The sequence below is a fragment of the Salvelinus namaycush genome, chromosome 2 (genome assembly GCF_016432855.1).
Source record: "Salvelinus namaycush isolate Seneca chromosome 2, SaNama_1.0, whole genome shotgun sequence".
Taxonomy (NCBI): Eukaryota; Metazoa; Chordata; class Actinopteri; order Salmoniformes; family Salmonidae; genus Salvelinus; species Salvelinus namaycush.
Genome location: NC_052308.1, coordinates 31,003,529 through 31,075,617, shown reverse-complemented (window position 1 = coordinate 31,075,617; position 72,089 = coordinate 31,003,529). Strand labels below are relative to the sequence as shown.

The 72,089-nt window shown below is 43.8% G+C and overlaps 2 protein-coding genes and 1 non-coding gene across 3 annotated transcripts; 2 read left to right on the top strand and 1 right to left on the bottom strand.

Annotated features, from left to right (window-relative positions):
• Window positions 1-2,007: 2,007 nt before the first annotated feature.
• On the top strand, window positions 2,008-3,714 carry LOC120021207 (G-protein coupled receptor 22-like). Its single transcript, XM_038964867.1, has 3 exons — window positions 2,008-2,620; window positions 2,768-3,013; window positions 3,191-3,714. Exons 1-3 carry the CDS (start codon window positions 2,008-2,010, stop codon window positions 3,712-3,714), a joined length of 1,383 nt encoding a protein of 460 aa, XP_038820795.1.
• A 30,406-nt stretch (window positions 3,715-34,120) lies between these two features.
• On the bottom strand, window positions 34,121-49,183 carry LOC120021200 (transmembrane and coiled-coil domains protein 2-like). The gene is made up of 4 exons (XM_038964856.1): window positions 49,139-49,183; window positions 35,507-35,917; window positions 34,576-35,256; window positions 34,121-34,420 (listed from the first exon to the last, which is right to left on the bottom strand). The coding sequence occupies exons 1-4, from the start codon at window positions 49,181-49,183 to the stop codon at window positions 34,121-34,123; spliced, it is 1,437 nt and encodes a 478-aa protein (XP_038820784.1).
• Window positions 44,891-44,963, top strand: trnaf-gaa. The gene has a single exon. It is a non-coding gene; the product is annotated as a tRNA-Phe (tRNA).
• Window positions 49,184-72,089: the final 22,906 nt, after the last annotated feature.

The window sequence follows — 72,089 nt, the reverse complement described above, 5'->3', positions numbered from 1 at the left end:
CACACACACACACACACACACACACACACACACACACACACACACACACACACACACACACACACACACACACACACACACACACACACACACACACACACACACTCCGTGCCATCCTCAGAGAAGGAAAAGTATTCTCACCACCCTCCACCCCCTAGAACTATTTCCAGTGCCTCCATGACACATGTTGTTGTCTCAGCTCTGATCATACATCATACCTCTAGTCCAGTGGTTCCCAAACTTTTTATAGTCCCGTACCACTTAAAACATTCAACCTCCAACTGCGTACCCCCTCTAGCACCAGGGTCAGCACACTCTCAAATATTGTTTTTTTGCCATCATTGTAAGCCTGCCACACACACAATATACAATACATTTATTAAACATAAGAATGAGTTTTTGTCACAACTCGGCTCAGCAGGGCATGAAGTGACAAAGAGCTCTTATAGGACCAGGGCACAAATAATAATATAATAATAATCAATCATTTTGCTCATTATTTAGCCATCTTACATATAAAACCTTATTTGTTCATGAAAAATTGTGAATAACTCACCACAGGTTAATGAGAAGGATGTGCTTGAAAGGATGCACATAACTCAATGTTGGGTTGTATTGGAGAGAGTCTGTCTTAAATAATTTTTCACACAGTCTGTGCCTGTATTTAGTTTTCATGCTAGTGAGGGCTGAGAACCCACTCTCACATAGGTACGTGGTTGCAAAGGGCATCAGTGTCTTAACAGCGCGATTTCCAAGGCAAGAAACTCTGAGCACAGCCCTGCCAGAAATCTGGCAGTGGCTTCTGATTAAATTCAATTTTCACAGAAACGCTTGTTGCAATTTCGATGAGGCTCTCTTGTTCAGATATCAGTAAGTGGACTGGAGGCAGGGCATGAAAGGGATAACGAATCCAGTTGTTTGTGTCGTCCGTTTCGGGAAAGTACAGTACCTACGTAATTGCACACCCAGATCACTCAGGTGCTTTGCTTTAACAAAGTTAACCATTTTCACTGTAGTGTCGAAAACGTCTTTCAAGCCTCATGGTGGATGCTGCAGTGTACCCAAGTGGCGTCGGGAGCAACTGCTTGCACGTGTGTTACCACTCCACTATGTCTCCCTGTTATTGCTTTTGCGCCATCAGTACAGATACCGACATATCTTGACCACCAAAGTGCATTTGATGTCACAAAGCTGTCCAGTACTTTAAAAATACCCTCTCATGTTGTCCAGGTTTCCAGTGGTTTGCAGATGAGGATGTCTTCCTTAATTGACCCCCCCTAAACGTAACGGACATATACCAGGAGCTGTGCCAGGCCTGCCACATCTGTTGACTCATCCAGCTGCATCGCATATAATTCACTGGCTTGTATGCGAAGCAGTAATTGTTTCAAAACATCTCCTGCCATGTCACTGATGCGTCATGAAACAGTGTTGTTTGATGAAGGCATTGTCTGTATAGTTTTTTTGGCCTTTTCCCCCAGCATTGTCCCAGTCATATCCGCGGCAGCAGGAAGAATTAAGTCCTCCACAATAGTGTGGGGCTTGCCTGTCCTAGCCACTAGGTAGCTCACCATATAAGACGCTTCTAGCCCCTTCTTATTAATGGTATCTGTTGTTTTTATACATGTCTTACTACTCGAAAGTCGTCTTTATTCTCGCTCAAAACACTCCCGTGGCTTATTTTTCAAATTGTCATGTTTCATTTCTAAATGTCTGCACAAGAGTGAAGGTTTCCCGCGAGAGAGTAACGGTTAATGTGATTGGATGTTAATTAATCATGGTTGCTGCATATTTGTTGTTGGAGGCTTAAGAGGAGCTCTAGGTCCTATAGCTAAAATGTGATAGATACTAGCTGAGCTATTCACCCTCCTTCTCTCCTTCTCTCCACAGAACTTCAGAGAGGTGCAGACCTGTCAATCACCCTCATCAGCGTCCAGTCAAAGCCAGGAGAAAAGGAGAGGGCAGGGCATGGACTGGCTTGGCCGTTGCTATGAATGAGCGAGTGCCATGGTGTCCATGGAGACCAAGGGCTATACTGACCTCCTGGAGACCAGCGATGGGCAGGGGTCGGGACTTTTGGAGAGAGGGGACGTGTCGGGGACTGAGGAGGGCTGGAGCGTCCCCTTACCCCTGGGCTTCCAGGTGTCCCTCACCACCGTGCTGATGCTGGAGCTGGTGCTCGGCTTCAGCAGCAACCTGACCGTGCTGGTGCTCTACTGCGCCCAGTCCAACCTGGTTGACTCAGTCAGCAACATGGTTACAGTCAGCTTGCACGTGCTGGACATCCTGGTGTGTGTGCTGTGTCTGCCGCTGACCGTGGCGATCATCCTGCTCCCAGTGGACGGTAGTGGCGGGGGCAGCCTGGCTACGCTGTGCTGCTTCCATGAGGCCTGCGTAACCTTCACCAGTGTGGCCACGGCCATCAATGTGCTGGTCATCAGCCTGGACCGCTACGACATCACCGTCCGTCCAGCCACGCGGCTGCTGACTCCGCGACGTGCTGCACTCCTCCTGGCTGCCGTTTGGGCCATATCACTGGCCGTCTTCTTCCTGCCCTTCCTGGAGGGGGACTTCTTCTCAATAGGGTCTGACGCAGAGGACAGCGAGATTGGAGGAGGGTTGGAGATGGACATGGGGGATCTGATACCTGAGTCTGATTCTGAAGCCCCTACTGGACTGACCCCCACTGGGCAAAACCACACTGGGCTAACCGTCACTCCCTCCACCCCCTCTACTCCATACTACTCCCACCCCCTGCCGCCATTGAGGCAGAACCGGACACTGCTATGTGTGGGTGGGCAGGGCTACCACACGGGCCTGGCCATGTACTACCACCTCCTCCTGCAGGTGCCCTGCTTCTTCATCGCCGTGGTCGTCATGTTGTTCACATACTCCCGCATCCTGCAGGCCCTCAACATCCGCATCGGCACCCACATCAAGAGGGGCCCACGGGCCTCCAATAAGGACTCAGGCTGCAGGATCCGCAGGCGGAGACAAAGGAGGAAGGAGCTGAGTCTGGCCACAGAGGGGAGAGGTTCCTCCAGCCAGAACCAACGCCTCACCCACCCGCCCCTCATCCCATCCCCCAGCTCCCTCCCGCCCCTCTCCTCCATGCCCCTGGTTACCTCTGACAGTGGGGCCACGGGGGTCACCAACACCGCCGCCACCACCCCCAGCGCCACCACCCCAGCGACTCCTAACCCCACTGACGGCATCTCCCCCCCACCGGCGGCGGCGGCAGACCGCCCAGGCGTCCAGGCTTCTGTGTCAGCCATCATCGCCCTGAGGAGGGCCGTGAGGCGCCACCGGGACCGGCGGGAGCGCCAGCGGAGAGTCTTCAAGATGTCCCTGATCATCATCTCTTCTTTCCTGGGCTGCTGGGCTCCTCTGTCCATGGTGAACGTGTTGATACTGTGTCTGGGCCCCAGCGATGGCCTGGTACGTGTGAGGCTCTGCTTCCTGGCCATGGCATACGGCACCACCATCTTCCACCCGCTACTCTATGCCTTCACCAGGCAGAAGCTGCGTAAAGCGCTGAAGACCCATGTCAAGAAGAGGGTGGTGTCCCTGCTGCAGGTGGACCCGGCGCCCAACGGGGGAACTGTTATTCACAACTCCTGGGTGCAGGGGGGTGGACAGAGGAAGGGACGCAAGCCCCGACTGGAGGGCAGTGACGCCACCAGTAACTGCCTAACAGTGGCTGTGAGAGAATGAGGGGCCGTGCAGCTGTGTGTGTGCGTGCGTGTGCAAGCGAGCGTGCGTGTGCAAGCGAGCGTGCATGTGTATATGGGTGTACAGTATGTGATAGTTGACAAAGGTCACACGACATCATCAGCACCTCCCTCCATCCAGATGTGTGATGATGGCAGGTGGACCCAGAGCTCTAATTAACATCAGACCTGCTCTGTGATCTATGTACACAGCTCATCATTAGTCCCCCAGTTAACGACAAGATGGCCACTCCTTCTCCATGGCAATGCCAAGCTACAAAGCAATATGTGACATCACCTGCGTTGCCGCAACCTTAGTTACTGTAGATATACATCCCAGTATAGGTACAGAGCAAAAATATCCACACACATTGATCAACCTGTTGTCATTCACGGAACAAGTCAACACAATATCTACCTGCACACAGATCTCAATGAGAGTCAATATCCAGTAACAGTTTATCATTTGATTAGTCATGCATTAAAGGAGAAGTTTTCTTTTTTACAACCTTTTTTTACAACCTATTTTTATTTTAAATTTTTTTTAAATTTTATCCCCTTTTCTCCCCAATTTTCGTGGTATCCAATCGCTAGTAATTACTATCTTGTCTCATCGCTACAACTCCCGTACGGGCTCGGGAGAGACGAAGGTCGAAAGCCATGCGTCCTCCGAAGCACAACCCAACCAAGCCGCACTGCTTCTTAACACAGCGCGCCTCCAACCCAGAAGCCAGCCGCACCAATGTGTCGGAGGAAACACCGTGCACCCGCCTCCCTCGGCTAGCGCGCACTGCGCCTGGCCCGCCACAGGAGTCGCTGGAGCGCGATGAGACAAGGATATCCCTACCGGCCAAACCCTCCCTAACCCGGACGACGCTAAGCCAATTGTGCGTCGCCCCACGGACCTCCCGGTCGCGGCCGGCTGCGACAGAGCCTGGGCGCGAACCCAGAGACTCTGGTGGCGCAGCTAGCACTGCTCTAGACCACTGTGCCATCCGGGAGGCCCAACAACCTATTTTTTATGTACTGTAAATGGCATGTTATACAAGGGTCCTGACACCTTTTTTGTGATTTCATGTTTAAAAAAAAAAAATTACTTACCCCAAACAGCAAATTGCTTCCTCATCCTCATTGTGTAGTATGAGGGCCCTGAAAAAATATGAACAAAGGCTCCAAAAACACCCAAATAAAATAAAACGTTATTTGTTGCATGCACATATTTAGCAGATGTTATTGCGGTTGTAGCAAAATGCTTTTGTTCCTAGCTCCAACAGTGCAATAATATATAACAATACACAAAAACGCTAATGAATCTAAAAAGTAAAAGAATGAAATTAAGAAATATAGAAATATTAGGACGAGCAATGTCGGAGTCCAGAGTGTGTGTGTGTGTTTATATATATATATATAAAGTCGGAAGTTTACATACACCTTAGCCAAATACATTTAAACTCAGTTTTTCACAATTCCTGACAGTTAATCCTAGTAACAATTCCCTGTCTTAGGTCAGTTAGGATCACCACTTTATTTTAAGAATGTGAAATGTCAGAATAATAGTAGAGAGAATGATTTATTTCAGCTTTTATTTCTTTCATCACATTCCCAGTGGGTCAGAAGTTTACATACACTCAATTAGTATTTGGTAGCATTGCCTTTAAATTGTTTAACTTGGGTCAAACGTTTCGGGTAGCCTTCCATAAGCTTCCCACAATAAGTTGGGTGAATTTTGGCCCATTCCTCCTGACAGAGCTGGTGTAACTGAATCAGGTTTGTAGGCCTCCTTGCTCGCACATGCTTTTCAGTTCTGGCCACAAATTTTATATAGAACAAACCACCAGGGCTTTGTGATGGCCACTCCAATACCTTGACTTTGTTGTCCTTAAGCCATTTTGCCACAACTTTGGAAGTATGCTTGGGGTCATTGTCCATTTTGAAGACCCATTTGTGACCAAGCTTTAACTTCCTGACTGATGTCTTGAGATGTTGCTTCAATATATCCACATACTTTTCCTACCTCGTGATGCCATCTATTTTGTGAAGTGCACCAGTCCCTCCTGCAGCAAAGCACCCCCACAACATGATACTGCCACCTCCGTGCTTCGTGGTTGGGATGGTTTTCTTCGGCTTGCAAGCCTCCCCTTTTTCCTCCAAACATAACGATGGTCATTATGGCCAAACAGTTCTATTTTGTTTCATCAGACCAGAGGACATTTCTCCAAAAAGTACGATCTTTGTCCCCATGTACAGTTGCAAACCATATTCTGGCTTTTTTATGGCGGTTTTGGAGCAGCGGCCTTTCAGGTTATGTCGATATAAGACTCGTTTTACTGTGGATATAGATCGTTTTGTACCCGTTTCCTCCAGCATCTTCACAGGGTCCTTTGCTGTTGTCCTGGGATTGATTTGCACTTTTCGCACCAAAGTACGTTCATCTCCAGGAGACAGAACGCGTTTCCTTCCTGAGCGGTATGATGGCTGCGTGGTCCCATGGTGTTTATACTTGCGTACTATTGTTTGTACAGATGAACATCGTACCTTCAGGCGTTTGAAAATTGCTCCCAAGAATGATCCTTGGCTGATTTATTTGTATTTTCCATTGATGAGTCACTGAGTTTGAAGGTAGGCCTTGAAATACATCCACAGGTACACCTCCAATTAACTCAAATGATGTCAATTAGCCTATCAGAAGCTTCTAAAGCCATGACATCATTTCTGGGAATTTTCCAAGCTGTTTAAAGGCACAGTCAACTTAGTGTATGTAAACTTCTGACCCACTGGAATTGTGATACAGTGAATTATAAGTGAAATAATCTGTCTGCAAACAATTGTTGGAAAAATTACTTGTGTCGTGCACACAGTAGATGTCCTAACCGACTTGCCAAAACTATAGTTTGTTAACAAGAAATTTGTGGAGTGGTTGAAAAACGAGTTTTAATGACCCCAACGTAAGTTTATGTAAACTTCCGACTTCAACTTCGTGTATATATATGATATATATAGGTAAAGATATAGATAGATCTTTTTTTATATTGATTCATTATTTACATAATTATTCAGACCCTTCGCTTTGAGACTGGAAACTGAGCTCCAGTGCATCCTGTTTCCATTGATCATCCTTGAGATGTTTCTACAAATTGATTGGAATCCACCTGTGGTAAATTCTATTGATTGGACATGATTTTGAAAGACACACACGTGGCCAAAAGTTTTGAGAATGACACAAATATTAATTTTCACAAAGTCTGCTGCCTCAGTTTGTATGATGGCAATTTGCATATACTCCAGAATGTTATGAAGAGTGATCAGATGAATTGCAATTAATTGCAAAGTCCCCAAAAAACATTTCCACTGCATTTCAGCCCTGCCACAAAAGGACCAGCTGACATCATGTCAGTGATTCTCTCATTAACACAGGTGTGAGTTGACGAGGACAAGGCTGAAGATCACTCTGTCATGCTGATTGAGTTCAAATAACAGACTGGAAGCTTCAAAAGGAGGGTGGGGCTTGGAATCATTGTTCTTCCTCTGTCAACCATGGTTATCTGCAAGGAAACACGTGCCGTCATCATTGCTTGCACAAAAAGGGCTTCACAGGCAAGGATATTGCTGCCAGTAAGATTGCACCTAAATCAACCATTTATCAGATCATCAAGAACTTCAAGGAGAGCAGTTCAATTGTTGTGAAGAAGGCTTCAGGGCGCCCAAGAAAGTCCAGCAAGCACCAGGGCCATCTCCTAAAGTTGATTCAGCTGTGAGATTGGGGCACCACCAGTACAGAGCTGGCTCAGGAATGGCAGCAGGCAGGTGTGAGTGCATCTGCACGCACAGTGAGGCGAAGACTTTTGGAGGATGGCATGGTGTCAAGAAGGGCAGCAAAGAAGCCACTTCTCTCCAGGAAAAACATCAGGGATAGACTGATATTCTGCAAAAGGTACAGGGATTGGACTGCTGAGGACTGGGGTAAAGTTGTTTTCTCTGATGAATCCCCTTTCTGAATGTTTGGGGCATCTGGAAAAAAGCTTGTCCAGAGAAGACAAGGTGAGCGCTACCATCAGTCCTGTGTCATGCCAACAGTAAAGCATCCTGAGACCATTCATGTGTGGGGTTGCTTCTCAGCCAAGGGAGTAGGCTCACTCACAATTTTGCCTAAGAACACAGCCAGGAATAAAGAATGGTACCAACACATCCTCCAAGAGCAACTTCTCCCAACCATCCAGGAACAGTTTGGTGATGAATAATGCCTTTTCCAGCATGATGGAGCACCTTGCCATAAGGCAAAAGTGATAACTAAGTGGCTCGGGGAACAAAACATCGATATTTTGGGTCCATGGCCAGGAAACTCCCCAGACCTTAATCCCAATGAGAACTTGTGGTCAATCCTCAAGAGGCGGGTGGACAAACAAAAACCCACAAATTCTGACAAACTCCAAGCATTGATTTTGCAAGAATGGGCTTCCATCAGTCAGGATGTGGCCCAGAAGTTAATTGACAGCATGCCAGGGCGGATTGCGGAGGTCTTGAAAAAGAAGGGTCAACACTGCAAATATTGACTCTTTGCATCAACTTCATGTACTTGTCAATAAAAGCCTTTGACACTTATGAAATGCTTGTAATTATACTTCAGTATTCCATAGTAACATCTGACAAATATCTAAAGACACTGAGGCAGCAAACTTTGTGAAAATTAATATTTGTGTAATTCTCAAAACTTTTGGCCACGACTGTATCTAAGGTCCTACAGTTGACAGTGCATGTTAGAGCAAAAAACAAGCCATGAGGTCGAAGGAAGTGTCCGTAGAGCTCCGAGACAGAATTGTGTAAAGGCACAGACCTGGGGAAAGGTACCAAACAAATTCTGCAGCATTGAATGTCTCCAAGAACTCAGTGGCCTCCATCATTCCTGAATGGATGTAGATTGGAACCACCAAGACTCTTCCAGAATTGGCCGCCCGGCCAAACTGAGCAATCTGGGGGAAAAGGCCTTGGTCAGGGAGGTGACAAAGAACCCAATGGTCACTCTGACAGAGCTCTAGAATTCCTCTGTGGAGATGGGAGAACCTTCCAGAAGGACAACCATTTCTGCTGCACTCCACCGATCAGGCCTTTAAGCCACTCCTCAGTAAAAGGCACATGACAGCCCGCTTGGAGTTAAAGACTCTCAGACCGTGAGAACAAGATTCTCTGGTCTGATGAAACGTCTGGAGGAAACCTGGCACCATCCCTACGGTGAAGCTTGGTGGTGGCAGCATCATGCTATGGGGATGTTTTTCATTTGCAGGGACTGAGAGACTAGTCAGGATCAAGGGAAAGATGAACATAGCAAAGTATAGTGAGATCCTTGATGAATACATACTCCAGAGCGCTCAGGATCTCAGAATGGGGCGAAGGTTCACCTTCCAACAGGACATGACCCTAAGCACACAGCCAAGACAACACAGGAGTGGCTTCAGGACAATACTTTAAATGTCATTAAGTGGCCCAGCCAGAGCCTGGACTTGAACCCAATCGAACATCTCTGGAGAGGTTTGAAAATAGCTGTGCAGCAATACTCCCCATCCAACCTGACAGAGCTTGAGAGGATCTGCAGAGAATAAATGGGAGAAACTCCCCAAATACAGGTGTGCCAAGCTTGTAGCATCATACCCAAGAAGACTCAATGTTGTAATCGCTGCCAAAGGTGCTTCAACAAAGTACTGAGTAAAGAGTCTGAATACTTATGTAAGTGTAATATGTCAGTTTTTTAATTTGAAATAAATTAGCAAAGATTACAAAAAAATAGTTTTTGCTTTGTCATTATGGGGTATTGTGTGTAAGTTGAGGGGTAAAACCAATTTAATCAATTTTAGAATAAAGCTTTCACGTAACAAAATGTGAAAAAGGTCAAGGGGTCTGAATATTTTCCGAAGGCACTTTATATAGATAGAATATGTAGTATATATGAAGAATAGTATATGTACAGCAATAGTTAAATAGGATAGGCCTTGACCAGAATACAGCATATACATATGAAGTGGGTAAACAGTATGTAAACATTATTAAAGTGACCAGTGTTATGTACATAGGGCAGCAGCCTCTAAGGTGCATGGTAGAGTAACCGGGTTGTAGCCGGCTAGTGACAGTGACTAAAGTTCAGCAAGCCAAATTTCTTCAGCTTCCTGAGGTTGAAGAGTTGCTGCTGCTTCTTCTTCACCACACTGTCTGTTTGGGTGGACCATTTCAGATTGTCAGTGATGTGTACATCCTTTAGAAACTGCAAAGCTCTAAGGATAGTAATGCAGGTCTTTAGATGTTGTACACATGAAATTGTGCCATTCTGAACTTTATCCGCAATGTTATATTCCCTTTTGCGCGGCAGGATCTGTTTCCCCTATCCAGCTGTTTCATTCTCCTTGTAGCCTGCTGCTACAGGTAACTACCAAAATAGAGGAAGCACCAACATAAAGTGTCTTAATAGGGCGTTGGGCCACCACACCGGCCAGAAAAGCTTCAATGCGCCTTAGCATAGATTCTACAAGTGTCTGGAACTTCCTGTGTGAAAGCACCCCAGCTTTCAATATGCTTTGTATCCCTCATTTACTCAAGTGTTTCCTTTATTTTGGCAGTTACCTGTAGAATAGACCGAGAGGTATCGCTAGAGTTACAACAACATTGAGTATAACATTACATGTAAAGTTCAGAATGACACAATTTCATGTTTACAACATCTAAAGACCTGCATCACTATACTGAGAGCTTTGCAGTTTCTAAAAGGATGTATTTGGGTGTTTTTGGAGCCTTTGTTCATGTTTTGGGGGGGCCCCCATACTACACAAAGAAGATGAGGAAGTAATTTGTTGTTTGGGGTAAGTTTCTCAAAAACATGTGAAATCATGCCTGGACCCTTCTATAACATGCTATTTATATTTAAAAAAATAGAGATTTGGTTGTAACAAAAAAAAACTCCTTAATTTCCTTTCTGAAATGATTCTGAATGTTTTACTGTATGTCTTGTGTTTACAAGAGTGTAGTGTGCGTGTGTGTGGTTCTATATAGTTCCAAATAAGGGTTCTTGGGGTTGTAAACATAGCAGATCCTTTTTGGTGCTATCTAGAATCCTTTTTTGAAGGTTCTGTAAAGAACCATGCTTACAGGGTTCTAAATAGAACCTTTATGGTGCTATAAAGAACCATTTCATAAGGTTCTACAGTATATAGCACCACAAAGAGTTCCGCTATGGTAACAACCTTTTTGGGGGCTAATTAGAACCTGTTTTAAATAACCTTTGTCAAAGGTTCTACAAAGAACCTTTTGAAGAACCATACAGGGTTTTATATTGTGGTTAGTAGCCATATGATATTGTTACATTTCCATAAGTGTTAATCCACAAACTGAATCAGGTGTGCTAGCTCCGGAGCAGCTCAGGGTCCTTGAGGAGAAAAATGAAAACCACTGATATAGTCAACAGCTCATAGTTGACACAAAACCTTATGTGGGTCTTTCATAAGACATCATTATTGACCAGTCTTTCTTTCATATGCAATGACATAATACAACAGATTAGATCAACTGGGATAGCACTCTCAATCATGGTTGCACAAAAAGAGCTGTGCGCAAACCACACCCTAAATATATTCCAATGAGCCGCTGCCCCTACATTTGAATGATCACTAAAAGATGAAAGAACGATTTTCTTAACTGCAAAAAACCATTGAAGGGCTCAAAGGGTTCATTGAGTCATTATGGTTCCACATAGAACCATAACCCTTACCAAAGAACCCTTGAGGAACCCTCTTTTTCTTAGAGGGCAGATGGTTGCACCACTGTGAACCATCCCAGGCTTCAGAGTTAAACAGGTCCTGGAGCAGCATTTGGAGGTTGTTTTCGATCTGTGTCTACCTCCTCCTCAGGGCTTTATATCTAAAATAGACAGCATTATATTGTTATCATTTGTTAATGTTTCATGTGTTAGAATTTGATTTTGTTTATGTATTTTTTACTTTTCTAAACTTAATATTTGAACTTGATTATTGAATGATTTAATTGAAGAAGAAAAAATAGAATTAAAAAACTGGTAATGACTTTTGGATAAAGAACAAGTAGAATGACCTTTATATATACAGTACTTTTGTCATGTTTTCAGACCCCTTGACTTTTTCCACATTTTGTTACATTCAATCGTCAATCTACACACACTACCCCATAATGACAAAGCAAAAACATTTTGAGTCTCATTACAAAGGGTCTGATTACTTATGTAAATAAGGTATTTGTGTTTTTTTTATGTTTAATGCATTTGCAAACATTTCTAAAAACCTGTTTTCACTTTGTCATTATGGGGTATTGTGTGTAGATTAATAAAGATGTTTTATTTATTTAATCAATTTTAGAATAAGGCTGTAACATAAGAAAATGTGAAAAAAGTCAAGGGGTCTGAATACTTTCCAAATGCACTGTATCTCCCTCTGAAGCATGTTGAACATATACAGTTACATCATTGCACCAGCCCTCAGTTATTGTGATAGGTATTAGCCTAGTTATAGCCATGAAGTAGGTAGGCTACATACATTACCAGTCAAAAGTTTGGACACACTTACTCATTCAAAGGTTTTTCTTTATTTGTACTATTTTCTACATCATAGAATAATAGTGAAGACATCAACACTATGATTGTCCTGTTTTTCAACAGGACAATGACCCAACACACCTCCAGGCTGTGTAAGGGCTATTTGACCATGAAGGAAACCTGGCCTCCACAATCACCTGACCTCAACCCAATTGAGATGGTTTGGGATGAGTTGGACCACAGAGTGAAGGAAAAGCAGCCAACAAGTGTGTGCAAAGCTGTCATCAATGCAAAGGGTAGCTACTTTGAAGAATCTCAAATATAAAATATATTTCGATTTTTTTTAACACTTTCTTGGTTACTACATGATTCCATATGTTATTTCATCATTTTGATGTTTTTCCTATTATTCTACAATAATAGTGAAGATGAATGAATAGGTGTGTGCAAACTTTTGACTGGTACTGTATGATCAAAAGTTGGGTAGACTATGTATGTGTGAAGTGTGAAGGAACTTTTTCAGTCTCTTTTGTGGGTTACTATAATATAGGTCCTCCTTTTCCCTCCTACTTCACTTTGGAGCCAGACGGAAGGAATTAATTCCTGTGTATTTATATATGTACATGTTCAGGGATGTAAATATTCTAATATCTAGCTCTTAGGGGTTTGAGTGGAAGGATTATTTTGTGTTGCAGCAGTCATCTGCTGACCAGAATATCAGCCGTGCTGAGTGAGAGGGTAAGAAAACACCCATGGAAGAGATCAAACATCTAAATGTATTTTGTTTCTGTATGTGCGTACCGTACTGTACATTTATTGCCATGTATATAGAGATAGTATTGTACATGATTTCTATTGTGTTGTTATATTGTATTTCTTATTAGAACATGACAAAATCTGGAATAATAATTAAAAAAAGACTGTGCACATGCCTACGTGGACACATGCCTTTTCATTTACATAGTGAGTATCTTACACAGAGAGAGGAGCTTGAGTGTGTGTGTGGGAGAGAGAGAGCACTCCCAGTCCCATCGTGAACCTGCTCTACTCTCAATCAACTCTGCACAGCACACATTCCATTCCATTGGGATTTTGGTGTGACCTGATTCATTGTATTGTAGGCTACATGGTTTGCCATTTTCGATTAATGTTAGCTGCTCAGTTAGCCTTGACTGTGGCTCTGAGCATTCAGGAATTGGTGCTGTTCGATGTTTAGTGTGAATAGCTCTTATCGGACCTAAAGGCAGTCAGTATGATGCATGTGATGATTGTTAAAGTTTATCACATATCCTTTATGACCAATCTCAGTTACAATTTGCATGTAGTTGAATACAATCTATGACAGGACTCTGTGAAAGTGGTTCCTCCAATTAGTCACGTATTTAACCTTTTGACGGCATGGGGCCAACAATATTAATCATTAACAACTATTGACTTGCAATTTCTATGAATATTGCAATGAGATCGACACAAAAAAACCTGTCATAGACAATCGATGTAACACCACTCTTTACATGCGGTAAAATAATACATTTACCATTTGCTGGCTATCGAGTCAAGTTTTTCTAGGATTGTCACTGATTATGTTTTGGGCAGGCTAATGTAGCGGATGTTGGTTTCTCCCATTGGAGACCTGGGTTCAGATCCCACCAATGACACTAACACTTGTGGAAAGATTGACCTACCTTGCAGAGATAATATGCACAGCTTGTGTCTCAGCAGTCCAATCTAGCTCAGTCAATAGGAGGACCTGCCAGGTCTGCTTAGCCCTGGACTGACTGTATAATCATCCATTCCAACTGTCCAAATCTGTCACTCTGTCTTTCTACCCCTGACCGTCCTTCCCCTTCTGCTACCACGCTCCCTCCTCTCTCTCTTTCTCTGATCCCTAATTTAGAAACTCTGTCCCAGATTCTTACAGTATTTACTGCTGACTGCAGCCACTCCGCTTTTCTTGAATAATAATATATATGCGCCATCCCTCATTCCCTCTCTCCAGTGCTGTGACAATAGGAAGCTAATGAAGATTACTGCTGGTGTTCAGGTAAACTTGTCCTCTACCAACACCTTACATCACTTTACCCTGCAGCTCACTTATCCTCTTAAAATAAAATTCCACCCAAAAACCCTCTTTTGGTATTTGTTTCATTAATCCATTGTTGACATAGTCCCAAAATGTTTTGCTTGTAAGCAATCAAGTTTTCAAGATATGTAACTGAAATCATCCCTGTATGATGCATTTTGCATTATATGATGCAAAACAATTATAATATTTGGACTGTCAACATAGAACTGATGAAACAAATACCAAAATATTGTTTTTGGTTAGAGTTTTCCTTTAACACCCTCCTTACCTTATTAAAACAGATTGTTAACGTCCAGTATGTTTTGTGTGTGTTTGTGTGTGTGTGAGTGTGTGTGTGTGTGTGTGTGTGCGTGCGTGCATGCATTTGTGTGTGATGTCCAGCATGTTTTTGTTTTGTGCGATAAATAAGCAATATAGATTATTACACCCTATGTTAATCATATTAGTTCCCTTCTCTAAACCTAACTCTATACTGCCTCTCCTCCCTCCCCTTCTCTAAACCTCACTCTATGCTGCCTCTCCTCCCTCCCCTTCTCTACACCTCACTCTATACTGCCTCTCCTCCCTCCCCTTCTCTACGCCTCACTCTATACTACCTCTCCTCCCTCCCCGTCTCTAAACCTCACTCTATGCTGCCTCTCTTCCCTCCCCTTCTCTACACCTCACTCTATACTGCCTCTCCTCCCCCCCTTCTCTACTCCTCACTCTATACTGCCTCTCCTCCCCCCCTTCTCTACTCCTCACTCTATACTGCCTCTCCTCACCCCCTTCTCTACACCTCACTCTATACTGCCTCTCCTCCCTCCCCTTCTCTACTCCTCACTCTATACTGCCTCTCCTCCCTCCCCTTCTATACACCTCACTCTATGCTGCCTCTCCTCCCCCCCTTCTCTACACCTCACTCTATACTGCCTCTCCTACCTCCCCTTCTCTACACCTCACTCTATACTGCCTCTCCTCCCCCCCTTCTCTACACCTCACTATGCTGCCTCTCCTCCCTCCCCTTCTCTACGCCTCACTCTATACTGCCTATCCTCCCTCCCCTTCTCTACACCTCACTCTATGCTGCCTCTCCTCCCCCCCTTCTCGACACCTCACTCTATACTGCCTGTCCTCCCTCCCCTTCTCTACGCCTCACTCTATGCTGCCTCTCCTCCCTCCCCTTCTCTACACCTCACTCTATACTGCCTCTCCTCCCTCCCCTTCACTACACTTCAATCTATACTGCCTCTCCTCCCTCCCCTTCTCTACACCTCACTCTATACTGCCTCCTGCCTCCCCTTCTCTACTCCTCACTCTATACTGCCTCTCCTCCCTCCCTTCCCCTTCTCTACTCCTCACTCTATACTGCCTCTCCTCCCTCCCCTTCTCTACACCTCACTCTATACTGCCTCTCCTCCCTCCCCTTCTCTACACCTCACTCTATACTGCCTCTCCTCCCTCCCCTTCTCTACACCTCACTCTATACTGCCCCCGCCCCTTCTCTACACCTCACTCTATACTGCCTCCTCCCTCCCCTTCTCTACTCCTCACCTTATACTGCCTCTCCTCCCTCCCCTTCTCTACTCCTCACTCTATACTGCCTCTCCTCCCTCCCCTTCTTTACACCTCACTCTACTGCCTCCTCCCTCCCCTTCTCTACTCCTCACTCTATACTGCCTCTCCTCCCTCCCCTTCTCTACTCCTCACTCTATACTGCCTCTCCTCCCTCCCCTTCTCTACTCCTCACTCTATACTGCCTCTCCTCCCTCCCCTTCTATACACCTCACTCTATGCTGCCTCTCCTCCCCCCTTCTCTACACCTCACTCTATACTGCCTCTCCTACCTCCCCTTCTCTACACCTCACTCTATACTGCCTCTCCTCCCCCCCTTCTCTACACCTCACTATGCTGCCTCTCCTCCCTCCCGTTCTCTACGCCTCACTCTATACTGCCTATCCTCCCTCCCCTTCTCTACACCTCACTCTATGCTGCCTCTCCTCCCCCCCTTCTCGACACCTCACTCTATACTGCCTGTCCTCCCTCCACTTCTCTACGCCTCACTCTATGCTGCCTCTCCTCCCTCCCCTTCTCTACACCTCACTCTATACTGCCTCTCCTCCCTCCCCTTCTCTACACCTCACTCTATACTGCCTCTCCTCCCTCCCCTTCTCTACACCTCACTCTATACTGCCTCCTGCCTCCCCTTCTCTACTCCTCACTCTATACTGCCTCTCCTCCCTCCCCTCCCCTTCTCTACTCCTCACTCTATACTGCCTCTCCTCCCTCCCCTTCTCTACACCTCACTCTATACTGCCTCTCCTCCCTCCCCTTCTCTACACCTCACTCTATACTGCCTCTCCTCCCTCCCCTTCTCTACACCTCACTCTATACTGCCTACTCCCTCCCCTTCTCTACACCTCACTCTATACTTCCCCCGCCCCTTCTCTACACCTCACTCTATACTGCCTCCTCCCTCCCCTTCTCTACTCCTCACCTTATACTGCCTCTCCTCCCTCCCCTTCTCTACTCCTCACTCTATACTGCTTCTCCTCCCTCCCCTTCTTTACACCTCACTCTACTGCCTCCTCCCTCCCCTTCTCTACTCCTCACTCTATACTGCCTCTCCTCCCTCCCCTTCTCTACTCCTCACTCTATACTGCCTCTCCTCCCTCCCCTTCTCTACTCCTCACTCTATACTGCCTCTCCTCCCTCCCCTTCTCTACACCTCACTCTATGCTGCCTCTCCTCCCCCCCTTCTCTACACCTCACTCTATACGGCCTCTCCTACCTCCCCTTCTCTACACCTCACTCTATACTGCCTCTCCTACCTCCCCTTCTCTACACCTCACTCTATACTGCCTCTCCTCCCCCCCTTCTCTACACCTCACTATGCTGCCTCTCCTCCCTCCCCTTCTCTACGCCTCACTCTATACTGCCTATCCTCCCTCCCCTTCTCTACACCTCACTCTATGCTGCCTCTCCTCCCCCCCTTCTCGACACCTCACTCTATACTGCCTGTCCTCCCTCCCCTTCTCTACGCCTCACTCTATGCTGCCTCTCCTCCCTCCCCTTCTCTACACCTCACTCTATACTGCCTCTCCTCCCTCCCCTTCACTACACTTCAATCTATACTGCCTCTCCTCCCTCCCCTTCTCTACACCTCACTCTATACTGCCTCCTGCCTCCCCTTCTCTACTCCTCACTCTATACTGCCTCTCCTCCCTCCCTTCCCCTTCTCTACTCCTCACTCTATACTGCCTCTCCTCCCTCCCCTTCTCTACACCTCACTCTATACTGCCTCTCCTCCCTCCCCTTCTCTACACCTCACTCTATACTGCCTCTCCTCCCTCCCCTTCTCTACACCTCACTCTATACTGCCTCTCCTCCCTCCCCTTCTCTACACCTCACTCTATACTGCCTCTCCTCCCTCCCCTTCTCTACGCCTCACTCTATACTACCTCTCCTCCCTCCCCGTCTCTAAACCTCACTCTATGCTGCCTCTCTTCCCTCCCCTTCTCTACACCTCACTCTATACTGCCTCTCCTCCCCCCCTTCTCTACTCCTCACTCTATACTGCCTCTCCTCCCCCCCTTCTCTACTCCTCACTCTATACTGCCTCTCCTCACCCCCTTCTCTACACCTCACTCTATACTGCCTCTCCTCCCTCCCCTTCTCTACTCCTCACTCTATACTGCCTCTCCTCCCTCCCCTTCTATACACCTCACTCTATGCTGCCTCTCCTCCCCCCCTTCTCTACACCTCACTCTATACTGCCTCTCCTACCTCCCCTTCTCTACACCTCACTCTATACTGCCTCTCCTCCCCCCCTTCTCTACACCTCACTATGCTGCCTCTCCTCCCTCCCCTTCTCTACGCCTCACTCTATACTGCCTATCCTCCCTCCCCTTCTCTACACCTCACTCTATGCTGCCTCTCCTCCCCCCCTTCTCGACACCTCACTCTATACTGCCTGTCCTCCCTCCCCTTCTCTACGCCTCACTCTATGCTGCCTCTCCTCCCTCCCCTTCTCTACACCTCACTCTATACTGCCTCTCCTCCCTCCCCTTCACTACACTTCAATCTATACTGCCTCTCCTCCCTCCCCTTCTCTACACCTCACTCTATACTGCCTCCTGCCTCCCCTTCTCTACTCCTCACTCTATACTGCCTCTCCTCCCTCCCTTCCCCTTCTCTACTCCTCACTCTATACTGCCTCTCCTCCCTCCCCTTCTCTACACCTCACTCTATACTGCCTCTCCTCCCTCCCCTTCTCTACACCTCACTCTATACTGCCTCTCCTCCCTCCCCTTCTCTACACCTCACTCTATACTGCCCCCGCCCCTTCTCTACACCTCACTCTATACTGCCTCCTCCCTCCCCTTCTCTACTCCTCACCTTATACTGCCTCTCCTCCCTCCCCTTCTCTACTCCTCACTCTATACTGCCTCTCCTCCCTCCCCTTCTTTACACCTCACTCTACTGCCTCCTCCCTCCCCTTCTCTACTCCTCACTCTATACTGCCTCTCCTCCCTCCCCTTCTCTACTCCTCACTCTATACTGCCTCTCCTCCCTCCCCTTCTCTACTCCTCACTCTATACTGCCTCTCCTCCCTCCCCTTCTATACACCTCACTCTATGCTGCCTCTCCTCCCCCCTTCTCTACACCTCACTCTATACTGCCTCTCCTACCTCCCCTTCTCTACACCTCACTCTATACTGCCTCTCCTCCCCCCCTTCTCTACACCTCACTATGCTGCCTCTCCTCCCTCCCGTTCTCTACGCCTCACTCTATACTGCCTATCCTCCCTCCCCTTCTCTACACCTCACTCTATGCTGCCTCTCCTCCCCCCCTTCTCGACACCTCACTCTATACTGCCTGTCCTCCCTCCACTTCTCTACGCCTCACTCTATGCTGCCTCTCCTCCCTCCCCTTCTCTACACCTCACTCTATACTGCCTCTCCTCCCTCCCCTTCTCTACACTTCACTCTATACTGCCTCTCCTCCCTCCCCTTCTCTACACCTCACTCTATACTGCCTCCTGCCTCCCCTTCTCTACTCCTCACTCTATACTGCCTCTCCTCCCTCCCCTCCCCTTCTCTACTCCTCACTCTATACTGCCTCTCCTCCCTCCCCTTCTCTACACCTCACTCTATACTGCCTCTCCTCCCTCCCCTTCTCTACACCTCACTCTATACTGCCTCTCCTCCCTCCCCTTCTCTACACCTCACTCTATACTGCCTACTCCCTCCCCTTCTCTACACCTCACTCTATACTTCCCCCGCCCCTTCTCTACACCTCACTCTATACTGCCTCCTCCCTCCCCTTCTCTACTCCTCACCTTATACTGCCTCTCCTCCCTCCCCTTCTCTACTCCTCACTCTATACTGCTTCTCCTCCCTCCCCTTCTTTACACCTCACTCTACTGCCTCCTCCCTCCCCTTCTCTACTCCTCACTCTATACTGCCTCTCCTCCCTCTCCTTCTCTACTCCTCACTCTATACTGCCTCTCCTCCCTCCCCTTCTCTACTCCTCACTCTATACTGCCTCTCCTCCCTCCCCTTCTCTACACCTCACTCTATGCTGCCTCTCCTCCCCCCCTTCTCTACACCTCACTCTATACGGCCTCTCCTACCTCCCCTTCTCTACACCTCACTCTATACTGCCTCTCCTCCCCCCCTTCTCTACACCTCACTATGCTGCCTCTCCTCCCTCCCCTTCTCTATGCCTCACTCTATACTGCCTATCCTCCCTCCCCTTCTCTACACCTCACTCTATGCTGCCTCTCCTCCCCCCCTTCTCGACACCTCACTCTATACTGCCTGTCCTCCCTCCCCTTCTCTACGCCTCACTCTATGCTGCCTCTCCTCCCTCCCCTTCTCTACACCTCACTCTATACTGCCTCTCCTCCCTCCCCTTCTCTACACCTCACTCTATACTGCCTCTCCTCCCTCCCCTTCTCTACACCTCACTCTATACTGCCTCCTGCCTCCCCTTCTCTACTCCTCACTCTATACTGCCTCTCCTCCCTCCCCTCCCCTTCTCTACTCCTCACTCTATACTGCCTCTCCTCCCTCCCCTTCTCTACACCTCACTCTATACTGCCTCCTGCCTCCCCTTCTCTACTCCTCACTCTATACTGCCTCTCCTCCCTCCCCTTCTCTACTCCTCACTCTATACTGCCTCTCCTCCCTCCCCTTCTCTACACCTCACTCTATACTGCCTCTCCTCCCTCCCCTTCTCTACACCTCACTCTATACTGCCTCCTGCCTCCCCTTCTCTACTCCTCACCTTATACTGCCTCTCCTCCCTCCCCTTCTCTACACCTCACTCTATACTGCCTCTCCTCCCTACCCTTCTCTACACCTCACTCTATACTGCCCCCGCCCCTTCTCTACACCTCACTCTATACTGCCTCCTCCCTCCCCTTCTCTACTCCTCACCTTATACTGCCTCTCCTCCCTCCCCTTCTCTACACCTCACTCTATACTGCCTCTCCTCCCTCCCCTTCTCTACACCTCACTCTATACTGCCTCTCCTCCCTCCCCTTCTCTACACCTCACTCTATACTGCCTCCTGCCTCCCCTTCTCTACTCCTCACTCTATACTGCCTCTCCTCCCTCCCCTTCTCTACTCCTCACTCTATACTGCCTCTCCTCCCTACCCTTCTCTACACCTCACTCTATGCTGCCTCTCTTCTCCCCCTTCTCTACACCTCACTCTATACTGCCTCTCCTCCCTCCCCTTCTCTACACCTCACTCTATTCTGCCTCTCCTCTCTCCCCTTCTCTACACCTCACTCTATGCTGCCTCTCCTCCCTCCCCTTCTCTACACCTCACTCTATGCTGCCTCTCCTCCCTCCCCTTCTCTACACCGCACTCTATACTGTCTCTCCTCCCTCCCCTTCTCTACACCTCACTCTATACTGCCTCTTTTCCCTCCCCTTCTCTACACCTCACTCTATAAAGCCTCTCCTCCCTCCCCTTCTCTACACCTCACTCTATACTGCCTCTCCTCCCTCCCCTTCTCTACACCTCACTCTATAAAGCCTCTCCTCCTTCCCCTTCTCTACACCTCACTCTATACTGCCTCTCCTTCCTCCCCTTCTCTTTTCCCCCTCAGTCTTTTCCCCCCATCTTTCTCATTTCTTATCCACACTCAGGGAAAACATCTGCAGTGCCTGTGGAGGAAGGAAAGTCACCTTGGAGGAGAGAGAGGGAGAAAGAAAGAAAGAAAATGAAGGAAAGACTTGCAAGAAGAGAGGGAGAAGAGCAGTAGAGAGAGAGAGAGAGAGAGAATCTGGCAAAAATATGAGAGAGAAACTTGCAAGAATATGAACAGGAGAGAGGGAGAGAGTGAGAGAGAGGAAGGAGTGGGGGGCATGGATGGGAAGAAAGAGAAAATAGGAGAGAGGGGATAAGTGGGAAAGGCAAGGAGATGGGAGGGGAGGGAGAGAGAAGGAGTCTGCTTTAATGCATTTATAAACACCAATGGTTAGTCAACACTGGATGAGAATGTAGATGCATAGCGATGCATTTGTGAGCTAAACCACCACCCCCACATCTACTGCAGCTCTCGCCTGTTACAGCATATAGCCTCGCCCTGTTCAACCTTTTACTGCAGTGGACTAAATCAGGGTCACACAGAATGTTAATTGGTAGTCCTTAAGAGGACTACCGTGCGTCAATCTAAGTAACACAATAAAAAAATCCCCGTCAAAATCCCTTAGTTTAAACTAGCTTTGCATGGGCTGTGTCTCAATCTATCAGATCCGCCTATGTCGGCTTTCCACATCTGCGGTGGAAGGTGGCTGAGGTACAACGGTGTTTGTCATTCCATGAGACATGAAAATCTGTCTTGTCACAACAACGTCTGTAGCGTCCAAAACAATTTTGGAGGGGAAAAAAATGTCTAAATCAAATAGCTAAATGATCCATGGTATGACCATTTTAAAACAATTCCATATGTTAGTTTAGTACCCCCCCAAACAACTTAGACTTTTAAACAAATATACTTTGAAACAAAAGTATACACCTCACAGGCATTGTTATGGGCTTAAAAAAGAAGACAATGTGTTCAATTTTGTAGTTTGCATTCAAATATTACACTTTATATACATCACAGAAGACTGATATATAACAAAACCATTTGACATAGAAATACAGGAATTTCTGCATTCAAAAAATATATATGTTAATTAATTATGAAATTATAAAAAGTATGAATAACATTACACCAATGAGGCAACTAGGTAATTTGACTGCAGGAAAGTGATCTATAAAGAAAAGGAAAAGCTGTACACGCTGAAACAATCATTTATTTTTCACCAACTTTAGGGTATAATGTCAAACACTGCAAGTCACCAGGTTATATAGGGTTTCATAGGACACAGACAGGTGTTTGTAATCATGGCAGGCTGTGGCATTATTTCATTGGTCAATTTGCAAATATCGATCATACATATTTTTTTAAAGCATTAATTGATAACTTAGAAGTAAAAAAAGTATGGTCTTTCATATAGGCCTACAAGTACAATATTATTTACAATGGATAGCGAAAACACAAAAATCTAAGGAATAGTTTCAGATCAAACTCTACATTGGGACTGAAAGTAGAGAGGATCTTTAATTTAAAGATCCAGGTGGCCTCTCATTTTAACAATAAATTGTCAAGGTCTCCCCCTCACCTAGGGAGGGTGGCGAGTTCAATGCCTGTCACGTTCTGACCTTAGTTCCTTTTTATGTCTTTATTTTAGTTGGTCAGGGCGTGAGTTGGGGTGGGCATTCTATGTTCGTTTTTCTATGTTTGTGTATTTCTATGTGTTTGGCCTGGTATGGCTCCTAATCAGAGGCAGCTGTCTATCGTTGTCTCTGATTGGGAGTCATACTTAGGTAGCCTGTTTTTCCACTTGGTTTTGTGGGTGGTTGTTTCCTGTTTCGGTGTTTGCACCATACGGGACTGTTTCGGTTGTTTGTTTGTGTTTTGTTATTTTTGTTCTGTGTTAATTTTGATTTATTAAAAATCTATTATTGACACTTACCACGCTGCGTATTGGTCCGATCCTTGCTACTCCTCAGAGGACGAGAACTGTTACAATGCCGATATAGCAAAGGGACAAAATAGGGTGGTTTGCAACCAAAAAGTGGGCAGCAACTGGGTACGTCCAGCTTTTGTACTTAATGGTGCTATGGTGCTCAGAGATTCAAACTTTTAGCTGCTTCATTTTGCCCCCCCAAAAATGACCACAAGGACAAGTTAATAGATAACTGCCTTAGTGGAGCACCTGATAACACCTTTAATTGGTATCTGGGTGCTCGTGGGTCAAGGATCACAATCAGCTAACTTATTTCCCAATAAAAAATGTATTAAAACAAACTTTAATAAACTAAAAGATGATGATGAGAAGTAAGGTATTTAAAAAAAAAAAATCCTAGATGAGATAAAAGAAAAGGATGAGATGTATTTATTTTTTGATAAAGGAAAGAAGAGTGTCCTTGTTTTTGAAAGAAAATGACATTTTTGTCCATTAAAATAACATACAATTGATCAGAAATACAGTGTAGACATTGTTAATGTTGTAAATTACTATTGTAGCTGGCCAATAAAAATAAAAGATGGGCAAAAGAACACAGACACTGGACAGAGGAACTCTAACATGATTGCACAAGGGTTTTCTAATGATCAATTATCCTTTTAAAATGATAAACTTGGATTAGCTAACACAACGTGCCATTGGAACACAGGAGTGATGGTTGCTGATAATGGGCCTCTGTACGCCTATGTAGATATTCCATAAAAAATCTGCAGTTTCCAGCTACAATAGTAATTTAAAACACTAATAATGTCTACACTGTATTTCTGTTATTTTAATGGACAAAAAATGAGCTTTTCTTTAAAAAACAAGGACATTTTTAACTGACCCCAAACTTTTGAACGGTAGTGTGTATGGGTATTCTGAATGCAGGTTTTATTACTTGGTTCTGGATTCTTTGCAGTCTGTTAATTTGTGGTGTGGAGGTAGTGATCCAGGCGGGTAGTGCGTACTCAGACTGATCTGATGTAGCTAAAATATACTTATAAAAGGCTTTCAGGTGCTGCTCCGTGTTTCCTTCCACAAAGTAATTTTAAGTTATTGGTCCTCTTCTGTCCTTCTCTTTCGATATTCCCAATGTGGGTCAAATAAAATAAAATGCGCCGAATACAACTAGCGTAGACTTTACCGTGAAATACAGTACCAGTCAAAAGTTTGGACACAAATCAAATCAAATTGTATTAATCACATGCGCCGAATACAACAGGTGTAGACCTTAGAGTGAAATGCTTACTTACAAGCCCCTAACCGACAATGCAGTTTCAAAAAAAATATGGATAAGAATAAGAGATAAAAGCAACAAGTAATTAAAAAGCAGCAGTAAAAAATAACAATATATATACAGGGGGGTGCCGGTACAGAGTCAATGTGCGGGGTCACCGGTTAGTTGAGGTAGTATGTACATGTAGGGTGAGTTATTAAAGTGACTATGCATAGATGACCACAGAGAGTGGCAGTGGTGTGGAGAGGGGACAAGGGGGGGGGGGGGGGGCAATGCAAATAGTCTGGGTAGCCATTTGACTAGATGTTCAGGAGAATTATGGCTTGGGGTTAGAAGCTGTTTAGAAGCCTCTTGGACCTAGACTTGGCGCTCCGTTACCGCTTGCCGTGCGGCAGCAGAGAGAACAGTCTATAACTAGGGAGGCTGGAATCTTTTACAATTTTTATGGCCGTCCTCTGACACCGCCTGGTATAGAGGTCCTGGATGGCAGGAAGCTTGGCCCCAGTGTTGTACTGGGCCGTTTGCACTACCCTCTGTAGTGCCTTGCGGTCGGAGGATGAGCAGTTTCCATACCAGGTAGTGATGCAACCAGTCAGGATGCTCTCGATGGTGCAGCTGTAGAAACTTTTGAGGATCTGAGGACCCATACCAAATATTTTCAGTCTCCTATGAGGGAATAGGTTTTGTCGAACCTGCTTCACAACTGTCTTGGTGTGCTTGGATCATGTTAGTTTGTTATGTGATGTGGACACCAAGGAACTTGAAGCTCTCAACCTGCTCCACTGCAGCCCCATCAATAAGAATTGGGGCGTGCTCGGTCCTCTTTTTCCTGTAGTCCACAATCATCTCCTTTGTCTTGATCATGTTGAGGGAGAGGTTGTTGTGCAGGCACCACACTGACAGGTCTCTGACCTCCTCCCTATAGGCTGTCTCGTTGTAGTCGGTGATCAGGCCTACCACTGTTGCGTCATCGGCAAATTTAATGATAGTGTTGGAGTTGTGCTTGGCCACACAGTCATGGGTGAACAGGGAGTACAGGAGGGGACTAAGCATAAACCCCTGAGGGGCCCCCGTGTTGAGGATCAGCGTGGCAGATGTGTTGTTGCCTACCCTTACCAACTGGGGGCGGCCCGTCAGGAAGTCCAGGATCCAGTTGCAGAGGGAGGTCTTTAGTCCCAGGACCCTTAGCTTTGTGATGAGCTTTAAGGGCACTATGGTGATGAACGCTGAGCTGTAGAGAGTTAACAGCATTCTCACGTAGGTATTCCGTTTGTCCAGGTGGGAAAGGAAAGTGTTGAGTGCAATAGAGATTACATTATCTGTGGATCTGATGGGGTGGTATGCAAATTGGAGTGGGTCTAGGGTTTCTTGGATGATGGTTTTGATGTGTGCCATGGCCAGCTTTTCAAAGCACTTCATGGCTACAGATGTTAGTGCTATGGGACAGTAGTAATTTAGGCAGGTTACCTTGGTGTTCTTTGGCACAGAGACTATGGTGGTTCTGCTTAAAACATGTATGTATTACAGACTCGGCCAAGGACAGGTAGAGAATGTCAGTGAAGACACTTGCTAGTTGGTCAGCGCATGCTCAGAGTACACGTCCTGGTAATCTGTCCTGCGGCCTTGTGAAGGTTGACCTGTTAAAAGGTCTTACATCAGCTACGGCAAATGTGATCACACAGTCATGCTCTCATACAAACATGCTGGTGCTCTCATACATGCTTCAGTTTTGCTCCATTAGTTTTTCCATCGATCCTGACTAGTCTCCCAGTCCCTGCTGCTGAAAAACATCCCCAAAGCATGATGCTGCCACCACAATTCTTCACCGTAGGGATGGTGCCAGGTTTCCTCCAGAAGTGATGCTGGGCATTCAGAGAAAAGAGTTCAATCTTGGTTTCATCAGACCAGAGAATCTTGATTCTCATGGTCTGAGAGTCCTTTAGGTGCCTTTAGGCAAACTCCAAGTGGGCTGTCATGTGTCTTTTACTGAGGAGTGGCTTCCGTCTGATTGGTGGAGTGCCTGATTGGTGGAGTGCTGCAGAGATGGTTGACCTTCTGGAAGGTTCTACCATCTCCACAGAGGATCTCTGGAGCTCTGTCAACGTGACCATCGGGTTCTTGGTCACCTCCCTTACAAAGGCCCTTCTCCCCTGATTGCTCAGTTTGGCCGGGCGGCCAGCACTCGGAAGAGTGTTGGTGGTTCCAAACTTCTTCCATTTAAGAATGATGGAGGCCACTGTGTTCTTGGGGCCCTTCAATGCCATAGAAATGTTTTGGTACCATTTCCCAGATCTGTGCCTCGACACATTCCTGTCTCTGAGTTCTACGGACAATTCCTTCAACCTCATGGCTTGGTTTTTGCTCTGACATGCACTGTCAACTGTGGGACCTTACAGTGTCAAGAAAAAGTATGTGAACCCTATGGAATTACCTGGATTTCTGCAGAAATTGGTCATCAAATTTCATCTGATCTTCATGTAAGACACAACAATAGACAAACATCGTGTACTTGAATACATATTTTAAACATTCACAGTGTAGGTTGGAAAAAGTATATGAACCCCTAGGCTAATGACTTCTCCAAAAGATCATTGGAGTCAGGAGTCAGCTACCTGGAGTCCAATCAATGAGACGAGATCGGATATGTTGGAGCTGTATTGCTGTATAAAAAACACTCACAAAATGTGAGTTTGCTATTTACAAGAAGCATTGCCTGATGTGAACCGTGCCTTGAAGAAAAGGGATCTCAGAAGAACTAAGATTGAGAATTGTTGACTTGCATAAAGCTGGAAAGGGTTACAAAAGTATCTCTAAAAGCCTTGATGTTCATCAGTCCACGGTAAGACAAATTGTATATAAAAAATATTTTTTATTTATTTCACCTTTATTTAACCGGGTAGGCTAGTTGAGAACAAGTTCTCATTTACAACTGCGACCTGGCCAAGATAAAGCAAAGCAGTGCGACACAAACAACAACACAGAGTTACACATGGAATAAACAAACATACAGTCAATAATACAATAGAGAAAGTATATATACAGTGTGTGCAAATGAGGTAGGATAAGGGGGTGAGGCAAAAAATAGGGCACAGTGGAGAAATTATTACAGTATGGCAAATTAAGCACTGGGGTGATAGATGTGCAGAAGATGAGTGTGCAAGTAGCGGTACTGGGGTGCAAAGGAGCAAAAATAAATAACAATATGGTGATGAGGTAGTTGGATGGGCTATTTACAGATTGGCTATGTACAGGTGCAGTGATCTGTGAGCTGCTCTGACAGCTGGTGCTTAAAACTAGTGAGGGAGATATGAGTCTCCAGCTTCAGTGATTTTTGCAGTTCGTTCCAGTCATTGGCAGCAGAGAACTGGAAGGAAAGGTGGCCGAAGGAGGAAAAGGCTTTGGGGGTGACCAGTGAAAAATACCTGCTGGAGCGCGTGCTGCGGTTGGGTGCTGCTATGGTGACCAGTGAGCTGAGATAATGCGGGGCTTTACCTAGCCAAGACTTATAGATGACCTGGAGCCAGTGGGTTTGGCGACGGATATGAAGCGAGGGCCAGCCAAATAGAGCATACAGGTTGCAGTGGTGGGTAGTATATGGGGCTTTGGTGACAAAACTGATGCACTGTGATAGACTGCATCCAATTTGCTGAGTAGAGTTTAGGAGGCTATTTTGTAAATGACATCCCCGAAGTCAAGGATCGGTAGGATAGTCAGTTTGGTAGCATGCGTGAAAGATGCTTTGTTGCGAAATAGGAAGCCGATTCTAGATTTAATTTTGGATTGGAGATGCTTAATGTGAGTCTGGAAGGAGAGTTTACAGTCTAAACAGACACCTAGGTATTTGTAGTTGTCCACGCATTCTAAGTCAGAACCGTCCAGAGTAGTGATGCTGGACGGGTGGGTAGGTGTGGGCAGCGATCGGTTGAAGAACATTCATTTAGTTTTGCTTGCATTTAGGAGCAGTTGGAGGCCATGGAAGGAGTATACAGAATGGTGTCGTCTGCATAGAGGTGGATCAGAGAATCACCAGTAGCAAGAGCGACATCATTGATGTATACAGAGAAAAGAGTCGGCCCGAGGATTGAACCCTGTGGCACCCCCATAGAGACTGCCAGAGGTCCGGACAACAGGCCCTCCGATTTGACACACTGAACTCTGTCAGAGAAGTAGTTGGTGAACCAGGCTAGGCAGTCATTTGAGAAACAAAGGCTGCTGAGTCTGCCGATAAGAATATGGTGGTTGACAGAGTCGAAAGCCTTGGCCAGGTTGATGAATACAATTGCACAGTATTGTCTCTTATCGATGGCGGTTATGATATCGTTTAGGAGCTTGAGCGTGGCTGAGGTGCACCCATGACCAGCTCGGAAACCAGATTGCATAGCAGAGAAGGTACGGTGGGAATCGAAATGGTCAGTAATCTGTTTGTTAACTTGACTTTTGAAGACCTTAGAAAGGCAGGGTAGGATAGATATAGGTCTGTAGCAGTTTGGGTCTAGAGTGTCTCCCCCTTTGAAAAGGGGGATGACCGCGGCAGCGTTCCAATCTTTGGGGATCTCAGATGATACGAAAGAGAGGTTGAACAAGCTAGTAATAGGGGTTGCAACAATTTCGGCTGATAATTTTAGGAAGAGAGGGTCCAGATTGTCTAGCTCTGCTGATTTATAGGGGTCCAGATTTTGCAGCTCTTTCAGAACATCAGCTATCTGGATTTTGGTGGAGGAGAAATGGGGGAGGCTTGGGCAAGTTGCTGTGGGGGGTGCAGGGCTGTTGACCTGGGTAGGGGTAGCCAGGTGGAAAGCATGGCCAGACGTAGAAAAATGCTTATTGAAATTCTCAATTACAGTGGATTTATCGGCGGTGACAGTGTTTCCTAGCCTCAGTGCAGTGGGCAGCTGGGAGGAGGTGCTCTTATTCTCCATGGACTTTACAGTAACCCAGAACTTTTTGGAGTTAGTGGAGAAAGATCAGCACTGTTGCTACTCTCCCTAGGAGTGGCCGTCCTGCAAAGATAACTGCAAGAGCACAGTGCAGAATGCTCAATGAGGTTAAGAAGAATCCTAGAGTGTCAGCTAAAGGCTTACAGAAATCTCTGGAACATGCTAACATCTCCGTTGACGAGTCTACGATACGTAAAACACTTAACAAGAATGGTGTTCATGGGAGGACACCACGGAAGAAGCCACTGCTGTCCAAAAAAAACATTGCTGCACGTCTGAAGTTTGCAAAAGTGCACCTGGATGTTCCACAGCACTACTGCCAAAATATTCTGTGGACAGATGAAACTACAGTTGAGTTGTTTGGAAGGAACACACAACACTATGTGTGGAGAAAAAAAGGCACAGCACACCAATATCAAAACCTCATCCCAACTATAAAGTATGGTGGAGAGAGCATCATGGTTTGGGGCTGCTTTGCTGCCTCGGGGCCTAGACAACTTTCTATCATTGACGGAAAAATGAATTCCCAAGTTTATCAAGACATTTTGCAGGAGAATGTTAGGCTATCTGTCCGCCAATTGAAGCTCAACAGAAGTTGGGTGATGCAACAGGACAACGACCCAAAACACAGATACAAATCTGTCGTTCTTCCCCAGAAAAAGGCATGAAACACTGTTCCTATGCCATCATTGAAAATAAGAATTTGTTCTTATTAACTGACTTGCCTAGTTAAATAAAGGTAAAATAAAATAAAAAAGAAGTGAATCAATAACCAAATAGCTTCAACAGAAGAAAATACTCCTTCTGGAGTCCTGACCTCAACCTGATTGAGATGCTGTGGCATGATCTCAAGAGAGCGGTTCACACCAGACATCCCAAGAATATTGCTGAACTGAAACAGTGTTGTAAAGAGGAATGGTCCAAAATTCCTCCTGACCATTGTGCAGGTCTGATCAGCAACTACAGAAAACGTTTGGTTGGGGTTATTGCTACCAAAAAAGAGTCAACCAGTTATTAAATCCAAGGGTTCACATACTTTTCCCACCCTGCACTGTGAATGTTTACATGGCGTGTTCAATGAAGACATGAAAATGTATAATTGTTTGTGTGTTATTAGTTTAAGCAGACTGTGTTTGTCTGTTGTTGTGACCTATCTGAAAATGTATGTAAATAAGGTATTTCTGTTTTTCATTTTCAATATATTTTCAATTTTTTTCCGCTTTGTCCTTATGGGGTATTGATGAGAGTAGGGCAGATAACTTTTAAGTTCAGATGCTGTTATGCTGAGGTGTGCTGCGTGGTGCGACAGTGTGGCGGTCGTGTGACTCAGCTAGGTACCTGTCAGATAAGCGTTTGTCTTCGACCCCAGGAGGTTGTCAGAGGATGACGCTGAATTATTCGTTAGGCTCCTCGTAGATCTGATTAAGTGCTGAATTAAATTGATTACAAAAAGTTATTAGCTGCTGTTATTAGCAGTTATAGGATTAGCCTTGGCCTAAATTTGTTACTATAGATTTTCCCAGTTTAACAAGATGAAGAAATGTTTTAATATATATGATTTAATATATATTATTTAGGGGGTCAAATGTTTGTTTAAAAATGTGTTTAAAATAAATAAATATTTATAATATTTTATACATTTCTCAAATAAATGTGTTGGATGAAACAAGCTGATCTTCTCAGCCACATATATCAATATCTATTTATATCTCATACTCTCTTAAAAATAAAGGCGCACGTTTGAACCAAATAAGGATCTTAAGAGCAATGCCATACGGCAGGGGTGTCAAACTCATTCCCTGGAGGGCCTAGTGTCTGCTGGTTTTTGTTTTTTCGTTTCAATTAAGTCCTAGACAAGTAATTAGTGACCTTAATTTATCAATCAAGTACAAGGGAGGAACGAAAAGCCGCAGCCACTCGGCTCTCCATGGAATGAGTTTGACACCTGGTGCTGTAGGGGAACAATTTTTCAGGGTCTCTGAAGAACCATACAAAATTCCAAAATCAGAAATGTTTCGTCCCTCCAGGACCGGAATTGAATAGCCCTGCTGTAGGTTTACTTTTCTAGTGACTTTTTGAGTTACCAGTGTCACCCATGACTGTGCTGGCCAGTGACAGAGACATAGTTGTTGCATTTATTAATTTTCAGGCCTGTAGCCTTCACCGTGAGATTCTAAGTAAAAATGTTGTTGTGAAGCAGAAGCTGACGCAGTAGTTCGGACAGTGAGGAGGCAGACAGGATATTCTGGTGCTCACCTCTCTTAGAGGGTTTTATTTTCAAAATTAACAGATGCAGGATGAATTGGCCAATAAACTTTGTACAGAAAATAACACAGGGTGTTGACAAGATTTGAATAAATCAAAGACGTTCTCAGCATAAACTATTCCTACAAAAACTCCTTGCCTATAACAAAACTCAGGTATGGCTCTACTCTAACCAACCTGTTACCTGCCTAGCCTGCTCTCCTCCCAGCCAAAGGCCAACTGAGCAGTAAGTACTCTTTGCATGAACTTTCTTCCGCTAGGAATGTTCCATCATGATAGCCCCAAAACACATTTCTACCATAAATGCATAAGTTCTCATGGACATATAACATTCTAAACAACAGTTTTACATAAACCCACACTTCAATAACTTGTGCCATGTCTTCTTCTTTGAGTCACACAATACACATTCATGAAGTAATTCACCCCCGGGATAATTGATCACTTTGGTTAATCCCATCAACCAATAAATGTTCCTCTATGACTTGCAGACTAATGTGGCGAGGTAACGGATGTAGGGGACGGAGATGGCGGAAACTGAAGTTTTGTTTGAAACCGCTAGTGAGTCGAGTGAAGCTAATAGTGCAGAAAGTGAAAATGAGTGGGTTACAGTGGCAAAGAAAAAGTGAAATGAGAAATAAAGCAATGGTGGAAAATAGGAAACCACTAGATTCATTTTTGGTCAGGGTTTTGGATCAATGCTACTTGGGAAATCCATTTAACGTCTCCAGGAAAATCTGGAATGTGTTGGAAGGAAGTGTGGAGTCGGTGATAGTTACAATTAGTGGTCTTATTTACATTTTTTGTGTGTCTGCGGAGCAGAAGAAGCGTGTGTTAAGACTCAAAGATATCGGAGTGGAATGTTTCCTGCATGGATTTTCGTAGCAGGGTGCCTATCAAGGTTATTTCTGGGGTGGCGCTAGAAATAAAGGAAGAGGATATAACTGAAGACATCGATGGAGTGGTTGGTGCACGTCGATTGACCTGTATGGTGGACAGAGAAAAAAAGTTAATTTCATCCATGCTACTGTTCTTTGATATAAATTAGTATTCATGATTTACCCTGTAAGAGCTGTTGTGCACAAGCCCCTGAAGTGTCATAAATGTAAAAGGTTTGGTAATGTGTCGAGTGTGTGCAGAAGGGAAGAATATAGTGCTGCAAGTGATATTATGCTGGCTTGCAAAGTGATGTGTTATTCCTATTGGAATCCAACAAATAAACATTTTAACTTTTTATTCACCAGCAACCTGCATTCAGAATGACTGCCAGGGTTGGGAAGACTAAGATATGAGACTACCTTAAACATCTAAACTGAAACAAGCATTTCAGTAACGGGTACAATAGTTCAAGTAACAGATTGGAATACTTTACAAAATTGTATGCTATTTATATTTTCTTATAATTTTATTTTTTTTACCCCTTTTTCATGGTATCCAATTGGTAGTCGCTGCAACTCCCATACGGACTCGGGAGAGGAAAAGGGCGAGAGCCATGCGTCCTCCGAAACACAATCCAGCCAAGCCGCACTGCTTCTTGAGACAACGCCCGCTTCACACGGAAGCCAGCTGCACCAATGTGTTGGAGGAAACACCGTACACCTGGCACCATCTCAGCATGCATTGCACCCAGCCCGCCACAGGAGTCGCTAGAGCACAATGGGACAAGAACATTCCTGCCGGCCAAACCCGGGCCAATTGTGCACCGCCCCATGGGTCTCCCAGTCGCAGCCGGCTGCAACAGAGCCTGGACTCAAACCAGGCTCTCTAGTGGCACAGCTAGCACGGCGATGCAGTGCCTTAGACCACTGCGCCACTCGGGAGGCAACAATGCTATTTATATTTGAGTAGTGTAAGATTAATTAATCAAAGTACATGGAAAAACAGATTTTAACAAACAATTTAAAAAATCTACCTGCAATATAGTATGCTGGGGTGTGGTTTATGTTCAACTCTGGTTACTAACACTAACACTGGGTCTATTTTACACCCCTTAGTGTTAATTTAACTCTTTACCGTGTTAATGTAACTCTTGAATCGACACTAGAAATGTTACACTGAAAAACTCTGGCCACTTTGCTGTGTTTTATGAAAGGGACACATCTGCAGGCTCTCATACATTTCAAGAACCTTTTAGAATTCTGAAGAACTGTAGATGACACGTCAAGAACCTTACACTTAACTCCAAGTTTATTTATCGGGCAAGAGTTCTCCAAGGAACCTTTATTTTTTCAGTGTAGGTGATAGGTCAAGTCAAAACAATGTGTGTGGGTGATGGCCTATGGAGGGGTCAGCCTGGCAGTAGCCAAAGCTCCCGGAAGTCCCAGTACTTCCAGAGGATAAACAGAAAAATGGCCAGCAAGACAGTGGCAGCCACGCGTGCTCTGGTCTTTATGAGCGGGGTGATAAAGTTAGCAGGGGTGGAGACGAACACTAGCACTACAGCCATGACAGCCAGGATGATGTTGATGAGTTTTCCCAGCAGGGCGTGGGCATTGGCGTTCTCCACACCCTCCCATTGCAGCATCTGCTGCTGCTGCTGTTGCAGCTCTAACCTAGTGATGCGGTTCATGCATGACTCCACCGCCTCCTGTACAAACACACACATAAAATAATATGTATATACAAATACAAACACAGGCAAACATAAAGTTACAACAGCTTTACGGGTACTATAGGCTCCTTTCTGCACTCATACTTGTGTGTTTCAGTACATCTTATACATCCAGGTTTTTGCCTCTTTACCTGAGAGTCTCTGGTTCTCTCATAGGACTGGTAGGTCACTTTCTCTTCCATGCTGGCCAGCTCCTGTATCAGGTTGGACATCTGGTTCTGGTGCAGCTCTGTCAGGTCATTCAGCTGCTCCTCCAGTAGCTCATACCTGTATTTTTCTTCCTGTAGGCACTGGGTCATGTAGGAGTAGTCGCTCTGCAGCTGACTCTTCATGTCCTCGATGGCATCCTCCATGTGAGCCTGGCTGGCTTTGATCTCCTGCAGGCCTTCCAGCCGAGTGTCCCAGGACCTGTGGTGGTGGTTCCTGGACGGCCCCAACCCCAACATCCCCCCTCCTCCCCCAGCCCCGAAATAATTACTGCTTGTCACAGAGTCACTGGAGCACTCGTCGTCACTACTGTACTTTGAGCTGGAGGCCAAGGTGACGCTGCTACTCAGGGGTACATCATCTAAATGCTCCTCCACACCATCCTCCAGCGAGTGTGTGCTGCCGAATTTGTTGCGGATCAAGCTGACAAACTCCAGGGGCTTAGACACCACAGCTGTATGAGTGAGTTCTGACACGCCCCCTTTGACACCCTCCACCACACCTCCACCAAAGCTACTGATCCCTGCTCGTACGTTAGCCCCTACATCCTTCAGCCCCTGCTGCATATCCCCCAGCACATCCTTAGGCTGCCGGCCCAGACCTTGCTATAAGGAGAGGGAGGTTATGTGGATGGGGGAAAAGGTGTCAACGCAAAAGTAGACATATTAGACATGGAGGACTCATTTCATTCATTCATTTCATTCATTCATTTCATCTCTCTTTACTCACACACACACACACACACACACACACACACACACACACACACACACACACACACACACACACACACACACACACACACACACACACACACACACACACACACACACACACACACACACACACACACACCTGCTGTATCTCCTTAAACTTCTTGTGGTAGTGATCTAGCTTCTTGTGCAGGTGGGCGATGGTCTGAGCAGACTTCTGGTTCTTCTTCTCAAACACCTGTTTGATACGAAAAGCCTGATGGCTGTTGGCATTGTGGGCCAGCTTCAAGTACTCTGCCACGTTGTCGTTTCGTGCCTCCTGTTCTATCCGAATCTGCTCAATGCTCTTCAGGATCTTCTGCTGTAGCTGCTCCAGAACAGCCCGTGTCCGCTGGGCCTCAGCGCCCACTGACACTTCAGCCCCCCTAGCCAGAGCTTCCACCCCGGCCACAGCCCCTGCTCCATCCACGCTGATGTTAGAGGCAGAAGCTTCAGTGGCGCCATGGCTGGCTGAGAGGGGCAGGTCAAACGTTGTTACCTCACTCTTATCCAGCTAAGGGGGGCGGGGGTGACAAAGTACAGGCAAAGAGACAGAGTGGAGTGAGCATGATTGATTACATTGCAGCATTATATGGTAAAATGTCCCTTTTAAAGCAGAAAACGCATCACAATGTCAGATCTGGTGATTTTTGATATTTTTTTCCCAACCCCAGCCTCATATGCAGTCATTTCCTGACAGAGCTGCCTTCAAACAGGACTAGGTGCTCAATACATAAAATGTTCACATAAATACAATTTTCACATAGGCTGCTAAACTAGGAAATCATGATTTACAGTGCCTTGATTCTAATCAGAATTCTGTTTTTCATTGTGAAGAAACAACAGTTACATGATATGGACAAACATCTGTATTATCAATTGATAATTATATATTCTTTGAACCACAATCTAAGATTTCCAACCGTTCATTGGTCATTTCAATTAATGTAGCATCCCGTTGATTTTGGGAGAATATGAGCACAGCTGTCATACCTTTTAAACAAAAAAAATGAAGAACAATAACTGCATAGCTGAAATAGTTTTGTAGACCACTTATGACATCACCAGGTTACAGGCTGTTCCTTTAATGGAAAAGGAATGCAATAGAATGTATCTTTATGGTAATTACATTGATTATGACACAGGAAGCAAGAAGATGAGATGGGCCTGCTCTTCATCTTGACTGTTGTCACACTCAAACATGGATGTGCTGAGCATCAGCAGATGATTTATTCCATTTAACTATAGAAGAGGTACCACCATGCTGGCATAGCCGCAGGAAGTAGGGGTGCTGGAGGTGCTGCAGCACCCTCTGATAAATTGAAATCATTTTGCCAAAATTATATACAGTGCATTTGGAAAGTATTCAGACCCCTTGTCTATTTCTACATTTTGTTACGTTACAGCCTTATTCTAAAATGTAGAATATATAATTTTTCTCATCAATCTACACACAATACCCCATAATGACAAAGCGAAAACAGGTTTTTAAAAATACCTTATTACATAAGTATTCAGATCCTTTGCTATGAGACTCGAAATTGAGCTCAGGTGCATCCTGTATCCATTAATCCTCCTTGAGATGTTTCTACAACTTGATTGGAGTCCACCTGTTATATAGATATATAGACAGGTGTGTGCCTAAGGTCCTACAGTTGATAACATTTTTACATTTTACATTTTAGTCATTTAGCAGACGCTCTTATCCAGAGCGACTTACATACATTTTATTACATTTACATACTGAGACAAGGATATCCCTACCGGCCAAACCCTCCCTAACCCGGACGACGCTATGCCAATTGTGCGTCGCCCCACGGACCTCCCGGTTGCGGCCGGCTGCGACAGAGCCTGGGCGTGAACCCAGAGACTCTGGTGGCGCAGCTAGCACTGCGATGCAGTGCCCTAGACCACTGCGCCACCCGGGAGGCGTAATGCATGTCTGAGCAAAAACCAAGCCATGAGGTCGAAGGAATTGTCCGTAGAGTTCCGAAACAGGATTTTGTCGAGGCACAGATCTGGGGAAGGGTAACAAAACATTTCTGCAGGATTGACGGTCACCAACAACACAGTGGCCTCCATCATTCTTAAACGGAAGAAGTTTGGAACCACCAAGGCTCTTCCTAGAGCTGGCCTCCCGGCTAAACTGAGCAATCGGGGGAGAAGGGCCTTGGTCAGGGAGGTGACCAAGAACCCGATGATCACTCTGACAGCATACTGAAGTTCCTCTGTGGAGATGGTAGAACCTTCCAGAAGGACAACCATCTCTGCAGCACTCCACCAATCAGGCCTTTATGGTAGAGTGGCCAGACGGAAGCCACTCCTCAGTAAAAGGCACATGACAGCTCCCTTGGAGTTTGCCAAAAGGCAACTAAAGGACTATTAGACCATGAGAAACAAGATTCTCTGGTCTGATAAAACCAAGATTGAACTATTTGGCCTGAATGCCAAGCGTCACGTCTGGAAGAAACCTGGCACTATCCCTACGGTGAAGCATGGTGGTGGACACATCATACTGTGGGGATGTTTTTCAGCGGCAGGGACTGGGAGACTAGTCAGGATCGAGGGAAAGATGAACAGAGCAAAGTACTGAGAGATCCTTGATGAAAACCTGCTCCAGAGCGTTCAGGACATCACACTGGGACGAAGGAAGGTTCCCCTTCCGACAGGACAACGACCCAAAGCACACAGCCAAGACAACGCAGGAGTGGCTTCGGGACAAGTCTCTGAATGTCCTTGAGTGACCCAGCCAGAGGCCGGACTTGAACCCGATCGAACATCTCTGGAGAGACCTGAAAATAGCTGTGCAGCGACGCTCCCCATCCAACCTGACAGCGCTTGAGAGGATCTGCAGAGAACAATGGGAGAAACTCCCCAAATACAGGTGTGCCAAGCTTGTAGCGACATACCCAAGAAGACTCAAGGCTGTAATCCCTGGCATAGGTGCTTCAACAAAGTACTGAGTTAATGGTCTGAATACTTATGTAAAAGCTATTTCAGTTTTATTTTATTTTATGCATTTGTAAAAATGACAATCTGTTTTAGTTGTCATTATGGGGTATTGTGTGTAGATTGATGAGGGGGAAAAACTATTTAATTAATTAATTTAGAATAAATGTAACGAGCGTGCTGAGAGTCGGGAAGCAATTTCAGGGAGTGAGTGTTTTAATAAATAAACGTAACATAATACAAAACAAGAAAACACAAACAACGCACAGACATGACAGAGGAACAGAGACAATAACGCCTGGAGAAGGAACCAAAGGAAGTGACATATATAGGGAAGGTAATCAGAGAAGTGATGGAGTCCAGGTGAGTCTGATGACAGGTGTGCGCCATAACAAGCAGCCTGGTGACCTAGAGGCCAGAGAGGGAGCACATGTGACAATAAGGCTGTAATGTAACAAAATGTGGAAAAAGTCAAGGGGTCTGAATACTTTACAAATGCTTGTGTAACAAAATGCCATGTATAAGGACTACCATCTATGGATTATACTTTTATGTTTTGTTGCGGATGTCAGTCAACAACCTCAATTTGACCGAACAGCACTGTTTTTCAAAGTAGCTTATGTTGTGATAGGCTATTGGCACAAGCGCATTGGCCATCACCGGTGAGTAGCTTAGGCTTCGTCTTCATCATTAGGTAAGTCAGTGCACAGTTTACCTAGTAGCCGACTGTAGCCTATAATTGTATAATATTAGGAGGAAATATATAAATCTGTGTCTCTCTTCATTGGCCTGGGCCCGGTTTCTCAAAATCATCTTAAGGCTAAGTTCGTCATAAGAACCTTTGTAGGAGCATTGTTAACCCCCTAAAGTCCATGTCGGAGCCCCCGCGGAAATCTAATTAGCGTCATTAAAAATCCCCATCAAAGTCTTGTCAGTTTAAACTAGCGATACCTGTTTTCTTTTACATTGGATGCTTCTCAATCCACCGCATCTGCCTATGTAACACTTCCGCATCTGTGGTGAATGGTGACAGAGCTAGAGCCCTGTTTGTCAGACCATGAGACATCCCGAAAATCGGTCTTCTCACAAAATCATCTGTAGCGTCCAAACGGTTTGGCCTACAAACTCTGTCCTCTGTGGAAAGATGAGACTCTCACGATGGTGTTCTCCATTTTGCTCTACGGCGCCCACAAGCGTCTTGGGATTCGTCTGATGTTGGTACAGCCGATCTGCCAACTTCTGTCTGTAGCGTCTGAACAGTTTGGGCTACACACTAATAAGACCCCTCTGTGTATAGGTGAGAGTCACAAACACATACATGTTTTTCTCTAGGATGCCCACAGGCCTCACAAGACTCGTCTGACTGTCCCCCGGTACCAGTTGAAGAAAAAATCTATGGAGTATACATGGAGACTATTTAGTGCAAAAAATAATGGGTTAAATACATGTTTTTTTATTTTAATCAATTTTAGATTAAGGCTGTAACGTAACAAAATGTGGAAAAAGTCAAGGGGTCTGAATAATTTCCGAAGGCAATATAGAACAAACTTCCTTTCGATTTTTTGGAGGGGACTATCTGTTGTTTCATGTAGTGAACACACAAGATCTCCACTAGACATAGAATCAAGATGTTTATCTGTCTCTCTGACAGCAGATAACTTCAGAACAAAGTTGACTACAAATAAATACAAAGTTGCCAATGTCTTTGCAATTCTTACAAACCAGTTAAGAATAAAATTAGGCTTGAAATGAAACCTGAGATGACTGCATTAAAAGATAAATACAATAGGCTAGATAGGCCTATATCAATCATATTGAAATCAATTTCAAGTTCATTCAACTGAGTTTGATTTAGCTAATTGTAGGCTCCTATCTGCAATTTTTGCCTCAATATATTTAATGATGTTGTATAACAACATGTGTGCAATGATGTCAAATCTACGATTTAGTGCATTATTATAGGGTAGGCTAAACATTCGAATAAGCCGCCTCAATATTTGTAGCCATATAGGCAATAATACATCTGTGAGCTGAAATAAAAAACTCCTGAAATGTTCCATATGCACAAAAAGCTTATTTCTCTCAAATGTATTTATATCCGTTAGTGAGCCTTTCACCTTTTCCAAGATAATCCATCCACCAGACATGTGTGGCATATCAAGAAGCTGATTAAACAGCATGATCACAGATGCACCAAGTTTTGAGGGCAGGTGCAATTGGCATGCTGACTGCAGGAATCTCCATCAGTGTCACACGTTGATTTGTTTCACCTGTCTTTGTGCTTGTATACACCCCCCTCCAGGTGTCACCCATCTTCCGCATTATCCCCAGTGTATTTATACCTGTGTTCTCTGTTGACTATTCGTTTTGTCTTGTCAAGCATACCGGCGTTTTTTCCCGTGCGCCTATCTTTGTCTTGTTCCTGTTTTCGACCATTGCCTGCCCTGACCCTGAGCCTGCCTGCCGTTCTATACCTTGTCACACCACCCTGGATTACGGACCTCTGCCTGCCCTGACCCTGCCTGCCGTTCTGTACCTTTCGGACTCTGCTCTGGATTACTGACTTCTGCCTGCCCTTGACCTGTCGTTTGCCTGCCCCCGTTTTTGTAATAAACTTTTGTTACTTCGAAACTGTCTGCATATGGGTCTTATCCTGAGCCTTGACAATCAGAGCTGTTGCCAGATAATTAAATGTTCATTTCTCTACCATAAACTGCCTCCAACGTTGTTTTAGAGAATTTGGTAGTACGTCTAATGGGCCTCACAACCACAGACCACATGTAACCACGCCAGCCCAGGTCCTCCACATCTGGGCAGACCCACTGGGGAGCCAGGCCCAGGCAATCGGAAATATGTTTTTCACCACAAAAGTGCTTTATTACAGACAGAAAAAATATTCCTCAGCACCCTCCCCCCCTCTCAGACAATCCCACAGGTGAAGCTCACACATGGCTTGGCTGCACCCCAGTCATGTAAAATCCATAGAATAGGGCCTAATGAATTTATTTCAATTGACTGATTTCCATATATGAACTGTAACTCAGTAAAATCTTTGAAATTGTTGCATGTTGCGTTTATATTTTTGTTCAGTATAGTAGCTGATCCGTCATCAGTATTGTGGAATAATTATGTTTCGGTAAGATGTGAATGGAGAAAGCTGATCCGAGAGCATCGCTGCCTTTCTTTCAATCCTATCACTATCGATACATGCTCCAACAATGCACTTAGCAAACGTTCTTTCTGTTACCGATCTTTCTGCTTGGTGTTTTGGGAAATGCATGTTACATCTTCAGCCGTTGAAAGAATGATGCATTGCTAAAACACTCGTAAGCCTATAAGTTCCCTCACTATCGGGATATTGTTTGCATTCAAGACCAGGTCGTTTCTGTTGATCTCAGCTTGTCAGTGTCAGAGTAGCCACTCATTTCTGTCATTTAAAAAAATATTATGCTAATGTATTCTGTTATGTAAATTATGTGCATGAAATGTGTTAATAAAATATACTTTTTGGGGGGAACCCTGCGACAAAAAAAAAAAATCCCCATGTGTGGAAATCCTAAAAACACCTGTGCTCAACTGTATGTCACTCACCCCTGCAACCCCAACTCAAAACATCTTCCCAGGGCTATGTGTATTGGCTCATTCTGTAGGATTGTACCCTGTTTATTTGTTTCTCTCTTTACACTACAAAAATAAGTGTAAACACCTGCAAGACACCTACAACATTGTGCTAAAAAAAATAGCATAAGCTGCTAAAGTTTTAAACTTTCAAGATGAATTGTATCATGAAAGAGGGAGGCCACGTTCCTATGCTTAGATGTTTCTGACGCGTGAAAGATCTTACAACGTCTGGATAGGTATTTTAAGTATCAGCTAACCACATATATATTTTTTTATTTTACCCCTTTTTTCTCCCCAATTTCGTGGTATCCAATTGGTAGTAGTTGCAGTCTTGTCTCATCGCTGCAACTCCCGTACGGGATAGGCGAAGGTCGAGAGCCATGCGTCCTCCAAAACAGAACCCAACCAAGCCGCACTGCTTCTTCACACAATGCACATCCAACCCGGAAGCCAGCCGCACCAATGTGTCGGAGGAAACACCGTACACCTGGCGACCTGGTCAGCGTGCACATCATATGTTATAGCATTTTATCAATGACGTGGTACGCAACCATTGGCTGTTGCGTTATCTGGTCTTAGCCAAAGACGTTTATAACTAACCTAAGATAAATCACAGCCTGTCGTTTCCAATGGGAATAAATGAGTCATAGTGGGCAGACAAGCAAGGAGGGGGACAGAGCCAAGAACGATCTAGCCTGCTAGCGAGATCCTATTTGCTCATTCTAGCATGTATTTGCATATTTCCGTTAGGGAACGCCTACTCGAAGTGCGCGTGTGCAAAAACTCAATTCGCCCTTGCTCCTTCTAAACAACGTACTTTTTGGGAACTTTGGCAAAGGGTAAAGTCTACAAAACGTAGTCCAATCTTTTCGTAACATATTCTAGTATACTGTATTGAGATCAAATGTTGCATCGATGAGATCTTGTTCCATCCAGTTCCATCTCCCATCTTCCACTGCCGGCCACCGGGCTTCCTCTCACCAACATATTTGGTAGTCAGTGGAAACGCCAAGTGAATGCTTCACATTTATACATCCGCTGAAATATCTGTCCCATTGTACTACTTGTGCCTTACCTGTGGAACACTACGAAAGAGAGGAGTAACGCCCCCCTTCTAGGTCCCGCTCTAGCTCTAACTCAATTGGCCAATTGCACAGCTCTGGTCTGATTGGCCAATTGTTGGTAGCTTCTTGATTGGTTGGCGAGTGCAATTCTTGGAAGCGAACGAAATTGATTGTCGCTACCAGACATTTCCTAGCCTAGACTCACGGTTGTCAGGGTGCGTAAATAAAATACACTAGACCCCTTTCCTGTACACGAAACACTGACAGATGCGCGCGACTCTTGGCTACATTAAGAAACCCATCGCCATGTGCACCCGTTCCGTTCAACGTTGCCTATATTTTTGTTTTTATTACTTATAAGCAAAATACATTTTTGGGATTCTCATATCCTTATAATGATGTTTTTAAACGTTGCCTATATTTTTGTTTTTATTACTTATAAGCAAAATACATTTTTGGGATTCTCATATCCTTATAATGATGTTTTTAATATTGCTTGAACAGTCGATAATATTATATTTGGTTGAGATCTTTGCAAAATAAGTCTTTTGGATGCATCAGTTGTTAGCTAGAATGTTAACGCTCATTGACATAGGCTGTGTAAAAGCTAGCCAAAGATACATTTTACAGGTTGGAAGTGCTTTTTAAGTATAATGCAGTTGATTTGCGATGATGACACAAAAATGATATTAAGCAGGATTTTCATATGAGCCTGAAAATCCAATTATAATCCAAAAGTAGTGTGAAATGCACTCATAAGCGACATGTAAATAGAGGATTTTTTGTTTGTTGCTGGCGTTATATAAGAGCTCCTTCGTATTCTGCCACCAATTTGCGCGCATCGCCCTCGTGCGGCAATCTTTGCAAACGCAGAAAGGTGTCTGCTCAAGCGTTAAGCACAGGAGTGGGCAATCAGTTCTCTAGGGCCTGATTGGTGTCACACTTTTTCTTCACCTCTAGCAAACAGTTGATTAATTAAATTGCATTCTGAGTTACAGTTCCTATAAGGAAATCAGTCAATTAAATAAATGAATTAGACCCGAATCTATGGATTTCACATGACTTGGCAGGGGGTGCAGCCATGGGTGGACCTTGGAGGGCACCCACTGGGGAGATAGGCTCAGCCAATAGGAATTAGTTATTCCACACAAAAGGGATTTATTACAGACAGAAATACTCCTCAGCTCCACCCCTCAGACGATCCTGCAGGTGAAGAAGCTGGATGTGGAGGCGCTGGGCTGGCGTGGTTATATATGGTCTGCGGTTGTGAGGCCGGGTTGGAGGTACTGCCAAATTCTCTAAAATTATGTTGGAGGCAGCTTATGATAAAGAAATTAACATTACATCTCTGGCAACAGCTCTGGTGGACATTCCTGTAGTCAGCATGCCAATTGCACACTCCCTCAAAACTTCAGACATGTGTGGCATTTTGTTGTGTGACACATTTTAAAGTGGCCTTTTATTGAACCCAGCACAAGGTGCACCTATGTCATGACCATCCTCTTTAATCAGCTTCTTGGTATGCCACACCTGTCAGCTGGATGGATTATCTTGGCAAAGGAGAAATGCTCACTAACAGGGATGTAAACAAATTTGTGCACAAAATTCGAGAGAAATATGCTTTTTGAGCCTATGGAAATGTTGTATTTATTTTTTATTTCAGCTCGTGAAACATGAGCCCAACACTTTACATGTTGCGGTTTATTTTTGTTTAGTGTATATTACGAAGTGTCTTCCTTGCTCTGAAGTTGACGACCAAGTTATTGTTGGAGTTTGAGCAGCACCATGTGACCACTCCCGGTATTGTACATTTGACCGTTTAATATACTTACTGATGGCTTGCTATTTAGAGCGCCGAAATAGCTCAGTTGGGAGAGCGTTAGACTGAAGATCTAAAGGTCCCTGGTTCGATCCCGGGTTTCGGCAGCAGATCGGTGTCAACCATTTTCCACCCTGTTTCTCTGAAACGTCGTGTGTATCTCAGCTCATATGTTTTTGAGCACAAGTTTTTAATGTAGACCTACTTCAAGATTTTACCCTATTATCAGCTAATGGTGCAAATGTTGCTAGGAATTTTGAATAATCCTATTAAATTGCAAGTAATTAATCAAGTAGTAATTCCCTTGTAAATTCTGTAGTCAATAAAGCATCCTCAAAATATGTTACACAATTTCACCAGGGTTGACCTATTAATTTACTGTTGCACATTATATTTACAGTGCCTTGATATTTACAGACCCCTTGACAATTTTCCACATTTTGATACATTTTTGTAAAATGGATTAAATAAATAATAATCCTCATTAATCTACACACAATATCCCATAATGACAAAGTGAAAACTGCTTTTTAGAATTTAGCAATTGTATTAAAAATAAAAAAAACAGGAAAACCTTATTTACATAAGTACATTTGCTATGAGTCTCGCTATTGAGCTCAGGGGCATCATGTTTCCATTGATCATCCTTGAGTGGTTTCTATAAGTTGATTGGAGTCCACCTGTGGTAAATTCACTTGATTGGACATGATTTGAAAAGGCACACACCTGTCTATATATTAGGTCCCACAGTTTACAGTGCATGTCAGAGCAAAAACCAAGCCATGAGGTCAAAGGAATTGAACGCAGAGCTCCAAGACAGGCTGTTGTAGAGGCACAGATCTGGTGATGGGTATCAAAAAATGTCTGCAGCATTGAAGGTCCACAAAAACACAATAGCCAAATTCCCTTGCCCCTAAAACCACAAAATTCCAGGCCTGGTCCTAGCTCAACCCAGTTGATGACAGTTTGAATAAAGGTTTTATTTACATGGCCATAGAGTACCACACAGTATGAGTCATAATACCCATAAAACCTAGTGGTCAAACAGGGAAATGGTTCCTATCATTCTTCCACCATTACAACAACAACAACAACAACAAAAAATCCAAAAGGGGATTTAAGAAACACTTTTAAAAAAGGGCTGTGTTTTGAGTAGGCTTAACCTGATATGGTTAGCTGATTTTCGATCGGGTTCAAGTCCGGCCTCTGGCTGGGCCACTTCAGAGACCTGATCCGAAGCCACTCCTGCTTTGTCTTGGCTGTGTGCTTAGGGTTGTTGTCCTGTTGGAAGGTTGAACCTTCACCCCAGTGTGATGTCCTGAGCGCTCTGGAGCAGGTTTTCATCAAGGATCTCTCTGTACTTTGCTCCGTTCATCTTTTCCTCGATCCAGACTAGTCTTCCAGTCTCTGCCACTGAAAAAAATCCCCACAGCATGATGCTGCCATCACCAAGCTTCACCGTAGGGATTGTGCCACGGTTTCCTCCAGACGTGACGCTTGGCATTCAGGCTAAAGAGTTCAATCTTGGTTTCATCAGACCAGAGAATCTTGTTTCTCATGGTCTGAGAGTCCTTTAGGTGCCTTTTGGCAAACTCCAAGCAGGCTGTCTTGTGCCTTTTACTGAGGAGAGGCTTCCATCTGGCCACTCTACCATAAAGGCCTGAATGGTAGAGTGCTGCAGAGATGGTTGTCCTTCTGAAAGGTTCTCCCATCTCCAGAGGAACTCTGGAGCTCTGTCAGAGTGACCATCGGGTTCTTGGTCACCTCCCTGACCAAGGCCCTTCTCCCCCGATTGTTCAGTTTGGCTGGACGGCCAGCTCTAGGAAGAGTCTTGGTGGTTCTAAACGTTTTCCATTTAAGAATGATTGAGACCACTGTGTTCTTGGGGACCTTTAATGCTAAATGCATTTAATGCATAAATGTTTTGATACCCTTCCCCAGATCTGCCTCGACACAATCCTGTCTCGGAGCTCTACGGACAATTCCTTCCACCTCACTACTTGGTTTTTGCTCTGACATGAACTGTCAGCTGTGGGACCGTATATACTGTAGACAGGTGTATGTGCCTTTCCAAATCACGTACAATCAAGTTGTAGAAACGTCTCAAGGATGATCAATGGAAAAAGGATGCACCTGAGCTCAATTTCGAGACACAAAGCAAAGGTTCTGAATACTTATGTAAATAAGTTATCTGTTTTTGAATTTTTATAAATTTGCAAACATTTATAAACAACTGTTTTCGCTTTGGGATTATGGGGTATTGTGTGTAGATTGATGACGAAAACATTTACTTTAATCCATTTTAGAATAAGGCTGTAATGTAACAAAATGTGGAAAAAAGGAAGGGGTCTGAATACTTTCCGAATGCACTGTATGGACGCGACCCAGTCGTTCGTTCTAAACGTTCAATTGCCAAACTTCTTATCCCTTACTTGCTAGCTAGCCAACTACGGCTAACTTACCTTCACGTCAAAAAGTGCAGCCAGAATAACAGCAAAGTAGCCGCATTTGCATTTGTTTAAGCTGTTTTCTAGTGACATTTCTTTGGGTACATCCATAACAATGAGCTAAAGAGGTGTGATTTCACCTGGCATAGAAAATGTGCTCACTCATCAGGACACTGTTGTTCAGAGGAGGTAGCCAACAACACCACTAACACAATCACTTCAAACTGAAGCTGGAAAAACTTCAAACTGCATTTGGTTTCGTTTGACCTTTTCTTACTTAACATTTTTTTAGATATATCCATAAAAATGATACCAGCTGATTCACGATTTCCACTTGCTGAGAAACACTGCCTGCTTTTCTGTCTCATCCTGACACGTTCATTACTATGGGACGGCTGGAGATCGAATTTGAATATTGAAATAATGTTGCAAATGTCAGAGAGACAGACATCAAGATTTATACAAATCTCCACTGTTGAAAACTAAATGTTAGTCTAAAAGAAATGTGAGATAATGTCTACATGCATTTTATAGTGGAGATCAAGTTTATAAATTGCTTGGCTGGGCTGATGAGATAGTGAACTAAATAGTCATTTTAACGTCATAGATTTAGCCAGTGGTAAGTTGAATAGACTTCGACTGGAATGCGGTTTTAACCAATCAGCATTCAGAATTAGTCCCACCCGTTATATAATTTCCCATAATGGATAATGCAATGTTTGGTGGGTTGCTCTACTTTAAAATCACCCTGACTGGCTCATGTGTAAAATTCCAATCTTGGTCACAATCCAAGCAAAGCCTGACTCCATATCTGTCTCCTCTAATAACTGGGGTCTTATTATGTAATAGTCTCAACCCCTGTCCAAAGCCACGGTTGTGAAAGTATTAAGTTGGCATCTTTCCCCAACCCGTAACACACATCATTTTGCATTCCGAATTTCAAACCGCCTTCTGCTATTCTTCTCATTATGTGTACAGTACATGCGGTTCTAGGCAACTGCATGGCCAAGTTTTACCCTAACACATTGGTGTTAGCAACCTCCTGGTTTACAAGCGACATATCGGCCTGCAAGTCACATTATGCTGAGAGTTAAGATATCCACCAGCTGGAATTTTTATTCCTTCACAACCTGTATTCAGAATGCCTGTCAGGGTTAGGAACATTGATAAGGGACATGACCTACACCCCTCAAACTCAAATCTGGGCCTCAAAGCCAGTTCCACTGTGTTTTTTCATTGTTCCCCTCTAATCAGGGATTGATTTTAGACCTCGGACACCAAGTGGGTGCAATTAATGATCAGGTAGAAAAGAAACCCAGCAGGCTCCGGACTAGTAGGGTACGAGTCGAAACCCCCTTACCTAAACCATTTAAACTGGAACAACCATTTGTAACTAACTGATTGGATATGTTTAGAAATATGTATATTATTTATCTTTGTGTCGCATAATATTAATCAATAAATGTAAATGCAAAAACACAGATATTAAAAACAATCCCCCAAAATCTAGCTGCAATAGAGCATGCTGGGAAATATGATAATGAGTAGAGTAAAACTGAAACCATCACAACCTGACACTCAACACTGGTTAACATCAACACTGGGGTTTCTGATTCAGAGGGGTTGGGTTAAATACGGAAGACACATTTCAGTTGAAAACATTCAGTTGTACTACTGAATAGGTATCCCCCTTCCCTTTTATACCACTGGGTGTTAATTTCACTCCTAGAGAGTTAACACTAGACATGTTACATTCAAAAATCAACTCTAGGTAACACTGGTCAATTTGCTGTGTGGACACCCTACTCCATACCATCTTACTTTTGACCTCTGACCTGAGAGCACCTGTTGGCAGTGGCAGTGTTGATCTCCACGGTCATGGTCAGTGTGTGTTTAAACTGTCACTACTCTGTTAGCTGCCGCTGTTCCTGTTTCTTAAGACCAGATACTGTATCACTCCTGGTTATTGAGTGAGTTCCCATCAGAGTCAACCTCCTAGATGGTGTAACACAAATATTGACCAGTGCCATATTTGTCAGGGAATGAGGCAGTCTGTGGCAAGCAATGTCGGGAGAAGAGGAATATTGGGACAGGGACACAGAAAGGTGGATTTCTGAGGAGGAATGGAGGGAAAAAGAGGAAGAAGAGGTTGAAGAGGAAAGCAGAGGTTGAATTTGAATTTGAGGAAGATGACGATAAAAATGGAGGCAGGGTGTCGAAGAAGATTGGTGTCAAGTGCAAACAGAGCGAGCCGTGCGCCAGAGTTCTGGAGTTAAAATGGAAGTGAATGAGGGCGAGTTAAGTGAGGTGGAAGGTGTGGTGTAAAGCTCGGCTATTGGCATCGATGGACATGATAAAGAAGAATCTGGTCCAGTAGGAGTGACATTTTTGGAGAAAGTATATCCTTGCCTTTTGGCAGATCCATTTATAGTTTCAGGGTGGGTAGGAAAGGAGTTGGATGCAGTTGAATCAGTGAAGGTAACCTGTAGTGGACTTATGATATTTGTTTGTGTTTCTTCAGACCAGAGGGAGCGGGCGCTCCGTGTCACGCAACTTGAGTCAATATCTGTTTCTTGCTTTGCGCTTAGGAGTAGGGTACCATTGATGAAAGGAGTGATTTCTGGGGTAGTGTACAGATGAAGCAATTGAGCTTGAGGATTCCTGGTGTTTGTGGTGCCTGCCGTTTGGTGCGACGCAGACCTGGTGGTGAGAGTGGGGAAACAGAGGAATCCCTGTCAGTTGTTTTGAGTTCTTGAGTCTGAGTTTTTAACTGACAAAATTGTGTTAGGATATATCAGTTATCCTGTTATAGCTTTTGTGCCGAATCCACTGCAGTGTTTCAGGTGCAACGTTTATGGTCATGTCGCAACCGTGTGTAGGAAGGGAGATTCCAAGATGTGGGAAGTGTGCAAGAGGGCATGGGACCAAGGATTGTGTCGTTTTGGAGGATAAAGTTGTCTGTGTCAACTGTAGGGGTGCCTATGTTGCTACGGATCGGAAGTCCGGTGCGAGAGAGGCAGATGGAGGTGGCCAGAGTCAGAGTAGTGCAGAACGGTCGTATGCTGAGGCAGTGAAGAAAGTAGAAGAGGATGGGTCAAGGTTGAAGGATCCTGAGAGGATCCCTGTGAGTAGTTGATGACTATGTCAGCACAGAGGGATAGGCCAACGAGTGATACATGCAATGGGTTGGCTTCTTAGCATTCATAGCAATGGTTATCAACTGTACCGCAGAAATGGAACATAAATCACAGAAAATAGATGTTGTGGTGGCAGCTACAGAGAAGAGTTACAAGGTGTGTTGAGTGGTGGTGTCCCGTCCTCCAAGGGCCGGTGGCATGGTGCAGGAGCAGATAGTGTCAAAGTAGTGAAATAGGGTGGTGTTTTTTGTTTATTTAAATGTTTATATGTGTAGGGTTAGTTAGTGGTGCATTTGTTTTATTTTTTATTTTCCCCTTTCCTTTTTTTGGTTTTGTATCACAAAATGTAATGTGATTGAACACATACTGCCGCACAGTAGGTGGCGGTATGCACAAACAAAATGTGTAATCGCCATGATACCAATGAAGAAGAAGTTGATGAAGAAGCCATATCTGTCCATTCTCTTGAGCTGGCAGCCTTGTAGCGTTTTTTTGACTATATTAGCTATGCCCGAATAAAAGACAGTATAGAGGGGGCCATGAAGAATAGACTGGTAAACACTTATATCCACAGAAAGCTATAGAGATGTAGAATACAGTGGACTGGTTCATATTTGTGTGTGTGAGACGTACTGAATTGGCATTGCAAAGGCTCATCATACATTCAAATAAAAAATTCTATAAATTATTAATGTGAATGAATAAGGCTTTTCACCATTTGAATCCTTTGCAAATATTGTTTCTAACACAGGGTTCATCACATGACATCAAGGATTATGTGTCTTATACTGTTTAAATGTATTATGAAATTATGAGTAATAATAAAAAAGGGGGAAAAAGATATTGAGGTACTAGTTCCATGAATTTGACTGTAGCATTGGCCCCTCTGTTTGGACAAACAATACAACATACAACTTGGGAGGCCCAGCTGCTTCTTTTTGTTGTGTTTTTGCTGTTGTTGTGTCCATATCATATTTTACATTTTAAGAGGTTTGGGGGGCTGATGTCTAGTCCTACAGAGACTAAATGGGTCTTTGGGTTGCCCCGAGCGAGACACGTTTAATGGTATGGTACCTCGCAGTTCACTCTACCTCACACGGAAGTCTGTCTATAGCTGTTGAAATCACATGAGCCTCCCTGAGCCAATGAACATTTTGCAGGCACGCTTATGGAACTAGGTGGTTTAGTACGGCACATAATATACACGCTTATGGAACTAGGTGGTTTAGTACGGCACATAATATACACGCTTATGGAACTAGGTGGTTTAGTACGGCACATAATATACACGCTTATGGAACTAGGTGGTTTAGTACGGCACATAATAAACACGCTTATGGAACTAGGTGGTTTAGTACGGCACATAATATACACGCTTATGGAACTAGGTGGTTTAGTACGGCACATAATAAACACGCTTATGGAACTAGGTGGTTTAGTACGGCACATAATATACACGCTTATGGAACTAGGTGGTTTAGTACGGCACATAATAAACACGCTTATGGAACTAGGTGGTTTAGTACGGCACATAATATACACGCTTATGGAACTAGGTGGTTTAGTACGGCACATAATATACACGCTTATGGAACTAGGTGGTTTAGTACGGCACATAATATACACGCTTATGGAACTAGGTGGTTTAGTACGGCACATAATATACACGCTTATGGAACTAGGTGGTTTAGTACGGCACATAATATACACGCTTATGGAACTAGGTGGTTTAGTACGGCACATAATATACACGCTTATGGAACTAGGTGGTTTAGTACGGCACATAATATACACGCTTATGGAACTAGGTGGTTTAGTACGGCACATAATATACACGCTTATGGAACTAGGTGGTTTAGTACGGCACATAATATACACGCTTATGGAACTAGGTGGTTTAGTACGGCACATAATAAACACGCTTATGGAACTAGGTGGTTTAGTATAATACACACCATTCGAAGGACATCAGCGAGCTGAATTCAGCCATATGTCAGACTTATAGTTTTTGTTTTTGTTTAAATGTTTGTTTTTGTTTAAACAGCCTAGTGCACTATGTAACATTTGTTTGGCGAATAACACATCCTATTGAAATGGTGTTTACAGTAGCTAGACTGTACTGTACAATCCCAGTATTCAACTCCTACCACCATCATCAGAAACACTAGTAATGCCGCCGGCCTGCTGACTCAGTGCAGACTCAGCTCCTGACCTGCAACTGTGGTGGAGCTACTGTACGCATCATGCTGTGGGCAGGGAGAGGGGCTTAGAGAGATCAGAGGGGATACACTAATGCTATGACAGTTTGAGTGTGAAAGCCCTGAGATAGCAGGGATAGATAAGGCCTTATCAGCACAGCTGTAAATTCAGTGTCACTTGCTTCAACTTTGAACCAGTGCTTACGTATTCTGTTGAATTATGTAAGCACTCTTGGAACCTCCCTGTATTTGCATTCCTACAGAGCCATTTGTTAAATGTCAAGTAGTGTAGAGATGTTCCGAGTGGATTTAAATGTCACACAATGGTCTGAGTGGCTAAATCAGCGAAGCGGGTGGCGAGGACAGGATGAACCATTCGTTTCCTTCAGCAGACGCCCTTAATAGGCCCACCTCCTCATAAACCCTATATCTGAATACACTTCCTTTATCATGCATCTGGTAGAATGAACTCGTGTTGAGCCTATTGTACTAACAAGGCTAAACAAATCACGTACTGTAAAGTCACCCTTGTACTTGAGCAGGAGAGGAAACAGGATGGCTGACGCCTCAGAGCTGAGCTGAGAGGCAACTTCTGGCTCGCAGTTGGAGAGGTTTCTGTAGGTCAAATGGTTTAAGCTGTATCAGCTAATCACGTTCCTAGACAGGAGAGAGGGGAAGATAGAGATAGACACACAGCCATGCACACATAACCTCTGTGATGTATCTCCTATCCAATACTCTAGACATTCCACATCTTTACTCGCAAACTAGAGCCTACTCTCAGACAACAGCCCACACTCACACACACACAGGGCCAGCCCTAGCCTTTTATAGGCCCCCCACCTCGCGCGCAAAACATTCTAGTGGCCCCCCTTTTGAGCAGCTTTTAAGTAAGTCTACAGATTTTGCCATGGGGAAGAGAGCAGTTTTACAGCTGATTTCCTGAAATGTTACCTATTTTGCCAAGGAGTGTGTAGTAGGGATTTCCAAGGTGAATAAAAGAGAAGAGCAGTCACAGATAAAGTCAATCAAAACCACTATGGTTTAATACAAGTTGCCACAGGGAGACAACATCCAGCATTAGAGCACAGAACATGTCTAACTCGCCTAAGCAGGCCCTTATATTCTAATCTAACAGCACCAACCCACTGGGCAAAAACTGGTGTAATGACGTTGAATCAAGGTGGAAAACTGATTGGATATGAAAAAGTCATGAAGGAAAGGGAATTTTGTATTTTTTTCACCCAACTTTTAACCTAAATCCAATGACATGGTGACATTTTTGTTGAATTCACGTTAGTGACAAATCAACCAAATGTAAATCAAAACTAAACGTTGAACTGACGTCTGTGCCGAGTGGGAATGTTTTGTAAAACACCTGCCGAGAGGCTTGTAGGAAGTCACAACATCAACTGCTACAGAATCACAGTGTCACAGAAAACAATAACAACCAGTGTCCTTGGTCCTTGTATCGCCAGTCTGGCGTCAATCCTTATCAACAGATATGACAACAATCCATAACATTCAGTATCAAGTCTAGTGACCATCAACATGTACATAAATGAGTGCCACACAGAACACTGGAAATCATGTGTATTACAGAAAAGGAAAACACAATCAATCTGCTAAGCATTGTCTTAATTACTATTAACTGAATGTTAACTTTATTAATCTTACATTTCACGATTAGAGGGTGGAGAGATATTTTTGCAGGTTTAAAATTATTTTCCTGTAAATCTACACTTTTACCATGAGTTATGCCATGGTAATATGATATATGCGTGAGAGTGACTAACAAAATCAATGTGGGATCCCTGGTGGTCATGGCCCCTGGGCATGTGCCCTGCATGCCTGGTCGGTATTCCACCATGATTACTACAAGTTTAGATAGCTGGCTAGAATAATTTACCAATCTAATCATTTTTAGCTGACATACTGGATTTATTTGAGAGACTGTCAGTGACAGACATAATGAGAGAAAAACTGCTGACCAAATTGCACTTTGTGTAGTCTACTATTCTAACTATCAACAGTAAATTGAGACCCCAACTCACAGAGGCTACTTATGTGGCTAGGGCAGGTCCTGTGAGTGCAGCAAGAGCACTCTGCAGCCTGTAAACAGATATTTCACCCACTCCCTGATGACAAACACACAAAAGCAAGTCTTGCTTTCTGGTGACACAAGGACTGCTGCACAAAACCAGGTCTAGACACCCACACCACGACAGGCTGACTATGCTTCCAGGAACTATAAAGGTGACATTTTCTGGTGCCATGACTAAACACATAATACAAAAACATTGACAACAACAACAACAACATCTAAAGGAGGTCTATGTTAAGATGCTGCAGAGCTAGACAGTAAACAACTAACTTAGCCTACATCAAGCAATTATTTAGTTAGGTGTCTTAGCTCTCACCCAAACACAGGTACAGTGTATGTGCACTGCTTGTGAACTCTGCAGAGTTGAGCTGTCACTTTAGCCAATCACACGCCAGATGTACAACAAGTTATTTTATGGAGAGACAAAAAAACGAGATTCCTGGAAGTTCTCTCAACATGTTGTTGTGGAAAGGGTGGGTTGAGAGGGAGAGAGAGAGGGGGGTTGAAGGGTATTTTTTTTTAAATGGCACCAAGTCAAATTTTCCCACACTGACATCTTTGAGACTTCTCGCTCAATGGACAGTGTGTGTGTGTGTGTGTGTGTGTGTGTGTGTGTGTGTGTGTGTGTGTGTGTGTGTGTGTGTGTGTGTGTGTGTGTGTGTGTGTGTGTGTGTGTGTGTGTGTGTGTGTGTGTGTGTGTGTGTGTGTGTGTGTTCAAAGGTCACATACGTAGAGTGATGGCACATTTTAGATTTATTCTGTTTGATGAGTATCAGTCAGTGCATTGCACTAGGCGTCAACCTTTCATATTCCTCTCAATTAATTAATTCCTCTCAATTATCTGTACCTTTAGACTTGGTGTGGCCTTCGGTCACTTTATGGCTAAGTTAAGCTAACAGCAGTTCTCAGTACACAATGTCGTGCATATCTTAGTGCTTTGTCCCTCCACAACCTGCTGCAAAATAACTTTCCACTGTGTCCCACATGGGGGTCCAATCCGGCCCGCGGGTGGTTTAAGTAAATAATTAAAAAAAATATATATGTTTTTGTATAAAAAAAATGTACAAACATTTTTTGGTGGGGGAAACAAACTCAATGTACTTAAAAATGACTAAAACCAAATGGAAACTGTAGAAATGATAATGGAGCAACTTACATACTATGTCCAGCTCGCTAATAATTAACCAAATGAAAGCTAGACAGTCAGAGAGTATCAAAACGTATTTGAACATTTTGATGGACAGAAAATATAACACATTTTCATTGTGGCCCTCCGGACCTTGTTGCAGGCCAAATACGGCCCCCGGGGCAAAATTTGTTTGACACCCCTGGTTAACTGGGTAGAGAGAGTCAGGGTTAGTACAGCATAAGATGAACAGTATCATTACTGAGAAACTCAGATGAGCCCTGTGAAATGTACTCTCTGAACTGTGTTGCAGTGGGGAGGGGTACTGGGGGGGTTGGGATAATAATCTTAGTTCAAAGGATTCCTAAATGAGCGCCATCACTACAGCAGAAGCAGCTTTGATTGCATTTTGTTGTGGCGATTTACAAGGTATAGAGATATTTGGGAAAATGCCAAAACCCCTTTAGCTACTCAACCAAGGGATTTGTTTGATTGGCAGGCCTTTTATCACAGACATGCAACACTTTAAACACAGATGTCATTTTATGAGGAGTGGGGCCTGTGACAAGAATCAGTTCTGAATGTTCGTTTGATAACAGCGGCTCACATCATTACTAGCCCATGTGAGTCCTTCATCAACCTTCCTTTGATGATGTGATGGCGTTGTGTTGTTGATGTAGGGAGGTGTAATGTGAGATGCTATGTGGCATGACTTGGTGGTTGTAATTTTCCTTCAGAGGGACTTCCAATACCAATATGTCAAATCAAATGTTATTTTTATTTTTCACATGCGCCGAATACAACAGGTGTAAATGCTTACTTAAATGCTTACTTACAAGCCCTTAACCAACAATGCAGTTCAAGAAATATAGTTAAAAAATGATTTACTAAATAAACTAAAGTTTAAAAAAAAGTAACACAATAAAATAACAATAACGTGGCTAAATACCGAGACAATGTGCGGGGGTACAGGTTAGTCGAGGTAATTTGTACATGTAGGTAGGGGTAAAGTGAGAGAGGAGAGGTTGAAAACGTCAGTGAAGACACTTGCCAGTTGGTCCGCGCATTCTCTGAGTATACGTCCTGGTAAGCCATCTGGCCCCGCGGCCTTGTAAATGTTGACCTGTTTAAAGGTCTTGCTCACATCGGCTACGGAGAGTGTGATCACACAGTCGTCCAGAACAGCTGGTGCTCTCATGAATGCTTCAGTGTTGCTTGCCTCGAAGGGAGCATAAAAGGTATTTAGCCCATCTGGTAGGCTCGCGTTCCTGGGCAGCTCGCGGCTGGGTTTCCTTTTGTAGTCCGTAATAATTTGCAAGCCCTGCCACATCCGACAAGCGTCAGTGCCGGTGTAGTAGGATTCAATCTTTATCCTGTATTGACGCTTTGCCTGTTTGATGGTTCGTCTGAGGGCATAGCGATATTTCTTATAAGCGTCCGGATTAGTGTCCCGCTCGGACTCATTAAAGAAAAAATATTGGTCCAGTTTGAGGTGAGCAATCACTGTTCTGATATCCAGAAGCTCTTTTCGGTCATAAGAGACGGTAGCAGCAACATTATGTACAAAATAAGTTACAAACAATGCGAAAAAACACAAAATAGTTGTTTAGAAGCCAGTAAAACAGCAACCATCCCCTCCGGCGCCATTCTTTCACGAATGTGGTATGTGTCAGGGAGCATGAGCAACAGGGTGCAACATTTTCCTTAAAAATGTTCCTGTCTGTCCATTGACCCTTGTGTTGGAAACTGCATGTATTTATAACATGGGAAAGGAACTTTACGTGGGCTCAGGCACTAGAGGCTGCTGTTGGACATCTCCACGGGTTACTATTGCTGTGACCTTAAGATCATATCATAGCTCCTGTAGCTCTTGGGGAATGAAGACGGAACAGAACAGGACGTGGTCTGCTGGGAAATGAAGACGGCACAGAACAGGGCGTGGTCTACTGGGGAATGAAGACGGCACAGAACAGGGCGTGGTCTACTGGGGAATGAAGACGGAACAGAACAGGACGTGGTCTACTGGGGAATGAAGACGGCACAGAACAGGACGTGGTCTGCTGGGGAATGAAGACGGAACAGAACAGGACGTGGTCTGCTGGGGAATGAAGACGGAACAGAACAGGACGTGGTCTGCTGGGGAATGAAGACGGAACAGAACAGGACGTGGTCTGCTGGGGAATGAAGACGGCACAGAACAGGACGTGGTCTGCTGGGGAATGAAGACGGCACAGAACAGGACGTGGTCTGCTGGGGAATGAAGACGGCACAGAACAGGACGTGGTCTGCTGGGGAATGAAGACGGAACAGAACAGGGCGTGGAGAGGGAGAAGTGTGTGAAGTATATGTGTGTATGTGTGTGTACATGTGTGTGTACATCAGCAGAAAGTCTAACTCTTATAGCCCCCCTAAATCTCTGTGGGGAGGCCATATGACTATAGTGACCACTCCATAAGTCCTAGATGACAGATAATAACTGGTGTCAAAAACCAAACAGTAACAGTGACATAGAGTATATAGAGGCTATGGCAGCTAGCCCATCTTAAACAGCTGTCCCACCGTCAACCACACCACACCTCCATATTGCACTATGCTGATTCATGCATGGGTTTTCACTGACACAAGGATGAGGTGTAATTTCTGAGAAGGCCAGAATAATTAGAGTGTGTGAACATGTCACAGTGGCTTTGTGAGGTGACATTTAGTGTGTGTGTGTGTGACTGTGCGTCTACAGGCTACAGATGAGAGGTTTGGTAAATAGCAGGTGAGGTGAGCTAGGCAACGAGTCTGGTGAAGCCTGCTCAACTTCCTGGTCCCACGGTGTGTTTATGTAAACCTAATGATATGTACTCAGTGGCTCTGGGATGTGTTTACACAGAGACAACATCTCCCTCAGCCAGGGACACACACACACACACGAGAGAGAGAGAGAGAGAGAGAGAGAGAGAAATGAATGACCATAGAAAACAGACAGGCAGATACAAAAACACATCAAATACATAGGCCGATACGTTAATGTCTGTTGAATTGGTTACTGCTTCTGAAAAATTCTACTTAGCATTCCGATGCCATTGCAGAAGAGAATTTGAATCTGGGAGAGAGAGACCCACGTGAGAAAATACTATAGTATTCACTGTAGTGCTTTTTGCAGACTTTAATGTAGTATTTACTGTAGTGTTTTTGTTGACTGTAGTATTTACTGAAGGGGGAGTTTCTCCTTGAGGAAACCTACTGGAGAAATACCAAAAGATTTTCTGTAAATAGCAAGGACTTGGTTCTGAACGGTGGTGTAAAGTACTTCAGTAAAAATACTTTGAAGTGCTACTTAAGTAGTTTTTGGGGGTATCTGTACTATTTATATATTTGACAACTTCTACTTGACTACATTCCTGAAGAAAATATTGTACTTTTTACTCCATACATTTTCCCCGACACCCAAAGTACTAGTTACATTTTGGATGCTTAGCAGGACAGGAAGATGGTCCAATTCACGCACTCATCAAGAGAACATCTCTGGCATCTCTACTGCTTCTGATTTGATGGACTCACTAAACACAAATCAAATCAAATTTTATTAGTCACATGCGCCCAATACAACAGGTGAAACCTTACAGTGAAATGCTTACCTACAAGTGTTCTGTGGATTGTTTGTGCATCCCTGTGTGTTGCGCTGGTAGCATTGGACAATGTTAGCCCTCTGACAGCCGTGTCCTCTGCTAAAGGCACTAATTGCCAGTAGTGCTGCTGTCCTAATTATCAGGATCTATTGTCAAATTCTCTCTAGAGGTCCAGTAGCTGAAAAAAAGCCATATTACAACCCATGTGTTGTGATAATTGCGTTGTTTGCTCTATAACCTGTTAGTCATATCCCTTCCCACCGTGATATGTAAGCCTAAGGCTGAGACAATAAGAAGACACAGTGGCAGAATAAATCCAACCACACCTTTGTTTCATCACAAAACTCGAGAGCAACATCTGTACAGTGAAGTCCACAAACAAACAGTTACATGACCTACTACAGCATGGTCAAGCAAGTTAATGTTTCCGCCATTTTCGGACTAATAAACAACTATTGATTTAGAACCACGGAGAGCTAACGCAAGTCGCAAAGAAAACAGGAACTGCTTCCACTATTCCAGCACCATTTCAACTTCAATATTTCAACATCATCAAATCACCTGTGCTTATTAGTCTAATACAGGGACAACTAAGATACCAAAAACAATTTAGTCCAATCAACGTAAGCTTAATATGATATGGCTGTCCATGGCACTGGTTTGTGTGTGTGTGTGTGTGTGTGTGTGTGTGTGTGTGTGTGTGTGTGTGTGTGTGTGTGTGTGTGTGTGTGTGTGTGTGTGTGTGTGTGTGTGTGTGTGTGTGTGCGTGTGTTTGTGCAAGTAGAAAAAAACACTCAGAAACTCAGAAACGCCAATGTCATCTTCCTCTTTTTCATGACTCTGTTATATATTACACGCTTTTAGTTTTTGTTGTCCTAGGCTAACCTGCTAAAATGCTTGCTCCCTAGCCTAACTTCCTTTCATGGGCAACGATGTGCCAGGTCAGCTAGTTAACATTAACCTATTACATCTAGCTACATATTGAACTTCCATTCTCTCAGGCAAGGGGCACAATGTATGAATTTATGGCTTCCCTTGCATTCAATGCTACAGGCGGCAACAATGTCATATTCTTTCTGAGCAGACAACATCAGATAGATATGCTACACATTCTTAGACAGAGGCGCGCTGTTTCACTTGCTCGGATGCTTTCTCCAGTGAGATATATTCAGCCTCTTGCGAGTTGAATGAAAATTATGAAACACAGAGAGACTAAAGATTTTATATTTAATTTTGGAATTTTTGGGGGAGAGCCTGGCTTCCCTTGGCTCCATGAATACACATCACTGTAGAGGTCCATTCTGCACGTGTTGGAACATTGCTGAAAACAAACCAACTTCCCCTGTTCTCTTTCTGTTCTCTCTCTCTCTCTTCTGTCCCCCCCTTCCCCTTCTCTGCTCTCACTCATTCTTTGTAGTTTCAACATCTGGAACATTTCCTCTCTCAAATCTCCCTTGACACACACGCACATGCACACACACACGCACGCGCACGCACACTAATGATACACATACACACATACAGTGCACACACATGGATACAGTACACACATAACTTGCCTAGTTAACTTCTACTTCATCACAATCCCGGATCCGGGAGCACCCCCATCAGTAAAAAAGCTGACTAGCATAGCCTAGCATAGCGTCACAAGTAAATACTAGCATCTAAATATCATTAAATCACAAGTCCAAGACACCAGATGAAAGACACACATCTTGTGAATCCAGCCATCATTTCTGATTTTTAAAATGTTTTACAGGGAAGACACAATATGTATTTCTATTAGCTAACCACGATAGCAAAAGACACAAGATATAAATAGTCACTAACCAAGAAACAACTTCATCAGATGACAGTCTGATAACATATTTATTGTATAGCATATGTTTTGTTAGAAAAATGTGCATATTTCAGGTATAAATCATAGTTTTACATTGCAGCCACCATCACAACTCTCACCAAAGCAACTAGAATAACTACAGAGACCAACGTGAATTACCTAAATACTCATCATAAAACATTTATGAAAAATACACAGCGTACAGCAAATGAAAGACAAAGATCTTGTGAATCCAGCCAATATTTCAGATTTTTTAAGTGTTTTACAGCGAAAACACAATATAGCATTATATTAGCTTACTACAATAGCCAACCACACAACAGCATTGATTCAAGCCAACAATAGCGATAACGAATAAACCAGCAAAAGATATACATTTTTTCACTAACCTTCTCAAACTTCTTCAGATGACAGTCCTATAACATCATATTACACAATACATATAGAGTTTGTTCGAAAATGTGCATATTTAGCGGCACAAATCGTGGTTATACAATGAGAATAGTAGCCAAGCTGCCAACAATATGTTGGGAGAAATCTTGGGAGAGGCACCTAATCTAATCAGTAACTAATCATAAACTTGACTAAAAAATACAGGTTGGACAGCAAATGAAAGATACATTAGTTCTTAATGCAACCGCTGTGTTAGATTTTTTAAATTAACGTTACTACGACATACAGTGTGCGTTAAAGCGAGACCGCACCGAAATTAATGGCGGAACAGTAGTTTTACATTTTTCAACAGAACAACGAATTAACATCATAAATACTTCTTACTTTTTGATGAGCTCCCATCAGAATCTTGGGCAAGTTGTCCTTTGTCCAGAGGAATCGTTGCTCGGTTGTAGATTGTCGCCTTCAACTTTGGAATTAGCAGTAAACATTAGCCATGTGGCGAAGACGTGTCCAACTCACCATAACGCAGCACAAATAAAATACCGAAAATCGCAATATACTGATATAAACTGATATAACTCGGTTTAAAATAACAACATTATGATGTCTTTAACACCTATATCGAATAAAATCAGAGCCAGATATATCTAAGGCCTATAACGGGAGCTTCCCAGAACGCAATCCTGAGGTCTGTCTTGCGTCATGGCGAATGAAGAAAAGACAGCACCACATGTTCCAAGCCCATTTATATGGCCTCAGATCTGCCTAGCAACTCCATTCCAATTCTCACTATTTGCTGACATCTAGGGGAAGGCGTATGCAGTGCATCTCGACCAATAGAAGACATGCAAATTAATAAACTGACCTCAGAACAGCCTGCCTGATTTCAGATTTCTCACTTCCTCACAGGAAAATTGCTCCAACTTGAGTTCTGTTTTACTCACAGATATAATTCAAACGGTTTTAGAAACTAGAGAGTGTTTTCTATCCAATAGTAATAATAATATGCATATTGTACAAGAATTGAGTACGAGGCAGTTTAATTTGGGAACGAAATTTTTACAAAGTGAAAACAGCACCCCCTATTGAGAAAAGGTTTTAAATAAAATATATATATAAAAAATGAAATACAGTCACGTGACTAGTTTAGGCTCCTCCCTATTTTGCAATATCAGTATTGTCATGACTGACCACGAGAATCCAAATAGGTCAGATCAAAATTATGAAAGTGTTTTTGTTAAGAGTGGGATGTGATTTGATAAGTTATAAGAGATAATTGTTTTCCATAACTTTGCACAGTGAGTAATCACCGCCCCGGAGTGAGGTAAGGGAGTGGGCCAGTCTGCCGGTACCGCCCCTTTCGAGCAAAAGGTATAAATGATGGGTTACAAAATTAACACATTGAACCAGAAAAAGCGTGAAGTGGCAGTTACACGTTTAAAATGGTTTGAACTTTGAATCTCAACACGAGGTGGAGATGATAAAACCACCTCCCGGACAATCACTGGTATGGCTGATTAGCTGTCCGAAGTAAAGTATCTTCAAAGGCGAATTTAATTAGGACCATCCTATTACTTTGCTCAAACCGTTGTATTACGCTACTCTCATCTCCCCACTGGGGAACCATCGATATGGCTGGCTAGCCTATCTTCAAAGAAGTATCTTCAAGAGCGAATGGAAGGAAAATCAACTCTGTAGTTTTGTTCAGGACTACACGACAAGTCAACGGATACCGGACAACTACGAAGAAGGACAACAGTAGAAGAGTTGTTGGAACCATTTCGGACAATCAAAGCCTTACAAGCGTGCCGTGAAAAGGTCAAACACCCTTTACAAGGCTGCACCGTTCACCGAGTGATCCCCGGTGAACCCAGGCATTTCACGTAAATACATTCATGATTTCTTGCTCAAAGCAGGCGGCAGTTCGTGTGCGAAGTATATGGTTATTGTAGGTGAGAGTAGCTTCTGAATGTGGCACTGTTAAAACTTCTTATGGCTTGGGGGTGCTATTTTCACGTCCGGATGAAAAGTGTGCCCAAAGTAAACTGCCTGCTCAGGCCCAGATGCTAGGATATGCATATAATTAGGTGGATTTGGATAGAAAACACTCCAAAGTTTCTAAAACTGTTTGAATAAAGTCTGTGAGTATAACAGAACTGATTTGGCAGGCGAAACCCCGAGCACAATCCATTCAGGGATTTTTTTTTAGGTCAATCTGTTTTCCATTGGTTTTCTATGGCAAGGTCATTTCAATAGAAATATGCTTGCAGTTCCTATAGCTTCCACTAGATGTCAACAGTCTTTAGAAATTGGTTGATGTTTTTCTTTAGAGAAATGAAGAAGTAGCCTTGTTATTTTCCTGTGTCACTCCAGGTGCACTCTAATGTTTTGGTGCGCGCGCTCTGGAACGTGCTTTTTTTGTTTTCCTCCTGTATTGAACACAGTTTATCCTGTCTTAAATTTGATCTATTATTTACGTTAAAAAATACCTAAAGTTGTATTAGGAAAGTTGTTTGGACAAAGATTACAGGTAATTTAGGAGATATTTTGTAGTCATGTAGCGCGAGTTGGAACTGGTGTTTTTCTGGATAAAACGCGCCAAATAAATGGACATTTTGGATATATAACGACGGAATTAATCAAACAAAAGGACCATTTGTGATGTTTATGGGACATATTGGAGTGCCAACAGAAGAAGCTCAACAAAGGTAAGGCATGAATTACATCTTTATTTCTGAGTTTTGTGTCGCGCCTGGCGGGTTGAATTATGATTGTCTGTCTTTGTTTGATGGGGTGCTGTCCTCAGATAATAGCATGTTTTGCTTTCTCCGTAAAGCCTTTTTGAAATCTGACACTGTGGCTGGATTAACTTTTTAGGGATAGGGGGCAGCATTTTCACTTTGGATTAATAGCGTTCCCAGGGTGAACTGCCTCCTACTCTGTCCCAGATGCTAATATATGCATATTATTATTACTATTGGATATAAAATACTCTGAAATTTCTAAAACTGTTTGAATGATGTCTGTGAGTATAACAGAACTCATATGGCAGGCAAAAACCTGAGAAAAAATCCAACCAGAAAGTGAGAATTCTGAGGCTGGTCGATATTCAACTCATCGCCTATTGAAATCCCAGTGGGATATGGATCTGTTTGCACTTCCTACGCCTTCCACTAGATGTCAACAGTCTGTAGAACGTTGAATGAAGCTTCTACTGTGATGTTGAGCCGGATGGGAGCTGTTTGAGTCAGTGGTCTGGCAGAGTGCCAGGTCCTGGTCATGCGCATTCCACATGATATCGACTTGCATTCCATTACTTCTATGGACACAAAGGAATTCTCCGGTTGGAACGTTATTGAATATTTATGATAACAACATCCTAAAGATTGATTCTATACTTAGTTTGACAAGTTTATTCGACCTGTAATATAACTTTTTGAAGTTTTCGTCCGAAGTTCGCCTGGACCTGCACGAGCGTTTTGGATATGCGTACTAAACGTGCTAACAAAAGTAGCTACTTGGACATAAATAATGGACATTATCGAACAAAACAACAATTTATTGTGGAACTAGGATTCCTGGGAGTGCATTCTGATGAAGATCATCAAAGGTAAGGGAATATTTATCATGTCATTTCGTATTTCTGTTGACTTCAACTTGGCGGAGAAATGTTGTTTCTATCTGAGCGCCGTCTCAGATTATTGCATGGTTTGCTTTTTCCGTAAAGTTTTTTTGAAATCTGACACAGCGGTTGCATTAAGAACAAGTGTATCTTTAATTCTATGTCAAACATGTATCTTTCATCAAAGTTTATGATGAGTATTTTTGTTATTTGATGTGGCTCTCTGCAATTTCCCCGGATATTTTGGAGGCATTTCTGAACATGGCGCCGATGTAAACTGAGATGTTTGGATATAAATATGCACATTATCGAACAAAACATACATGTATTGTGTAACATGATGTCCTATGAGTGTCATCTGATGAAGATCATCAAAGGTTAGTGATTCATTTTATCTCTATTTCTGCTTTTTGTGACTCCTTGGCTGGGAAAATGGCTGTGTGTTTTTTGGACTTGGCGGTGATCTAACATAATCATATGTTGTGTTTTCGCTGTAAAGCATTTTTTAAATCGGACACGATGGGTAGATTACCAAGATGTTTATCTTTCATTTGTTGTATTGGACTTGTTAACGTGTGAAAGTTATATATTTCAAAAAAATAATTTTGAATTTCCTGCGCTGCCTTTCCAGCGGAATGTTGTCAGGGGTTCCGCTAGCGGAACGTGTGTCCTAGAAAGGTTAACAACAAGTGTAGCTTTAATTTGGTGTATTGCATGTGTGATTTCATGAAAGTTTAATATTTATAGTAATTTAATTTGAATTTGGCGCTCTGCCATTTCACAAGATGTTGTCAAATCGATCCCGCTGAAGGGATTTGATCCATAACAAGTTTTAAGTGTCTCTGTCTCTCTCTCTCTCCATCTCTTCTTTAACAAGCATCCATGTTGTTGTCATTCCATTAGGGATCTGTTTTCAGCGTATTACGTCTCCAGTCAATAACCGGTGCAGAGTGTGTAGGTTTATCCTGTGTTCTCATTTAATTAGCTAGTAAATAAATAATTAAACCAATTTGTGTAGTACTGAATCATAAGTAAAGCTCGTTTTTTGCAGATGAAAGGAGGTTACAACTATTCAGAATGGGGATATGATACTAGGTTATGATTAATGATAAATTGACTGTTTATAGATGTGATAATGTCACGCCCTGACCATAGTTTGCTTTGTATGTTTCTATGTTTTGTTTGGTCAGGGTGTGATGTGAGTGGGCATTCTATGTTGTATGTCTAGTTTGTCTGTTTCTATGTGTTTGGCCTGATATGGTTCTCAATCAGAGGCAGGTGTCAGTCGTTGTCTCTGATTGGGAGCCATATTTAGGTAGCCTGTTTGTCATTGTGGTTGGTGGGTGATTGTTCCTGTGTCTGTGTTTTCAGCATACGGGACGGTTTCGGTTTCGTTCGTTCACTTTGTTGTTTTTGTTTAGTGTTCTATTTCTTTATTCAAATATCGACACTTACCACGCTGCGCATTGGTCCTCCGATCCTTCCTACTACTCCTCCTCAGAAGAGGAGGAAGACGAGCGCTACAGATAGGTAAAAAACCTTTTAGAGTTTAATTCAGGAGGTGGTAACTCTTTAAAGAACTGCTCTTGTGGTGCCCCAGATCCTAATGAGTTAATTGTTACATGATTAATTTAATTGGGTAACAATTAAACATAGTTAATTAGATAAATAACATTCTTCAGATTAATGTTAAAGTCAAGTCATGACAGTATGTATAATTTTACAGGGACTGTATACACTGCAATCTGCAAAACAACCCACATATATAGACACACATACTGTAGGCTATTCAATTTCTGAATCTTGTCGTAATGGTCTAGTGTGCCTCTTGCTGAGTTTAGTCAGTGTGCAGTCTGCCTGCCTGACTGTGCAGACATAACTCAGACCTTTGCAAAACAGATGGGTGGAGAGGGAGTGATACAGATCTATGTGCATAATCACTCTAGTTGTATGATTCTCTCCTCATTTGCTCTAGAGGAATTTCCCAGTCCTAAGCTCACTCACGTGTTTGGCTCCATATTTTCCAAATGTGATCTGATATGGCTCTCAGAATCAGATTGTGTCAAGTTGGCTGGATGTCCTTTGGGTGATGGACCATTCTTGATACACACGGGAAACTGTTGAGCATGAAAAACCCAGCAGCTTTGGCACCTACTACCATACCACGTTCAAAGACCACTCTTAATGGCAAACACACACAATCCATGTCTCAATTGTCTCAAAGCTTAAAAATCTCCTCCCCTTCATTTACACTGAATGAAGTCGATTTAACAGGTGACATCAATAAGGGATCCTAGTTTCACCTGATCATTCTATGTCATGGATAGAGCAGGTGTTCCTAATGTTTTATACACTCAGTGTTTATTGTTTTTTACAAGAACACACTTCTAAAAAATCTATTGAAAATAAAATGTGGAAAAGGTTAGGGTAGCCTACAGTTTATAAGCTACAATGTTGTATCATGTTAGTGAGCATGTTAGAAGTATATTTGCTTCTGCAAGTTTTACTTTAACGTATTGGTAGTTTGTGAGAACTCAGTTATGCATGAACTGATAATATGTGCAAATTATGTTCATATTCCTGTCTTCTCTTGGTGTGGCTGAGCTGACTGCTATCAACAAAGACCACTCCACTTTGTCCAATTGGAAGGTGACTATCACGTAATGTTGACCAAAGAAATAGTCAAAATCTTTATCCCCGCCAACGTCTCGTTTCTCCATAAGTGATGACACACGTGGGAGACGGCATGAAAAAGTTTGGCATTCATCAACGGTATGTGAGCCTGAACAGTATCTGTAACAACTGTATCAAGCTGTCTTCGGTGTATCATTTGTAAACCAATTATTGTTACAATTTATCCACCGCATTTCCCATACAAAGGCCAAAGCTCGTGCTGCTGTCTTGCTCTCAACTCAACTCGCTAGATAGTTTTGGATTTGAAACTCTACCTTTCTTGCTTTTCTCACTAGTCCAAATGTCATATTTGAAATTAAACTGTAACTAATAATACCCCAAAATACACGTCGTACTCTTGCCCACTGAAGGCTAGTGGCATCATATTTGACCATTATTTTACAAGACCTCCTGTGGACTGGTTCTGTTGAAATGACACTTGGTTGTGATAGTGTTCACTGTTACCTAGCTACTGCACTGGGAAATTACGTTTGAGCAGGCTGTCTTCAGACCTAATGCTGCAACCTGGACTCGGGTGTAGATGTAAATGTAAATCCGGGACACTCCAATTAGAAGGATATGTTACGTTTCGTATGGTATGTATTAATTTGTGAATGTCCATCTTCCATTTGGTATGATATGCTACGAATTACAATTCGTATGATATGTTACAAATTGCAATTTCTACAATATGTTATGAATTGCTAAATGTATGACATGTTACGAATTCCAATTTGTGGTGGATAGGTGGCTAACGGTACTGTTAGCTAGGTTGCTAACATTAGCTAGGCTAGGGGTTAGTGTTAGAGGTTAGGGTTAAGGTTAGAGTTAGGGTTAGCTAAGATGTAAAGTAGTTGCAAAGTAGGTAAAAAGTAATGTTAGCTAAAATGTTAAGTTGCTAAAATGCTAAAGTTGTCTATAATGAGATTCAAACACACATGCTAGACATTTGTGTTATACGCCTACCCATCCAACCTGACCAACCACCCTACTTCATTTTTGCCTTAAGTACCCTTCTGTCTTATATAACCATACAAAACGTATGATGGCGCTAGAGGGAATAGCAGCCGTTTTACAGACCAATTGTGCTATTTTGTGTATTTTTTTTTGTACATAATTTTTTTGTACATGATGTTTCCGCCATTATTTCCTATGACCAAAAAGAGCTTCTGGACATCAGAACAGCTATCACTAACCTCAATTTGTACTAAAACTTTTACTTCAATGAGGCCGAGGCGAAAGACATAAACTCAGCAAAAAAAGAAACATCCTCTCACTGTCAACTGCGTTTATTTTCAGCAAACTTAACATTTGTAAATATTTGTATGAACATAACAAGATTCAACAACTGAGACATAAACTGAACAAGTTCCACAGACATGTGACTAACAGAAATGGAATAATGTGTCCCTGAACAAAGGGGGGGTCAAAATCCAAAGTAACAGTCAGTATCTGGTGTGGCCACCAGCTGCATTAAGTACTGCAGTGCATCTCCTCCTCATGGACTGCACCAGATTTGCCAGTTTCTTGCTGTGAGATGTTACCCCACTCTTCCACCAAGGCACCTGCAAGTTCCCAGACATTTCTGGGGGGAATGGGCCTAGCCCTCACCCTCCGATCCAACAGGTCCCAGACGTGCTCAATGGGATTGAGATCCGGGCTCTTCGCTGGCCATGGCAGAACACTGACATTCCTGTCTTGCAGGAAATCACACACAGAACGAGCAGTATGGCTGGTGGCATTGTCATGCTGGAGGGTCATGTCAGGATGAGCCTGCAGGAAGGGAGGAGGATGTCTTCCCTGTAACGCACAGCATTGAGATTGCCTGCAGTGACAACAAGCTCAGTCCGATGATGCTGTGACACACTGCCCCAGACCATGACGGACCCTTGACCTCGATCCCGCTCCAGAGTACAGGCCTCGGTGTAACACTCATTCCTTCGACGATAAACGCCAATCCGACCATCTCCCCTGGTGAGACAAAACCGTGACTCATCAGTGAAGAGCACTTTTTTCCAGTCCTGTCTGGTCCAGCGACGGTGGGTTTATGCCCATAGGCGACATTGTTGCCGGTGATGTCTGGTGAGGACCTGCCTTACAACAGGTCTACAAGCCCTCAGTCCAGCCTCTCTCAGACTATTGCGGACAGTCTGAGCACTGATTGAGGGATTGTGCGTTCCTGGTGTGTTCCTGGTGTAATTCGGGCAGTTGTTGTTGCCATCCTGTACCTGTCCCGCAGGTGTGATGTTCGGATGTACCGATCCTGTGCAGGTGTTGTTACACGTGGTCTGCCACTGCGAGGACGATCAGCTGTCCCTCCTGTCTCCCTGTAGCACTCTATTAGGTGTCTCACAGTACGGACATTACAATTTATTGCCCTGGCCACATCTGTAGTCCTCGTGCCTCCTTGCAGCATGCCTAAGGCACGTTCACACGGATGAGCAGGGACCCTGGGCATCTTTCTTTTGGTGTTTTTCAGAGTCAGTAGAAAGGCCTCTTTAGTTTCCTAAGTTTTCATAACTGTGACCTTAATTTCCTACCGTCTGTAAGCTGTTAGTGTCTTAACAACCGTTCCACAGGTGCATGTTCATTAATTGTTTATGCTTCATTGAACAAGCATAAACCCTTTATAATGAAGATCTGTGAAGTTATTTGGATTTTTACGAATTGTCTTTGAAAGACAGGGTCCTGAAAAAGGGACTTTTTTGTTGTTGCTGAGTTTACTGATTATCCCGGACCAGGTCCAAATCCCCGACAATCGAAGAAGGAGGAGACCGCAATATGGAGTCCGGCGTGCGGGATACCTGACGAGACTACGCCGTAGAGTGGATAAATCGCCTCTACCCTCCGTTCTATTGGCAAATGTGCAATCACTGGAGAATAAACTGGATGAGCTCCATTCGAGACTATCCTATCAACGTGATCTGAATAACTGATATATGTTTCTCCGAGTTGCTGAACAAGGATATGGTAAATATAAATATAGCTGTTTTTTCGATACATCGGCAGGACAGAACAGTGTCGTCGGGGTAGCTCAAGGAGAGGTGGTGTGTCTCTTTGTTAACAAAAATTGGTGTGCGATCTGTAATATTAAGGAAGTCTCGAGGTACTGCTTGCCTGAGTTAGAATACCTCATGATAAGCTGTAGACCCGGACTCTCCAACCTTGTTCCTGGAGAGCTACCCTTCTGTAGGTTTTCATTTCAACCTCAGTTTTGACGAAACTGATTCAGCTTATGAGTGGTCACTGGTAATGGAGTAGAGCAGAGTGAAGTGTGCACGTTTTGATTTTTGCCTTAGCACTACACAGCTGATTCAATAACCAACAGACTTGTTTACGTGCTGCTGTGCGCTAAACAGCTGATTCAATAACCAACAGACCTGTTTACGTGCTGCTGTGTGTTTTGTTGCTAACCTTACTTTGCTACCTGACAACTTTACGTTTTTTTACTTTTTAATTACCGTTTATATTTTTAGTTTTTCCCTCACTCAACTTTTTTTTCCCATTCAACTTTTTCACTCCGGACGTTTTATCTGGACGTGGTCTGTCAGGACCTCCACCAGCCGAAGCTAAGTAGTAACATTAACATGATGCCTTCTAATTGCAGTCACTGTACTCATAATATACAGGAGAACGATCGCCTTATGGCGAGGATAGCTGTGCTGCAAGCCCAGCTTCAGACGCAATCGTTAGGCAAGGGTAATTTCAGTGTAGGAAAGGATGAAACAGCGTCTGTGCCACCAGTAAATACAGATAGTAGTATAAATCCCCTCGCACGGTCCCCGCAGCCGGACAACTTTCTCATGGCTTCTGGAGGGAAATGCTGTCAGAATGCTCAACCGGTGTCACTCATTCAGCCGACAAACTTTCAACCGGTTCTCCCCATTAAGCAACGAGTAGAAGTCAGAGGCCGAGCTTTCTCTGGTCTCTACTCCTCCCGTTACGGGGTCTGAGACAGCGAAGCCTCCCACCATTAGCTCTGACAAATTGAAAACCCTAGTCATTGGCGACTCCATTACCCGCAGTATTAGACTTAAAATGAATCATCCAGCGATCATACACTGTTTACCAGG

Coding starts and splice junctions, on each gene's coding strand:
- LOC120021200 (XM_038964856.1), bottom strand. CDS start 49,183: ATGACCGTGGAGATCAACACTGCCACTGCCAACAGGTGCTCTCAG. Junction 35,257..35,506: donor AGTTTAAGGAGATACAGCAG/GTGTGTGTGTGT, acceptor CTCTCCTTATAG/CAAGGTCTGGGCCGGCAGCC. Junction 34,421..34,575: donor AGAGAACCAGAGACTCTCAG/GTAAAGAGGCAA, acceptor GTGTTTGTACAG/GAGGCGGTGGAGTCATGCAT.
- LOC120021207 (XM_038964867.1), top strand. CDS start 2,008: ATGGTGTCCATGGAGACCAAGGGCTATACTGACCTCCTGGAGACCAGC. Junction 2,621..2,767: donor CAGCGAGATTGGAGGAGGGT/TGGAGATGGACA, acceptor TGCCGCCATTGA/GGCAGAACCGGACACTGCTA. Junction 3,014..3,190: donor ACAAAGGAGGAAGGAGCTGA/GTCTGGCCACAG, acceptor CCACCACCCCAG/CGACTCCTAACCCCACTGAC.